We start from the raw sequence: 60,948 nt of genomic DNA on the forward strand, positions 1-60,948 counted from the left end.
TATATTTGGAGTTGTCTCTGAAGGAGGAGCGGGGGACAACTTCAAGGCAAAAAACACCAAACAAAAGCCTTCCAGCCTTCAGAAGCGGGTAGGGAGGTGGAGTTTAGAATGAGGTATGCATCTTCCTGGAAATCAGATCTGAACAGAAGGCACTCCTCCCCATCCTCCCCTTCCCTCCAGCCCTGCACAGAGCAGCTGGGACAAAGTCTTCACTATTCACAGGCAGGCAGCAGCTCTTCAGGACACGAAAAAGGAGGGGCTTGTAGAGACAACTGCATATAGACACTGGAAATAACTCCCGATGGCCACATTCTTCACATTGTCACTTCTTTCTGCATGGTGTCACACCATATGCTTTTTTTAAATGCACAAATTGCAATACTTAAGACACTGCTTTGGGCCCCAGGCTGGTAACTGAGTCTCTGTAGGAGGGCCTGAAGGCACAGGCAGAGCAGCCCATGAGCTTGCAGAGCTCAGTTTAAGGGCTGGGGTTGTTATCGACCCTTCCACGCTACTCTGGAGATCATCCTGCAGCCAGAGTGGTTTCGGGTCATTCCTTGATTTTCCATGCTCTGATGCTGACGCATATTTTTCTTCAACTCCATTATTTTCCTGGAGAGAGGGTGGTTTGTTTTTTTTTTTTTTTTGTTAGCAAATTAAAACCTCATTTAGCCTAAATGGGAAGAGAAACAATTCTAGCAGATAGCTATTACACTGCGCAATAAAAGAGTAAAATAAAGTTCACTTAAATATCATCTGATACTAAAATATACTGGTTGGTATAGTAAATTACACGTTCTGTTGCTGCAAGAGAAAAATAAAATGTTACTTTTTCTTAGAATTCTGTATTGGTGCAGAGACTAAGTACTTTTGGACTCTAGAAGCAACAGTACCTCTGCATTGCAGCTATCGCCTCTCCTAATGGCTTAGCACAAAGAAGTTGGTCTGCAATCTAACGAATGGTTTTCATCATAAACCTCTGGTTTAACTAAATTTAGAAATTCAACTGAACGATGAAAAAACGGTTTCCAAAAATATAGAAAAACAAGATTTGACAGTATTCAAAATTCAAACTGAAATTTAGGGAAGGTGGGAGAAGTTTATTAACACAAGCACAAGAAAAGCACTGAGCCCTATTTATGTACCAGCTTCAGCCTTTATATGCTCCAGTAATTTCATATATGCTCCCAACAAAACTGCACTTAAAAGCTGGGGAGCTGAAGCAGGAGCACAAGTCACAGCATACAGAACAGAGGGATGATTCAGATTAAATCATTAGTGTAAGTGCCTCTGTATAACCCACATGGCTTTTACCTGGGAAGTTGAAAGAACTGAGTCTGTCTTGCTAGGGCTCTGCAGAACTGAGCCACTCCAGTCCCAGCACTTGTATAAATTGGAGCAGAGGTAAGCACAGGCCACCCAACCCTTCTTCTGCTTCCTGCAGCCAAAATAATTAAAAATTAAAGCCAACTAGAGAAATGCATTTGCTGAATTTATCCAGCACTTCCATGACTGGGTTCCTGGGTTTTCTGGTTTCTTTTGTTTCCCCTGTTCAAAAAGGGCCATAGGAGATTTCCAAGGGAGTCAGCTGGTGACACAGAAGAGAAGCAGTAGACCTTACGTTAGACAAACGATAGCCAAATACATTAAAAAAACCCAAATACAGCCAATACGTTTAGACAGAAGTAGAATATTTGAAGTTGACAGCGCAACAGCAACACAAGTGGTTTGTTTTTAGACTATTATAACAATTAAAAGAGGGTAATAAATTCACTGTATTCTTACTGTATTAATACACAGACCATGGAGAGAGAAGTACGCCTTGATAAATCCTAGAATACCAGGAAGTTTTAACCCATCCTTATATTTGTCTCCTTCCATGTAGTTAAAACAAATGACGTGCAAACCACTATGGGCCTCTAAGGCTGATGGCGTAACAGCTCCCCCACCAAGCCATCTACCCCAGCCACAGCAGGTGCTTAAGAACTGTCTCATAACTCATTTCCTCATTCTGTATTACACAGAAATGATTGTACCCACCACTGGAAATGCATCACAGTTATGCCACAGCACCTGCTCATCTTGGTTAATGCAGTGCTGACAACAGGTTGGGGGGTTTTTTTGAGTTAGGTTTTTTGTTGTTGTGTTGGGGTTTTGTTTTTAGGGGTTGGTGGGCGGTTTTTTTGTTTTTAAAGGTGTAAACACATGTCCTGTGAGTAACACCAGAAGCAAAGGGCCTGCCACCTGAACTGCTCCTTTCAGAGTGCCTCAGGACATCGGACCTCTTTCATAATGTGTTCTTCAGCTAAAAAGCATTTTCTTTACTAGTGAATAGCAAGTGTTTTCATACTTCCATATTGTCCACTAAGGCTAAACAGCATTCATGTGCTACCACAGCAGCTTCTTTTTGTCTGCAACTACTAGATATGATCCAGAGCCAGAAATACTGTAGAATGAGACCCCATCACACACCCACTGCTACTGCACATGGCAGCTGATGTACCTCAGATTTTCAGCAGGTGCCAAGAGAAATACCCATGATTAGGAGTTCAGTTGTCCCAGTTTCTACCCAGCCTTACACTACTTCTCCACTTACAAAGCCTGGCAGAAGTTGGGGTTTGCAGGGTTTTTGTTTTGTTTTGTTGTTGTTGTTTTGGTCTGGTCTTGTTTTTTGTTTAAATTGCACCAGTGAAACACACTGGTTTGCAAAGTTAGGGATGGTACACAAGGAGTATAGTAAAAATACTGTCCTCTTCCACAGACCCCAAGAAAAAGGACCTGATGAGCTGTTCATTACCTCATTCAATAGACCAAATATATTTTCTCAAGCTCCTAGCCACTTGTGAGCTACTAAACACTGGAATTTCTGGAAATTACACCTACAAACGTTATTCTCCTTTTAAGTCATCTGTTTGTCACTTTGCCAGAAGCACGCAACTCATTTCACCATGTTCTTTGAGTCAGAGGTTTATCGATGCATTAGGTTCTTTCCACCCTTGCTATAGAGATAAAAGATCAAGGATCTTAATTCTCAAGTAAGGAGAGAATTTTTTTTTCCTCCAAATTTATGACAGCTGTTAAATGGACTAAAATCTGATACTTTTCAGTCATCCGCTTCCCCTTTCCAAGCGGAAAGTTTACATTCACATTCACTATCATTGGGCCAACAGCTCTTCATTATTAATTTTCTCATCATCTTATTTGAAATGCAAGCCACAGATCTTTCCCTTTACATCAAATATTGTCATAGCAACACAATAGCCCCAAAATACAAGAAGCTCGTAAGAGGAAAAACAGGGGTGGCAAAACTACCAAACATAATCACAGGACACCAGTGACACCTAGGGGCTACTGAGGTGGGAGAAAGTCTCTGACAGACTGTTCCCAACAGTTCTGCAGTGTAAAGCAAGCCATTATCTTTGAGTGCTGACAGAAGGCCCATCACCAAGGAGGAGTACATGAATACCTGAAGCCACATTTAACTCTTGCTCTTATTACATTTATGATTGCAAAACAATTACCAGAAGCAGAAATAACTGAAACATTAGCTAGTAATTTATTGCCTCGGCAGCACTTCAGTTCTCCCAGCATTATAGATCAACTATTAAAACTTACATCCAAATTGTAGCACAATACCTTCCCTACTGTGTTGCCACGTACCCTGCACACGTGCATGATACTCAGAGCTTTAGTCCTGTAAACTGCTTCAACAATACATCCCTCCTCTGCATGTTTTGCTAAGCAAGGAACCAAGGTGCTATTAGGACAAAAGTGTTTTCAGACTTCACATATACAGAACTGCTCATGTATTTAGGGTCAATTCAGAAGACTTCAAAGGGAGTTGGATGATGTATTGAACAAGCATGCTTTAAAATGCATGTCTCGGCAACAGAGTACCAAACACTACAATTCTACCCTTGGTGTGAAGGCAATTCACCTGTGTGGTGAACTGTTTTGTGGTCCAGAAACACCTTGATTTTGCAGCTCTCAAACATCTGAGTCTCTCATGACCAAAGTAGGGTTTGCACTAACTTGTTCTGTTAAAAAAAAAAACCAAAAACAAACAAAACCATAAACCCCTCAAAACACTGTCATGGGGAAAGAAAAAAAGAGACCTAATGAGGGTCTCATAACCTGAGTACCTCCTGAACTGGAGGGGCTGTCCAAAGCAGCATCCCACACCCACTAAACTACACCACTGCTCAAAGTGAGAAAACAGAAATCTTCAAGCCTCCCCACTCTCTCCACTCATCACAGTGTAAAACAAGAAATTCAACAGGAAAGTACACTAGCTTGAAGAGTTTCAGCAATCTTCAAAAGAGACAACACTTCACACCATGACACAAGACTAATAATCACCATACAAAGCAAATTCAAGAGGCATAACTGGAATTCTCAACCTCTAAGCTACCAGTATAAAACCACAGACAGCTGCAGGAGAAAAAGTATCCATAGCTGACATTAAAAAAAGGCAAAAAGGACATTGTGTCTTCTGGTGGTTTTGAACAACAAACACAGAGAACCCATCTGAATATGCTCTTCCAACCAGTAAATTTGTACATCTTTTCAGAACAACTAGTTAAAAATAAAAAAGATGCAGCCTTCCATTTGACCACCAAACTTACAGGTCAGACCAGCTGGCAACAATTTTACTTCAGGACAGTAAGCCACAACTAACTTCATAGCTTGCAAGTTCTTCAGTTTGAAATACCAGTTCACATACTATCAGTACTGAATATATTTTTGCTTCTTGCATGGAGTAGAAGGCTCAAGGAATAAAAAGGCAACTAAAAATATATCTGTTTTATTTACCAGTTTTCTAAAAAGCAAAGTCATAAAAATTAGTCACAAGTGGCAAAACCAAAATATATTGCACAGTGTACAGAAAACATCGTTGACATGTTGACAAAGTGTCATCACAAATAAATCATCTTACAACAGTTTGGAAAAATTACAGCTTCAGAATCTTATCTATAAATGGAGGCATGTAGATTTAAAGTTACAGGAAAATATTTTAATACCACCCTGTAAATGCAAACACTTTAAGGATGCAAGATTAAGTCCGTAAGTAAGCACATCCACAAAATGCTCTAAATATACTTTTCTCTTCCTTTCACTAAGTTATGGTTACAAGATGGTCATTAAAAATAAAAAAAAATAAAAAAGCATGCTAAAGCAAAAAAGTTCAAAGTGGTTGAGAAGTCCCTGAAAATAATTTGTATAATTATGATGCACTCCTTTTACATAAAGCTTTTATTTTTCCCAAACCCTGGTCCAATTAAAACTATTTGTGTTTACATGTAAAAATGGAATATATTTAATATGTTGGTATAGCTGCACTGTTCAAGTTATGATTAAAACACTTAATACATGGACTTCAACACCAACATCTTAAAATTTCTCATTCAGTTTATATTTACATATATAAATTTGACCTTGCTAAACTATTAAAGACAGGAATCAGATCTTGCTGGGTAGTGCTTCACACTACATTTCAGATACTTTTTAAATTGTGATTCTACTTGTTTCACAAGTTCACATTCTCTGCTACCTGCAGAACCTGTCTTCAATGCAAATTTCCTCATGACACTGTCCAATTAGTAATTAATTGCTTCACACAAATTTTTTATTCTACTATGCAAATACCAGTCACTTCTGCATGTTTTTGGTGATGTCAGATCTAGCTTCATCCTCTTTGTATGGAGGGAGAAATACTTTTATAGAATGAAAATAACTCTACATTTCCGTGAATAAAAATGTTGTCCTAATAAAGGAAATGCTTTCCAAGAAAAATATATTAAGACAAATGTATCAAAATTAATTGAATTTCTGTTTTTTACCCCGAGACCTACAGCTGACACCTAGCAATACTGCACCTAAATGTCCTTTAGCTAACCAATATATTAGAGTGGCTCTTTTGTGTTCTTTTCCCACATCCAACACGCATAAACAGCACAAGAACATAAGTACACATATTCAAGTCAATACAATCTCAGAGGCATTAAAATTAAATCCTTGACAGCAAAGGATTCCAGCCGCACTAAGTTTTAGATTATGCAATTCAAATATAGTGAAAGTGAACACTATTCTCAAAATTCTTTTTTTATAAGAACTATCCTCAAATGGCAAGAAATGTTCTAATCCTCTCTTGCCACATACAAGTTTGATGTTTGTTTAGCCGCATGGGAAAAAACTGATGGCCAACCTCTTGACAAAACAAATCAGAAATAAAGGTTAAAGTCATACCAAGCTTTGTCTAACAGTCACTGGGGCATATGCAGTCTCCTCTGTAGTCTTAGTTTATAAAATCTTTAAGCATAAAGATTTCTTGTGTGTAAGTTCTCAGAAATGATGCTTCAGGTAATAAACGGTTCACAGTATTGCAATGTTCATTTAAATAAGAGGCAACAAAGTTGTCAGCACTCATCTATACTTGCCGACACATTCACAGAAGTATTTTAACCCAAGACCATCTTACAAAATTAGTTCAACATTTCTCTTAGACAAAAAAGGTTCCTACATTCAAAACTATAGGAAACAAAGAGGATGGGATCAGCTGCTATGAGAAGGGCAAGTGTGAGTTGATTTGCCTGAAGGTTATTTCTTCTACTCTGCCGGACCACTTCAAATATTAAGAACAATGCTGAAGAGCCACTACGCAAAATGGCTAGAACAATTTATAATGCTGAATCATTACCAAAAGGAGATTTGAAGAACCATATTTATGTAAGGGGACTTTCAGTACTCATTAACCCACTCTACAAAAAACAGCAGGCAATGAAATTTTCCATAGTTCATAAAGAAATACTTGAGGCATAAGTGCAAAATATGAGTCTTTCTTTTTTTAAAGAAAAGCTATACCATCTTTAACAACGTCCTTACTGGGAAGAGATTGCCACCATTTAAAAAGAGATTCATTCACAAATGACTCTTCTAGAGCAAGAAAAACACATTTTTTTATGAACTGGATTCATCTTGCTGGATACAAGATTAAAATCTTTATGGATAACTGTAGTTTTGAAGCAGCTTTGAAAACAACAGGCTCAAAGACTATGTTTGTTCTTCACTGACTTGACTCAAGGAAACCAAGTTGTTTTCCCCGCTGTCTTCAATCATTTCATTAAGGTCCATTTCATGGATTTCTTCATCATACGATGTATAAAAATTGCTCTGTATATTGTCCTCACAAAAAATACATTCCTAAAAAAGAAAATTATAAAAACACTCATAAGTCAAAGAAAAATAAAAAACAAAAAAGCTTTTCCAAACAACAGTCTATTTACATGCAATTCCGGATTCCAAAGGAACCTTTACCTTTGTGTTGTGACTACCAAATATATTCCACTCCCCAACCTTCCCCCACACAATCCTTTTATAACATGTAATAAATCAATGCAAGTACCTGAGAACTCTACTGGAAGCACTTATGTCATAGATCATTTATAATGCTGACATTTTACATGCACTTCCAATCACCTTTTCCTCCATTTGATTGCTAGCCCTGCAGTAATACGTTCATGTCAGTTGCAGTGCTTAAGACACTAGAGCAACTGTACACTTACAAGTTGGATGCTATGGTATTAACATTGCAGTAACATTAGCATCAGGATTAGGATTCCACCGAAACTCTGTTACACTGACTCTTTAAATACTCATGTGCAAAGAGAGCCTCTGAGTTTGATCATTTACACGCAAAAATGCTACAAATGATGGACAGCTTAGGGAAAAGAATGCAATCAAGTATTTGTATGTGAATGAGTAAGATACACAAACAACATGGTTTTGGTTGGCGGGTGGGGTTTTTTGTTTCTGGTTTTTGTGGGTTGTGGGGTTTTGTCATTAATCCACTTGTAGAATCAAGGCAAGAGATGATAGTGAGAAGTCTGACAGAAAAAAATACAGTGTACTCCCATTAATTTTGTACCTCCTAGAATGCAATGGGCATGAGTTTCTGCACAAAAAATACAAGTTTTTATGTAGTGAGGTTTCTAGCTGTGTTGATAAATGATTTCAAACACATACACAGAAATTTAGAAACAGGAAGGAAATTTCTTATACTGTATTCACAATTGCTTTGATTTTCTCATTGAAAATAAGACTTATGGTAAATTAAATCACACCAGAAACCACTGCATGGAAGTCTGAATTGATTTTTTCTCTGCATAATTGACCAAGCTTTCATAGCAACGGGGATGGAAGAGTAACATAGGTAGGCAGCCAATAATTCAAGCATTGTTATACATGCGAAAGTAACTAATGCATTTAAACTTACAGAATTAGCAACGGTTTTTGGTAGTCCACCCTGCTGGATCCATGGATGAACTTCAATAAGCTCTCTTTTTTGTTCTTCTGTAAACTTTGGCTGTAGTTTCTGCATTTGCTTTAATTTTTGCTTATCTTCTTTTAAAACGGTTTCCAAATCTCTAAAATAAAATGTATTTAGAAACTGAGCATCAACAGTTTCTGGCCTTTATGCCTATATAAGGTTACACAGTCAAATACTAATATTTTTGAAGACTATTTTTGTTCTGGAATGTTAAGTTTACAAATCTTATTTTGGAAGAAAGTTAAGCGTGGTTATTTCAGCAGCTTTCTGCATTTGCAGACAATGTCAAAGCATCTCTGCTGGCTCATTGTCTTCAAATCCCATCAGTGGGAACATTTTTGTTAGAGCTATTCAGGCAGCACCACTGGCAAAACCACCAAGAACTGCAGTTTCCCTCTGCTGCTGCTACCGTAAGTTCCAAGCTCTCCTTCACTGGAAGGAGAACCCAAAACAGATGCTGGATGCACATACGAGATACTAAAGCAGAAGCAGCAAGATACGTTTAGGAAGGTCATCAGGCATGGATTAAACTGTAGGACAGAGGGGGAGATTTAGAAAACACTGCTCTATTTCAGCAGCCAAAGTTCTCTCTTCCCCATAATGTTCCACCTTGATTCACTTAAGAAAACTTAAAGAAAAACCCGCACCACAATTTACAAGCGGTATACCTCTATAAAGGATGACAATAGCAAGCAAGTTCCAAGAAACCCAGTACTATTTCTGTTCCTTACAGTGTAACTAAAACCAGGCTGGCTTTACACTTTTCTTAGGCATCATGCTCTGTCAGTGAGCTTAACTCTTATCATCACAATATCCTGTTTTATACTGTGGTCTCTTTGGCAGGCTTTGCTACTCTTACAGTCTACTGGAATTCTCATCTACAGATGTCAACCCTTCAGGCTACAAAAACTGAGAAATGCCAAGGTATTTTTAAATATAGGGGAAAAGCATGAAGTTCTTGCAATGTGTTCTCTATTTTTCCCCACCATCATCCCTGTGCTTCTGTATTTTGAAAGCTTGTTTTCCTTCCCTTTCAAAAGGTTGGTCTTTACTGACACTTCCTATTCCTTTCAAAATACCATTCACTGCTCCCAAGAAATATAAACAATATTAAAAAAAAGTCTGTAGACTTAGACTTGTCACCTTCCTTCCCCCTGTATCTGCTCTTTGCTACTGAAGCAGAGAAATTTTTTTCTTTTTTGTAAATAAGTTTTTTTTTTTATTAGAAGCCTTACAATTTCACCTTCTGCTTCCTTGTCCTATTCGAATGGGAATTTATGGACAAGAATGAACATGTGGAGGTTAACAACCCCAGGAAAAACCAACAGGCAGAGAAAGCAGTGTGCCACTGAATGTAGCATCTCAAGAACGACAGCCAGGGAGTAGAGACTTTCCATGGTACAGATCGTTAGATCTAAGTCTACTTGCCAGGATCTATTAATCATAATGCAAGGATTCTAAGCCGATGGTGACAAATCAGTAACTACAAAACCACTTCAAAAAAAAATATACACAGATAATTTCAACTCAGGTAATTGATCTAAAAGTACAGATAAACCTAATCAAATAATTTTTACTTTTTGAGAACTTCTTGGGTAGTATACAAAAGATAAAGAAAGGAAGAATTTTTCTTGACGCTGAGCTAAACATTAAAACCAATTTACTTCTATTGAGATAGAGATTAATATGCATCTTTCCTTCTGTACACCCTGCTCCCCCCAACATATACACAACATGGGACTACAACACAGGAATTACCGTGAAGGTATCTGGTAAGTCATCATAACTGTGTCATCTGTGTTTGCCATCAAAAGCCATATAGGATCCTGAAGGACATATTTAATGAAGTGCTCACTTTCTTCCATTTCTGCCTTCATTTTGGTTTTATGATGATTTTCTGAGGAATCAATACTCCCAAAGTACTTGCTGGTATGACTAGTTTCACTACTACCTTTAAAAAGAAATGTAAAGTTTTGTTATAAGTTGTCAAATACATAGATTATCTGAATGCTTTTGAAAACAGAGAACATTAATGTGAACTGAAAGTATAAATACACCACGATTTTATTTCATTCTTTTAAGCAGAAGGAACTTCCACCCCTAAGTAACTGCGTTGGTATTTTTAAAACTCAAATTCTCAAGCTAAGTCTCCATTAAATTTCATCAGAATAATTAGCTTACTTTAATTAAAAGCTCTGAAATGAAACAAGTAGTACAGCATTTTCTCTTCATTATTCTATCATACCTACATAATATCTTAATGCCTATTTTACACACTTAAAAAAGGTTCTATACTATAAATCAAGCACAGTAGAAAAAGTTTCATGTTATGTAATTAAAAAAAGAAAGAATAAACTATGTAATGAGGATTAAAGAAAAATAAAGATTTTTACATAAAGCACTTTTTGTTCCACAGGTGTTTGCAATACCTCATGCTCCAACTCTTCCAAAATGCTAAGAGAGTACTTGCTGCCAGTGTTACCTGTCCTGCTCCCTGACATGTCACAGCCATTGGATCCAGACCCCAGAGACTCAGCAGCTGCAGATACACCACTCCCTGAAGAAGCTGAACCGGTGCCTGAACATGCATCTTCTTGAAGTAAAATGTCAAGGAGAACACTAGACATGGAGAGTGCGTCACTATTTTGAGCATCCATTGGAGATTCAGCCTAGTGGTAAGAGGGGAGAGGGGAAAAATAAAATTACAAACCAAACCCAAACCACAAGGCTATTTCATCACTAATCATTTACATTTAGTATTAATCCATTTCACTTGATATTCTAATACATTTACACAGTTATACAAAGACAGACAACCACCAATAACAACCAATGCGAAGACCAGCTGAGGAATAATGAAGTGGACTGATAGGCAGACAAGTGGTCCTTCAAGTAAAACTGAAATATCAATTAATTTTCTCTTAAAAATACATATATATCGTTTAGTGAGGAAGTAGGGAAGCCATCTGCTATTCAATTTTGACAGCCCTGGACAAGTCATTATTTGCCCAAGCCACCTAAGACATACTAGCACCTGCTCTTAATATAATCTACCTTAAGGACATCTGCATCAACAGTCCATCACTGTTACTACTCCCAGTGCATGCTGAGAAGGAAGAAGGTGTTCTCAAATGCAAGCTTCCTAGGCAAGGTAATTTATGTTTTTAAGGGAAACAGCATTAACCATGTTGATTTCTAACATAAGCAGAACCTCACTGTGAGTCAGTTTGAAGATTAAACATTCGAAGTTAAGGTTGTCAGAACTTAGCAAAATACATAATAATGAAAAGAACTAGCTTTATCCTTAACACAATCCTGAACAAATGCCTGTAATGTCCTCATTTTCCAGTAAGTGATGAGGAAGTTACGTTTTGAGGTTTCTAAAGAATAGGAACTAACAGTTTGAGGAAATTCAACAGTAACAATTTTGCTGGCAAGTTCTTTTAAGTTTTATTATCAAGCTTCTTTTAATCCAGCAGAGGCATCTCAGAGCACACTGTAAGTTACAGACTGTCACACATGCACTGTTATACCACAACACGTCAGAAGTCCTTACAGAGGTAAGATTTCAGAGATGTTACGTAGTGCACAGAATACATTAGTCCAAGTATAGCACTGGATGCATATATCCCTGAAAATTTCTCCGTAAGTGGCATTTGCACAACTAGCATGATAGAGATTTTTTCTTTTAAATGAAAACCAAATGTATTTGTTCTCAAGATCATGAGATAACAAGCATGTAACAACACAATACGACAAGCTGTTACACTGTATCAATCAAATTTGGAAGTTTCTCTAGAAAAACATAGATATAACAAAATCCGTTTCCCTCTGTTCTCCCTCCATTCATCCCCCTTAAGGACCAATATCAAGAATATTAGATAAAATAAATTACCTGCGAACTAACCAGGGAGGGAAGTTTAACATGGAGACCTGAAAGTTCACCATACTGTAGGGAACAAGCATTTTCACAAGTTTTTCCTTCCTCCTCCTTTATAACTTCTAATGTAGATACATGCTCATGACTCACTGCACAAAGTCATCTGATCAGCTGCTAGCATCAACACTAACAATGTGTTTTGCTGACTACTTACAGTAGTTTAGATCTCAGATATGCCTAAAGGTAAAAGCCACCCCTTCCAATACCCGCTTTTGTTTTATCAGCAGCGAACCCAAGTTCTACTTGCACCATTAGATGCAAAGACCAATTACAAACCACAGCACAAGAAGAACAGGAGGGAGGAAGCAGCCAGTCTAAAAGGTTTAGATTGCAACTCCATCCCATCAGTGACTTGCATTTACCAAGATACTCTGCAGTGCCTTTAGAAAACACTAGTATTAGTCTACATATATCTGTCATAGAAACATTTACAGACATATTACTCCACCTGAAGCTTCTATGAGGTTGGTTGTTAAACTGATTTGTCAAATTTGAATGAGCCAGGAAATAAAAAAGTTACCAAACAGCAAAACAAAAAAAAGTTACTATCTGAAAGAAGTAATTAATTTTTCCTTTACTTTGCTTGTTTGTAAACAAAGATACGATTTTATTTAAAATCAGCTTCTTTCAGACCACTTTGAGATGGTTTTCCCCCTCCACACAAATTCATTAACCCAAAACTTTTTGCTAAAAATAATGCTTGTATTATTTTAAATCTATTTCAGTACTTTTCAATGGCTTATCCATATTCATATTTTAAAAAGTGGAATGAAACTCTTTCAGGATGTATTTCCAAGCTTCCTAGTGCAACTTTAGACAAACAACAACTGGGTGGTTTCAATTTTTAAAGGTTAAGACTTTTCTAATGATTGGATTTCATGCTTTATTCAGTCTGCTGAAGTCTGAATTTATTAATTACAATTGTGAGTCCATCTCCTGGCATTATATTGACAAGTTACTGTCTATCGTTAAAAAAACAGGTCCCACAAGTGAAAGGATTGAAAACAATGTAGCAGAGACAAGAAAACTGGGAGGGGTGGGGGAAGATCCATTTTAGGCATCTCTACATATTAACAACTTCAGATATGTTCAAGAATGTGAAGACTTGAAAAAAAATAATCCCCAAACCCATCAGCATACTTACTGGTAAGGATCCCTTCCTACTACAGTTGTCAGTTGTCATGATTTTGCCTATGGCTCCTTCCTCACTTAAAGCTCCATGTAAACCCACAGGAGCTCCACTTTCAGCAGTTTTTGTAGTTTCTTCTAACTGTAGAAGATTCAGAGGGGAACTACACCTTGACTGGAACAGAGGTGGTGAAGCCTGGTCTTGAGGACCCACTGACTGTGGAGTGCAGGAACGGGATGGCTCATTTCGTGGCTCTGTGACAGGAACCTTTTCACTCTCTGCTGGTGGATTATAATGGAATGGCTCTGTTGGAAAGAACGCCTGTTGTGGGAAAGGGCTGGGTGCAGTGAATGGTGGCTGCGTTGGAAATACTGTCTGTGAAGAGAAAGTGGAATGAGCAGGGAAGTTGGGTTGGCTGTGGTAAAGCGTTTGAGGTAAGTTACTGTTCACCTCTGGGTAGACGTAGTTGGGGAGTACAAGAGCTACGACAGGTGTCATGAGGGGTGCAGAGAACTGGGATGGTTGCATAGGGCAAGTATTTCCAGAGTCTGGCAACTGATTAAGACCAGAGAGTGAAGTCTCAGGAGCTGGTGGTACGGTCCCTGCTGCTGGGAAAACAGGAAGTGGATATGCAGGCATAACAGTGGGGAAAGACATCGCTGAATAGCTCGCTTGTGAAGTGTCTGATGGTGACCAAGCAGTAGTATTTAAACCTTGAAGAGGGAACCGATGGGGGAATTTAGTTCCCGAAGCTGTACTGTCTGAAGACTCTTGTGGTTTAATGCGTTTTGATTTCCTGTTCTTTCCACTTTTCTTCCAAGGCTGATCCATTCCAGAAGTGCCATTTCTTTGTCCACGACTGCCTGGAAAAAAAAAACAACAAACCATATCAGGAAAGATCCTACTTGCAATCTGATGGAACCCTTCCACCATGTCATCCTTAGAAGTTGCTCAAAACCACAGTTCTGGAGTTAGCCTATCCAAATGGAAGCATCTGAGAAGGGATCACAATCACTTTTACATCTAGACAAGAGCTGAGCTAACTAGGCAATGAAAACTATGCTGACACACCACAGAAGAAAAAGAGTAGCAGTGGATCAGTTCAGGCTCCAATGTGTATCACCCAAACAGCACAAAGCTGCAAAACTGGGGCTCCCAAAGGGGCAAAAGTTTTAATTACTCCAGCAATTACAATGAAAGCAGTCTGGGACAAGACAGAAAGCATTTCTAGAGAGTTACGGTCATGCAGGTCCATAACTGAAAAGGTAAGGAGAAAAGTAAAAAAAAAAAAGCAGGAGAGAAAGTACATATAAATAAAATAATTTCCTGAGGGGAAAAAAGCATGCTACCTTTAGAACCTTATTTTAGGAGAAGTCTGCACAAAGTGACTCTTCCCTAGGTGAAGGCTATGAGTTTATCTGAATACAGATAGGAGGAAATGCATAAAGTATCTTCTGGCACTAAAAGCTGCTCAAACTTAGTTTGTCTAAAGCTTGTTTAGGTAGGCTGAACATTTATTGAATATAAAGAATGCAAGGGGATTAAAGAGTTCCAGAACAGGTTTTCCTAAATCAAGGACCTGCATAACTATTTAAATAAAAAATGAAAGACAAGAATCTGCAAAAAAATGCTTAGCAGTGCCTGACTTCTGTTGCAAGTCAACTGAGAACTGAAACTGGAACAAAGTCTGATAAGTATCAAGCACATCTGAAAATGCCATCCAGAGTTCCTAGTCCTAATAAACAAAACAATCTCACTATTATGGCTAGTCTATGCCATTTCCATCCCACTGATAACATTATTAACTTAAAGACAATCAAACAATTATCAGATTGTTTCACTGATTATACAATAGTGGAACAGGGGAAACTGGATGTAAAGGAAAAGACCACAAAACTGAAAAAAGAGACTGAAAGACAGAAGGAAAAGCAAAGCAAGGGAATACAAACATAGGTAAAGTAAAACAAACATGCTAAAGCATGTTTTTTGTCCCTGGAAAGTAGATGCATGACAGTAGTACAGAGAACAGATAAAATTCAAAACACTAGTTACTAAAGTCAGTTATTACATTACAAGCTATATTCGACTCTCAATCTTCAAGCAAGACTTATCAGAAATAACTTTTCTGTGGACTTTAAAAATAGCATGTAACCGTCACTATTCACAGTGGCCCCACAATACAGCTAAAAATGCAAGTGTCCTCTCCACAGGATTTACTTCCTACATAAATGCAAGTTTTATCACAAAAACTATTGACATACCACGTTCACCAGGCCGTCCTTTTGGTTTATCTTGTAAGTAGTAATTGCAGTGGGATTGAAAAATATTAAATCTCTTGATTTCTTTAAACTTATTCAAAAAGCTCTGCTCCTCTTTTTGCGTATGCACTGCAAGGACTTCCTTTGTAAGTCCCAGTTTTTTAAATGGCTCCTTTTCTTGATTTACATGTGCAGAGCTGGATGGAGGGACAAGAAGTTGGCCATCTAAGAGTTCTGCTCCACTTGTACCATCTTCTATCATTTCTACAGAAATAGGAGGAAAGAAATAAACCAAGGTGAAGAAAAATAAAGCTCTGTATATGCATTTTTAAACTGTTACAACTCTGTAATAATTTTGCCGTAAGTTTAAGATACAAATTCTGTCCCTATTTATTCCATTTCCATAGGAACGTTTTAGCTGTAAGAAAATGTAAGTCACAAGCAGACGCTAACAGCTGTTTACATGTCTGAAGTTTAAACTTGCTAGCAATCACCATTTTGGAGAAAATTTATTAGCAAAAATCATACCTAATTCAGGTTGTGTTTTTTTGTCTCCAACATGAACAATGGTGCTACTGTAGCTGCACTGACTTGTGAGAGACACAACACTTTCAGGCTTGCCAGGTAAAGCCAAAGATGTTAAATGAGCACCAACCACTGGGGGACCGTTTGATTTACCAGACGCCTTCAACACAGCAGAATCTATGAAAAGAAATAAAGTTTAGTTTACTGAACATAAACAAGAGTGAATACAAGTTACATGCTGCTAGGGTTGCAAAACAGTAGAGGCTAAACTGTGCTTGACAAGACACAGAATGAACATTTTACTTTATGCATTCCACCAAGGTGGTTTTTAGAATAGAACTACTTCTGAGCAACCAAATCCAATCCTCTACTTTCACATACAGCCAAACCAAACCTTTTCATTTAAGAACTTTTTGCTCTTTTCCTGGTCTTCACTCTCCTTTCACGGCATAATTTTGGAAGAAAGTTTCTAGCCTCTTCCAGCCTAAGTCCCACCCAGCTCCCCTAATGTTGTATGCTAATCTCTGTCCTTAGCTGGTTATCTTAACAGCTTTGCTCTGAGAATCCACCTATTAAAATTTTCTCACCTGAATGCTATGCACAATAATCCAGCAGAAGTCATACCAATGCTTCATAAACCAGCATTAAAACTTTCCTTCTCTAGTAGGAATAGTTGCCATAACACATATTTAAGACCTACAGTTTGCCTCTTCCCTGACTAGATTATGCTTTGTCATACAACATCATTCTCAGTCATCAGCGCACCAAAAAAGCTAGTGAACCCAGATCTTCTCCTGTCAGCTAGAACTGCATAGACTCCAAATAGCAGCAGAAATTGTTTTCCTAATTGCATGATGCTAGATCCACCATTTCTTCCTCTCTAGTTCTCAAAGCATTTCAATTCCTTCTACAGGACACTTTTTTCCTATGTATACTGACACCTTCCAATTTGATTTTAAAAGCTACATTAGAACTTCTTTTTGAAGCTCATCAAAAGGAAATATAGATAAGATTATTCCCAAGATCAATTTTTGAGAAACTCCACTAGACAATTCCCCCTCAGCCTCATATAATGACAAGGTTGAATCAGCAAGTATGTCATTTATGTATAGTTCTTCACCAATCTCACAATTCTTGTACTAGCCAACAGTTATATTCTTCACTTCAGTTCCCCATTCAGACAGGGTCTATATCAAACACTATACTTAAGTCCTAAAAAATTAAGTTAATGTTTGTGCCTGCAGCAAACTTTTTGGATAGCTCGGTACATATCTATCTGTCTATATATGTATGTACGTATGTATGTATAAACACACATATATATATATATACACACATATAATCCCCAGTAATTCCCATCTTATTTTCATGGCTAGACATTCATTTCAAATGGGTTCTTGTGCTTCACACAATACAGAGCAGTGCGATGTTGCATTTTACCCTCTCTTCTTTTTTCTTTTTCATGTCCACAAGGAAGAAATAGTGTAATATACATATTTTCATTGCAGTTAACTGCCAGGTTCTTCAGCTGGTTGTTCTTACAAGTCCCAACTGTGAAACGAACTTCTTACATTTGATAATGATTCAAGTCCTAAAGCTCAAAATCCTGCGGTACTTTGTACAGTATAAATAAGCTTATTGCACGTACAATCCACATATTCAATCAACTACTCAGTATTTTGACAGTAGTGAAGATTTTAATGATAAAAGTTAATCAACAACATCTGACACTGAGAAAATGGCTATGAGGTCATGCGTCAGCTACACTTGTCATTCTGCAAAGAAGTAACATCCAACTGGCTGCTAGCAAAAATCAATCAAGAAAGAGCTTTGATGTAGAGATACCTCCCAAGGGCTGTATAGCATTATCAGCTGGTTTTTGTTCATGGACTCCAGAACTGAGCGATGCAACACTTGATGAAGGTTCACATTTTCTTTTTGCTGTACCAGGCACATTACAACTCTCCAAGTACCTAAAATACAATGGTTTAACAATATTAGATATGCAAGTCTTAAGTCTAGAGGTCAAGAGTAATTTACACACTGGTTGCTTACCTGATGACACTGTCCAAACAGCTAATCTGTTGATAAGAATATACAGGTTGTTCTTTCCAAGCCAACTCTTCAGTAGTCACATTTTTAGGAGCAGCTGTTACTGCAGTATCCTTTCCCACTACATCTTTCACCTGACCACCAGGACCATTTTGTTTTTCTGTGAAAAGAGATACTGCTACTATGCAATTATGCCATTAAATCCTTGCCAATTCCCCTAAAAGTAACAGTGAAAGTTCCTATTTATCCACATTTCTTAACAGGTCACAAGTTAACCACTGTAAAGCAAGGAAGAGGTTTGCACGCTAACAGATGAATATTGTCTAAATATTTTCCTGTCTTATAGACTCTTGGAGGTGTGAAGTTTAGTTAGGCTGATGCATATCAATCCAAAGGGATATTACGGCTATCAGAGGATAGATATCATTAGAGTTGAAACGCACTCAGTATGAGGACAGGTACAGTGCCTATGAGTTATAATAAATTATTAGAAGAATAACCTATTAATGTATGCAGAATTTGAGTCTTATTAGTATGATTTTAATTTGTCAGCTTAAAAATTCCTGAGGTTGCAACACAAACAGGAAAGACAACATCCAAAATATTTTCCTCCACCTAACAGAAAACAAGATGTTTACTTGTATGAAAACATGAGCTACAGTTAAGGTATTCAAAACAACAGCTTTAGGACATAACTGTGTGTTATACCATTATTTGGGGAACAAGAGGCTTGAGAGCAGCTCTGCATAGAGGAACCTGAGGGTTCTGGCTGATGGGAAGGTGAACACAAGCCAACAGTGTGCCCTGGCAGCCAAGAGGGCCAACCAAGGCCTGGGATGCATCAAGCACAGTATTGCAGCCAGTCGAGGGAGGTGATTGTCCCACTCTACTCCGTGCTAGTGCAGCCTCACCTCAAGTGCTGTGTGCAGTTTTGGGCACCACAGTATATTAAGGATATAAAACTGCTAGAGAGTGTCCAGAGGAGGGCCACAAAGTTGGTGAAGGACTTAGAGGAGAAACCATAACAGTAGCAGCTTAAGTCACTTGGTTTGTTCAGCCTAGAGAAGAGGAGACTGAGGGGAGACCTCATTGCAGTCTGCAGCTTCCTCACAAGGGGAGGAGGAAAGGCAGGCGCTGATCTCTTCTCTCTGGTGAAGAGTGATAGGACTCAAGGGAGTGGCAAGATGATGTGGCAGGGGAGGTTTAGGCTGAATATTAGGAAAAGGTTCTTCGCCCAGAGGGTGGTGGAGCACTGGAACAGGCTCCCCAGGGAGGCAGTCATGGTGCCAAGCCTGACAATATTCAGGAAGCACTTGGACAACATCTTCAGAGATATGGTGTGAATTTTGGGGTTGTCCTGTGCAGGGAAAGGAGTTGGACTCGATGATCCTTGTGGGTCCCTTCCAACTCAGGGCATTCTATCAATTCAGACATAGCTGAACACAGTACTTTCCTGAATGCAGTGGAGACACATAGGACAATATAATTTTAATTGATAGAAATGCTGTCTTTATGCATTGATTAGAACTAAACTAAAAAAATTCCTACTGTCATTATTATACAAGGCACCAGCACAATAGACTAATAGTTAATTAACTTCTAATGTCTTACCTGCAAAAGGCTCTCTCTTGTATTCCAGTTTTGCTTTATTGTCAGTGAAAATATGCTGTCCTTTATTTTTGACCTTACGGGCATCTTGACAAACCTCCTGAAAGCAGGTCATTAAAAAGAGTTATTACAAAATTCTGACATGAAACATCATGCATGGTGATTCCTCAGTCAACTAAATCTAACCTTAGTTAATCTCTATCTTACAATTAGTTTGATCATGGGAGAAATCCTGATGTATAGAATTTTACTGTGCAGCAACCGAATTTTGGGAATTGGAAAGAGAAGAAATTTCAAGTATGGGTTTTTTGTACACAATTACTCTGTATTTTGTTTAATATGGTTGAATGACTTGGATAGGAAAATATAAAGATACATTACAAAGAAGGCTTAAAAAAAAAAAACCACACCAAAAAAACCCAAACCCCAATCAAACCCAAAAACCAACAGTATCACTTTGTCAACAAAACACTGCTGCTAAGACTGAGAAGTTTTTGTGCTAGAAATTTAACCAAACACTGACAGGATGTTATAGAACTATACTATAACAGTCTTCACTGTCTGTGGAAATAGTGAAGGCAAGATAGATATCTCTCTCCCTCAAAACCATACCTCCTTAAATGCTACTTCCCTGCATAGCTCTGAAATGTAATAAGTTACCTGTTAAACAAAAAAATCCAGAGACTGCATCAGCTTTAGCCACTAGTGTCTAAGTTTTGAAAGCCAGGAAAGTGACCACCTTGGCAAGAGCAGCAGTCTGCCATGCCTGATCACAGGAGCAGAAATCAGATTTGGGAGAACTAACCTATAATTAATATAACTAAGTAAAGGAAAATTTTGGCTTTCAGAATTAAACATAACTCAAGCGAGCTGCAACAAATTTGGGAAGAATAAGAAAGACAAAATGGCTGGAGATGTTAAAAGGTGCAGATCCTTTGACTGCAAGCAGATGCAGTACATTACTGACCGTCTGATTTACTTTGCCTATGGAACAGTTCTGTTAAGCACAGGCACAAATTTAACACTGCTGTTTTGTTCAGACTAATGGAATTCAAAATATTATGTCTCACTATCAACTACATGTAGCAATGGCCCAATCTACAGTAAAGTTCAGTTTTAAACAACAACAAAAAAATTTATTCCATTTATTTCATTCCATATTATATATTGTATTTTTGCAACATAAAAAGTGATCAAGATTAAGCTATTGCTTGGTTATGCAGGTATTACTGTATTTTATAATCTTAGTTTCATTTGGGAAAACAGTAATTACAGACTTTCACCTCCCAAAAGAAAATGCTTTCAAATAGCCAGCTGCTTTTCCCAGAAACACAGCACATAACTTATCCTAATGTCAGTTATATGTTAACACACTGCATGGCTGTAAGTTCTTTATACACACAGACTTTCATGCCTAGAAGTGTGTTTCAGAACCCTGAGACTTCATCTACACCAGAAATGTTTATTCCCCTAAACAGAAAGGTTTTTTCCACATTAAACAAACAAACAAAAAAGATTACTTTTTCCTTATACTTTCTTCCATCTCTAATTTGAAAGTGTTATGCTAAAAGTTAGAAACCACATACTTGAATAAGAAAACCCAAACTTACTGGTTTATCCTTATGAGTGTCTTCATTATTATTTCCTGTGCTGTCACTGGAGGATGCCACACTCATTAAGTGCTCATGTGAACCATTGCTACCTAGACTTCCATAGCCGCTGGATCCACTGTTGTGTACAGGCTATTAACAACAACAAAATATATATGTAAAAAAAATATTTTTATATATACACGTATGTGTGTATATATATATGTATGTATGTATACACACCCCCACACACCCCCAAAAATCTCAGCACACCAGCTTTAAACAAAACTGAAATTGTTAAGAGTAATTCAGTGCAAGGAAAAAAGGATTTTAGTTGCGTTTTTTTTTTGTGTTGTGTGGTTTTGTGTTTTGCGGGGGTTTTTTTGTGTTTTTTTGGTGTGTTTTGTGGGTTTTTTCATGTGTTTTTTGGTTGGTTTTTTTTGAGGGCTCCATAGCTGCATGAAATTCTTAAAACACCAACTGGAGCTTTAACATACAGTAAGCTTTGTCTGGTAATCATGAGTGTAAGTAATTTCCAGGATTGTAGCTAGAAATTCCAGTACAGTAGTAAACAGGTAAGCAAAACATCACACACAGACAAATGCCCTTTCTTCAGTGGGAAATTAAAACAGTAACATTAAAGCACACGCTGTACCTGCAATAATAGCCGATATATTTGCTCAGTGATTTCCTGAACACTGGGATGAAGGATTCTATCCTCTGTATAGTTGGGAGCAGCAAAGACGTCTTCATTTAAGGGACCCCTGCATAAACCAAATATATCCCAGCTCATTACAAAGGCAAGTACTTCAACCACAGAGGGACCATAACTTCAATTGACCACCTATATACAGTAATCAGAACCTGACACTTAAGTCTATTGCATCTACAACCTCTGAATCTGATAAAATACATAACCTTACTCACTCTGAGCATGGCTTGCCTCTTCTGAAGCAGCTTTTGATAATATTGGTAGAATTTGATGGACTTTGAACTTACTTTTAAAGCAGTTACTATATCACAAAACCCTAATTTAACAAGGAAGCAATCTTTACATGTGATTCCCCCCCCCTCCCCCATCCCCAAAAATCCCTTATGCCTTTCTTAAGGATCACTATGTAAACCTAAGGGGCGGGAAAATAAAAAACCAAGAATTTTAAAGTCCCAGTAGTTTATTGGCTTACGTCCTAACTTTGTGTCTTCCAATAATAAATGAAACTTTTCGACTCCAAGGGTTGATGAAACTGGACCAGCTGGTGTCCATGGTTATATAATCTCCATTTCTAGTGCAAAACCTGATTGGTGAATAGTCAAAAGGCTGTCCTCCATACTGAAGTACTGTAATGAATGATTCAAAAAAGTTTCAGATTAATATTTGCACAAATCTACTTAATGATTCAGGATTTTACAATGAATTGCAAAGGAGGAAAATTATATTTGAAGGAACAAATACCAGATACGTCTATACTTTTGGAAATGCAGGTCTAGCAGAATAAGCAGATCTTCATAATTTACTAGACTATGTCAAGAAAATCACCTTCACAACACAACAAACTAAAGATGACGGAAGAAACAGCTTTACGTTTTCAAAGTTTAACAAATTAACATTGCCAGAATTGCTCTTATTTTCTTCTCTATGAAATAGGAAAGACCACCATTTAAAGTATGACCACTTCTATCATTGCATTCTCAAGAAAGTGTCCTTTAAGTACAAAATATTCATTTACAGTTGATTTGTTTACAGCAGACACATATGCCTCATAAAAAATGAAATTGAGTGATTTAGCATTTTCATCTGGTTGCATTAAGAATCAAGTTGTAGAGTAAAGGATTCAGTATTTACTTGCAGAAAAAGTCATAGTCACAATCAATTTTTCACCTACTTGCTAAGGTCTTTGTAGTAATTATTAACTTTTAGGAAAAAAAATATATTTCTGCCACAGTAAGAGATTACATACTTTTTTTGTGAATTGCTAGCATTAAGGGTCTGTCATTTGGGTGAAGATGCACCAAGACTGGTGTTCCTATTAAGTCCTGAGGAAGGTATCCCAACAGAGGTACTGCTCTGGAGAAAGAAAAAAAGAATCAAGTGGAATAAATGTGTATTTAATCTTTAAAGTGTTTCTATTTTAAGTTTTCTTTGCTATTTTTCCTATGAAGAAAATGAATAATTTTAAGTTTAAATTTAGGGAAATAGCAGTGCCAACTTAATTGCAGTTGTACTCTTTGGACAAGGGGGGTCTTGTTTGTTTGTGGGGTGGTTGGGTGGGGTTTTTTTGTAACTCTACAAAACAACGTGATCAAACCCAATCAAGGAGTCTGCTACAGCAGTTCTGTCTTCTCTACGCTGCCTAGCTCTACAGGATAAATACTCACCCCAATTTTAAAAGAGCATTAATAAGTTCAATCTTGTAAAACTCTCATGAAGGTAAACAGTGCCCCAATCTATGGGCTGCAAGCCAAAGCTAAGGATCACAGGATTACTATAGCTGAACCTGCAACAGGGTAGTTGACTAGGACTCAAGAAAACTTTCTTACAGGCAGGTTAAGAGTGCAGCTCCTTACAAGATTAAAGGAAGCTTGTTAATTAAAATAGAGAATAAAAAGTACTGTTACCAACTTCCTGCACATTATCAATGATCACTTCTAATGATGTGAAAGACTAAATTATGTGATCAAATAATTTTCACTGATCACTTAAAAGCATTCATATTAAGGGGAAAGAGGGAACGTTCGCAAATATCAGTTTGCGCCTTACCCTGAAAGCTAACTGCCAAAAATATGCTTTGGAAAAAAAAAAAAGCATTAACTCAATACTACTCAGTAACGTTTAAGAAATTGCCACATGCCAACAAGTCATCTTTGTAAAGTCAAAGTGCTGTATACTTTCCCCCAGTCCCATTCACTGACAAAGGCCCAGGAGCAGAAAGATACTGAGTACTGAATAGCTTTAATGAAGAACTTAGCCCCAGTGCACCACAGACACAGGATCTGTGTTGTGTTAGAACTCAAAAGCATTGAGACAAATACCTTCAACACTGCACTTCCAAAAAACCTACTGGAATTATATATGTTCCCCAAAACATCAAACGCCCTTCTGGCAAAAAGGCTGAGATATTCAGGGGAAAATGAGGATAGCAACTAATGCCTTATTATTGAAGCAATTAGTTAAATAACGGGTCTTAAAAGCTTGTGGATGATCTAAAGCAACAACTTCAGAAAGCTGAAATTGGCACAAGACTTACAGCAAATCATATCATTTCGACACATTGACATTCAAAAATTCTGCCAAGTTCAAAGCACATAAGAAAAGTTATGCAGCTAGACGAGTTTAAAATACCAATCAACTCTGACTTCAGTTAGGACTTCATGAAACAATGTTGTAAGACGTAGAAGAAAACATGAGGTTTTGTTCACACTGTTCCTATTCTTTGCCACCTGCTTGATGAAAGCCTGTCAAACGCTACATTTGTTTGTGCTGCGATAGAACACCTACCCTAAAAGGGATCAAATTTTTAACTGTTATTTATTATCCTAGTTATAAAGATGCAAATTCAGTCACTTCTATGCAAAAAAAGATCCTCCCTGCATCTGTATACTGATATGAAGATCACTGGAAGAGTCAGGGATCTAGAATGTAAGACTGATGAGTAGAGATTGAGCTGGGCTCGCCTGTTCTGATGAACAGGAGGCTAAGGGATGATCCAGGAGCTTCCCAGAACTAACAGAAAGAAGAGTTACAAAGGTGAAGTTAAATTTTCTGGGTGGTGCCAGGCAACAGAACTATGGGCATTTATGCTGGACCTTAGGAAATGTTTTTTTAAACAAAGTGAGTAGTGCAACACAGGAACAGTTTCCCATACAGATTGTGTAATCTCTGTCCTTGGCGGTTTTCAGGCATTACTGAGACAAGGTCACAGCTGACCTAACCTAGAACTGGGCAATGGTTTCATTTCAAGCAGAAGGCTAGAACGGAGACCTCCAGCAGTCTCTTCCAACCAGCCTTTCTGTGATTGTATAATGCTGTATTTAAGAATACTTAATTTACTATCTACTAGAGGCAGTACCTCAGCATCATTATGCTGCCTCATAATGAATAACTCAAAATAATTCAGAGCTTAAGTTAATAAACTCATTTTATGAATGCAAGTGCACATACAGCATAAGAATGGCCGATGAGGGAAGGTAGCAAGTTTAGTTTGTGTTTTACAGAACGACATTTAAAGTGTCAAACCAACTTTAATAAGAAGTGTCTTTATATTCTTATTCCAAGTTAAATAGTAGATGAATTTAAAGCAGTTTCCTAAGATCACTCCACTGAACTACACAGAATTCCTTATATCCATCACACACACAACGTATCAAATACATTTCAAAAGACAAATAAATATATATATACAGGAATGATCCATTTGATTTCAGGAAAATATTTATTTTTACTTAACATATTCTGTGCAGAGATCCACTTGAAGAGTTTGGACAAATAAGTATTTTTTTTCCAACCCATGAACACATGCTGATTACAGAATTGAATTTATCTTATGCAAGTCAGGCAACAGTTTCAGCATTATATTATGAACAATTCTCACTCAACAGCAGGTGTTCAGTTGTATATATTTTTAAATATTAGACACTGATTTCTCCAAGAATCTATGTTTTGTATATTCCTCCTAACTCTGGAGAGCTTAAGGTTAATACACTGCATATGCGTATCTCAAGAGGTAATGGTTTTAAGCTAAAGAAGGGTAGATTTAAATCGGATATAAGGAAGAAATTTTTTACAATGAGGGTGGTGAAATGAGGCACAGGTTGCCCAGGGAGGCAGTGGAGGCCCCATCCCTAGAAATGTTCACGGTCAGGTTGGACGGGGCTCTGAGCAACCTGATCTAGCTGAAGATGTCCCTGCTCACTGCAGGGGGGTTCGACTAGACGACCTCTAAAGGTCCCTTCCCACCCAAACCATTCTATGATCTTGGTAAACATTCATCTGGCTGCCAATGCTCTCAGGAGTTAAATAATTAAAGGCAAAATCAACCATGCAGATCACAAGAACAGAAGTAAACGAAGCAAAGTCCTAATATTAGGCCAAGATATAATCAAACCTCACTGTGAATGTTCAGAAGTGATATTTGAGAATAAGTGGTAACACCAGACTACCAGGAAGGAAGCTTCCATAGTAGTCATAGAGAAGGCATCTACTGTACTCTCTCCACCCAAACCCAAGAATAAGGGCAAACTCTCCATTCAGTAATCCTGCCATTTCTGTTAAGTGACTACTGGAAATAAATGAGCTGGGGGTGCATGGAGGAAGGGAAGCTTTACATCGTGCCATTAGCCTATTTGAAAATACAGACCCACCCTGCAAAGTTGCAATTGGCTTGGAGTATGTGTGGGAAGGAGGGACAGAGAAAAATCCATTAAGAGGACAGAACTGTAGCGGACTAACTAGTTCTTTTGTCAACTTAAGCTGTTTAGAAAGACAGTATAAATCATTCCATGGAAAAACAGTTTGTCAGCATTACACTGTCTTGTATCCCGCAGGAACTCTTCACGCTAAAGCCACAATGGCTGCATAAGTTAGGGAAAAATAGCTGTGCCTTGAAGTCCAAACTTATACTCACTGATTAGCCATTGTCATCTTCATTGTAATATCCAATAGCTACCTTTTGCAATTCTCATTCAATAAAGAACATGTGCACTGCAGTAATGCTGATGTGCATGACCTCTCTGCAGATAAACCATCTGGGAAGTCAAATAGTAATTTTTTTTTTTAACCTTACTGACTCAGCTTAGCCAAACCTCCAAATAACCTCCTTTCCCCCAATTCCTCACTCTTCTGCTGCAGTTAAAGATTTTGCCAAGAACAGCGTGTTTCTACAGAAACAAGAAGATTCCCACCCAAAAGATACCACAGAAATCCAAAATTGTCCATTACGCTGCTATGTTATCTGCAGACATCCTCCCCCATCTAGACCTACAAAGAAAATTTTAGCATTCTTAGAATGCTTAAAACCAAGATGAGAGGAGAATCTCAGAAGTCACATCCTCAAAATAAAATCCCACATAGAGCACATCAGAAACCTTCATGAAAAAAATATCAAGTAAAACAAGGGAAGAGAAAGAGAGGAAAATGGTAGCCTGTGTTTTCAACTCAGGAACAAGTGAGTTCTCTTGTCCAGTCAAGTCTTCAAAACACTACAATATTCTGAAGTGCATCCCTGTTCTTAAAAGCTTGTTGAGATTATTGTCTCCTCCTCAGCCAAGTACACTCCTAACTCTGAAGGAGCATCTTCCTTTCTTTTCATAGACCTCATGTTCTCATCACCTAACCATCCTTTGAAAGGCCCCAGGCAAAAGCAATCCAGAAGACTAAAAGAAAGCTTGGGTTACACATTAGCTCCTGTATGCTTTAAGATCATAGGCAGCATATTTGGTTCTACCCTGAAACGTGAATACTTACTCTAATCAGCTTCCATGATTGTCAAAGCAATGTGAAGTGTTCAGCCAGTAGAATTTGAGCAGTTTTTGCATACAAACAACAGCAAGAACTATAAAGACTGCAGGTTGAACTGAGAACACATTTTTTTAAATTTATTTAAGATCTTACATTGCATTTAAAAGACCCCCTCTAGTTGTATCTGGGCCAGCAGAAAGTGACAGCAGCATATTGTTTGTTATTAATTGGATCAACCTTAAGATAGATAACCTCATACAGGTAATGATTGTTAGCACAGGAATTTTCCTGACCATGAGTTTCATTCATTGAATTTATGTCTAGATTTGCCCCAGATGGAAAGAAAATGGAAGAACAAGTTGTTAGCAAGCAAATAGTTTTCCACTTAAATACCGTGGTCTAATGTGTTGTCATCCTTCATGGAAGTTGGGGCATGTACTTTTCTTGGGTTAAACACTCTTCAGTAGTTACATAATTTAACCCTACACAGATATATCAAATCCTAAAAATACTTGTAAAGATACTGGACAGCTTGCTTATCAGTACATTGAAAAATAATATTTTTTTTAAGTTACCTTTCATCTACATCCTGGAACAAACATGTCGGGGTGTGCGTAGTTGTAAAAATTCTTTTGTCAGGAGGAATTCTGGGTGCTAAGAGAAAAATAAAAGCAGATTAACAGGTGGGGTTTTTTTGCATACATAAAATACTTCAAGCTACATATTTCTATTAAATATTGAGTAAAGTCTAACAGTCTAAGAGCATATAGGAAAGTAGCTTGCTAGCTCACAGCCTCTCAGCAAGGGCAGAGGACAAAACCAATCATCTTTCACTTTAACAAAACTTGAGATCACTGACAGTAACTCATGTGGCTGGCTTTCTTAGGCTGGAATTCAATTGTGCTACACTGCATAGAAATTCCTGTAACAGAATACAGATCAGTCCTTACTTTCAGGAAACCAAACTAGTCTTTGTGCATTCTAAGGATTACCTTCATAGCCGGAATGTACTTTTTCTGCAAGCAACACACAGCAAAGCTGGTCCTCTGCTATTTCTGGATCTTGCACTTTGATAAGGTAAGGAGTCATCCGAAATGGGTGATAGCATATCTCGTTTTCACGCTCCTTTCCCGCACTAATAATTGAAGAGAGTTAATTATTGCAACAGATTCATCTTACACTAAACAAAGCTTTATCTATCGTAATTTCCTCGTGACACAAGGACTGCACGATAGCTCTTAAAATAGCACCTAAGATTTTAGTTTTCTGAATTTATTTTTTTTACTAAAAGAGATGCTAATTCTGATGGCATCCTTTGCATACCAACTGCAAGAAAGAATACATAGCCTCTCTACTGCCTGAAATAAAAAGATCTACCATTGCTTTAAAAGTAAATTGGATGGAAAAAGAAAAACATACCTCCTATGACAGATTAAGATTATTGGATCAACAAAATAACTTGATCTGTGTCATTATATCCTTCAAAGGGATGAATTTATAGTTGTATGCTAGGAAGACCACTATATCATCTCAGTTAACATAAATACCTCCTTTTACTCAATATTTACCCCATCTTCAAGAGATGACTCAGAAATTCTTACCTACATTAACAGTTGTTTACTTAATAAGAATCCAAAGCATAATAATGAAAATAACAACCATTCACACAGTGACAAAAAAATTCAGTTATAGTTAAATTTACACCAACTCAGCTTTATAAAACTAAAGCTTTTGGAACCAATGTTAGTTGGACAAAAAATGTCTACAATAAGTCTACACTAGCAGTACTTTTACAGTACATCTAGAGCAGTGCATTGTCTCTAGTTTGTTTAAAGTTTACTTGTACCTTAAATTATTAAGTGATTAAGAAATAGGACCCACAATTTTTGTTTTCAGAAATGCTACCAGGGAGGCAAGAAACAGCAAGAAACCAAATTGCACATGAAAGAACACAGAATAAGTTACAAGCATTTCCTAAATAAAACCAACTAAAGGGAGTGGGGGCATGAAAAGAAGGAAGAAAAGCAAAACCAAATGAACTGTGTCATCAAGTAACTGCAAAAGAGACAAGTCAAGTTACCCTCATGTATCTTTCTCTATGGGACATCTGAGATAAATTTAAGATTAGACACTAGTCTTCTAGAATGAAAGAGACTTTGTAGCAGGCGCTGAATAGAACAGTTCAGTTAACATGAAGACTTTCCATAGCAGTAGGAGATATATCAACTTCCCTTATAGTGCAAAGAAGTTAATCATGTGAATATTGACCAAAGATGCAACTTCCTGAAATCAATTTGCAGTTTTCTCTGTAACTTCTAGGAGTTAATCAACTAGAGAACATGCATGTGTTTTGCCTTATATTCGCATTATGGAAAAGTAAGGAAGTTACATACCATATGGTTCTTATAAAAATCAAATACTTTTGTAATGCATGGTTTCATAATGTAACACTAAGCTTTATAATATCGTTGTCTTACCTGATGCGACAGAAAAAAGATTTCTCTTCCATGCAATCCTGGGTGGAAGACTCTAGAAATATTAAAACATGTTTCATAACAAGTTACAAATTACCACAAGATTATGATATTTAAAACAATTTTTCCTTAAGTGATAAAGGCTGAATTCTTTAAAAAGTTTATATTCCCTGAAGTCCCCATATGTATTTGCTGAACAATGCACTTCATAAGCAACTAAATCTGAATACCTCTCAGATTCTCAGGCTGGTGTCTGAATCACAGCTGCTTGCTTGTTAAGCCTTTTGCCAAAAACATATCTAAACAGTTTGCCAGTTTGAGCTGTTTACTCTTACTAGCTTTCCCACTGTACTCTATAGTATTGACCAACATTTGATTTTCTGGGACCCCAAAATTTGACCTTTTGCCTAGAAAGGCACTAGGACAGGTAGATCATCAGATCCACTTCACCACCACCACCCAAAACAAACAAAAATAGTATTTGTCATGAGGGCTTTCTCTCACCTTTTAAGCCTACTTCCCTCTTTTAAGCCTGTTTCCCTCTTTTTCCACAGAAGCCACAGACTGATTTTTCAAACCAAACTCTGGTCTTTCAAAAGCCTCGGTGCGCAATACTTTTGGATATTACAGTCAGATACATGGGCTAGTGTGCATAGTTCCACTTACTGCATTTTTGAATTTTGAAGCTATACACAAGCATAATGAAACTACAGAAAATGTTTCAGAAAAAAAACCCTGCACAACTAAATAATATTTGTAATTAGGATCACATGGCGAGAATTCACCATTGACCCTGTTTTGAGCAGGTTGGACTAGAGACCTCACAAGGTCCCTTCCAGCCTGCTTTATGTGTGCATTACCTAGTATATATTTATTGCCAATTGATTTTTCAGATTAAATATGGTTCACACTCTGACTTAACTTAATAGACTTAGTATACAATGGATTAGAACCTCAAACATTTAGAGCAGACCTTGAAGTTCAAAGTGTTTGGTTAAAATAGTTGGCAGCTGTTTCTCAATTCCTAACAGCCATAGCTATACTAGTAAAACAATCCTCCCACAAACAAATAGCAAGTGCCCTAAGACATATGATCCTTCACCATTAGCACACCTAGCATCATTTCTCTAAGGCTAAAATAATAGAGATATGATTACACTTGGTGAATGCACAGTGATGGTAGTTGAAGTACATCTTTCTACACTGTAATCAAAGTGTCCAGTATTCAAATCATAACCATTTTTAAAGCAAGGAGGCAGAATATTACCATCCTTATATGTGGAAAAAAAAAAATTTTAAAGAAAAACTGCAGTCACCTGATTGCTAGTAAAAGTGGAAAGCAAACCCACTCTTCAGCAGGAATACCGACTTTGTTTTCATTTATCATTTGGATGAAAGGGGCACAAAAACCAATTAACAATGACATCCAGGAGACTTTCAGCCAACAGAGGAGCCTTGCTGATTACACAAGTGTGTTATACATCTAGTATTGTCCAGAGATGCTCTAATAATGCATCTGTATTATACCCTCAAAAAACGATGGAGAAGGATGGAAGGATATTAAAAATCAGTTCAAATATTTGCATTTGCATGACAAAGAAGATCAGAAAAATATTTGCTGTTGAGACCACTCACCAGCTCTATTGCAAATATTCCATGATGGTAATCTGTATGGGGTAGTAGAAGTATAGAACACACTGACATCCTGAGGCGCCAAGAACTCCACAAATTTGGCATTTTTAAAATAACCCCTTTTACAGCGGAGAATAGAAGCAGCTTGATCAGAGATGTACAAAATTTTCCCAGTAATCAAAGAAACAGCTACAGCAAACATATCCTAAAAGCAAAAATCTCAAATTATTTAGACAGTTTAAAACATTCTTCAATCTAGTATGTATTTCTTAGAAAAACACTTAAGACACAAACGCATTAATAAATCCAAAATAAAAATCAAGGAAATAGTGTCAAGCCTTATCTGTTTAGGGAGCAATAAAATTAATCTGCTTATGAAGTAGACACTGACAGTACAATTTTTGAACTGTGCAGTAAGATAATACACTAGCCTCTTACCGGGTTACGAGCCTTAGGTATCATTGCCTAAAATTTTAGCATGCAGAATGAATTTACAAGTTAAGAATTAAAGAGCTTCCAGCTACAAAACTGCTCATTTTCCTTGTGCTTGTTACAGGCATATTTTACATTTATGATATTCAACTGTTTCATGAAAGGCTGTTCATGTTACCTTGTCCATACACTGTAAAATGAAAAAAAACCACTCCAAACCACTTGGTAAAATAATGAGTACACAAGTGGAAAAAAATCCCACACAACCATACGCACACTCATATCATTTCACATTGTTTTTCTTCTTGACGCAGACGAGTTTCCTGCATCATAACCTTTAGTGCTTGATCCTCTTAACACTAAACACAAACTTAGAGAGCTGTCATCAGAACACTGGTTTCACAAACTCAAATGCTTCAGGTCAGTTGAACAATGTTTACGATATTTGGCCCAAATTCTCAGTTGTCCTCCACACTTCCTATTTATTTTACCCTGTGGGCAACCTTTACTATTCATAGATACAACAAAACCCACCTACTTCAAGCTAGGGAACATCCCCCATCATGCCATTATTTTATTGATTTCCGAACTTCACACATTCAGGCAGAGGCTTCAGGGGAAAAAAAAAACCAACCCAAAACAAAAAACAGTGGAACGTAGTCTAATAAGGTACGTCTAATGCAATTATTTTTTGAAGACTCCATAATATATCCCTAAAACACTGGGAACGTGAAAAATAAGTAATTAAAAAATCGTTCAGACTATCATTTTACTGCTAAGAAGAACAGCTGATGATCATCAGTGTAGTTTTCTAGCCAAGAAGGCACAGTTACCACTGGATCACAGAGTAAGCCTATACCAGTTACAAAAACTAAAATACCACAGAAGAGAACACAACAAACAGCGATTCCAACACTTACACCACTTTCCAGTCACACTAACACAAAGAACTGATGAAACATGAAATAACCCCTACAGATAAGGATAAGCTGAAACAATCCACAGTGTGCCTTGACTAAAATTTGGAAGGAGTTAGTCTCCAACTTTAGCAGGTGTCCTAAAATGAAAGCTAGTGATGTCTCACAGTGCATTATATCACATGAATGCTGAGATATGTCACACCATTGTCCCTAAGCATGCAGTAAAACTCGGGACCAATGAGTTTAGACTACTTATTTCCCACTTAACTGACAGAAAAATAAAACCTCAGATCAAGCTGTTACTGGCAAAGTCTGCAAAGGCTCAGAATTTCTACTCAACATCCCCTGGAAGGCAAAAGCCAGCTTTTCTTCAGCTTATTGGCCTAGCTACCAACTCATAGCTTGTAAAAAGACAACATGCCTGAGAATTCCAGTTCTAGAAAATATTTTCAAGACACTCTGAACTGGATCAACACACTCACCGCATTTTTCATTATGTATTCTGAGGTTATAGTCTCAACTTCTTCCACTGTGTAAGATGACACATTGAGTCCAGCAGGCTGGGATTCATTAATCATCAACAATTGGTAATACTCCTCATTGGCTACATGAGAACAGTAAACAACTTAGAATTAAAAATCTCATCAATAAACATCAAGCCTGGAAGCAGTAAATGGACCAAACCTTTTTTGGCAGCAGCACAGAATGGACAGTTGGGAAATCTATGTACTATTCCAAATTAGTTTTTCCTTGATAGAGCTTCCTCATCAGGAACCCAAATAAATTCACCCATCTTAATATACCCATATATGCATGATCATACATTTTGGTCTGTTTAACAGTTCAAATAGTAAGAAATTGTAAATTGTTAATTGTTTTCAAATTCATTTTCTAACTCAACAAATAATAGTAAAATATCAAGCATCTAGAAAGCTGCTTTAATTCCCAAAGGAACACAAGTTAACAGAGCCAACAAATGGGAACACCATGAAAACATCTGTTTAGAGAGCTTTTCAAACTTAATAAACTTAGCTTTACACCAACAGCCACATCTAAATTCCTATTCTAAATGTTTAATTTTACCCAAGTTAGCATTATCTAGGTAGTGTCATACTTGATTACCTTTAACTTGTTTAATGCTTTTCAGGGCATATTTCAATGTTGTTAGGACACTAGATTTGCCTTTAATTTTCTTTTCAGAAGGAAGGTGAGCTTTCAGCTCTTGTAATGTTTTCAGCAATTCCTTTTGTGTTTTGGCTTTAGTGGACTGCTCACTACTGTAAGAGTAAAGACAAAAAATAAAACGTCACTTGAATGCTTGATGTGACACACCATCCTCACAGAAGTCCAAATAGACTCTGACACTTGTCACGTACCTAAATTTGCATAGCTAGCCACATTAACTTTTCTAGTACTTAGTATCAACATTCAGAGTTTACAATAATTCTTAAATTAGCTAGAATAATTTAAAGTTAAAGATTTACCACCACCTGAAGTCTTACTATAAAATGTACTGTGTATGTGCAACAGTACATATACACAAGCACCAGAGAATATTTTTTTTTTGCCACAGTCTCCCTCCTCCCTTTTTAGTGGTATTTTCCTTAGTTCCTTTCAAATTCAAACTCCTAGAAATGTTCATGGACTTCAAAGAAGAGAAGCAGGAGGTCCATTCAAGTCTTCACCTCCTGTTTGAGCAGGTTCTCATAAGAAAGGTCCCTGAAAAGGGAATGGTAGTGGGAGAGCATCAAGTTAACAAAACAAATGGAGAAATCCTTGGAACATCGTATCCCAGTTAAGCATGGCAATACATTATATAAGATAAGGAAACCTGAGTAAATAGGTACGGTAAAGAATCAGGAGGGTGGAGACAGAAATTGCATTCACATTTCTCAGGTGCACATTCAGAAGTGCTGTCTCAGTGTAGAAGGTCAAACTACAGAGATCACCAGTGCCAACACCAGAAAATTATCTCCTCCCTTTGCAGTTTCTGATATGTCTCCCCATTATTAAGAGCTGCTGATAAAATCAAAAAGGAAGAGAAAAGCAGGTAAGGGAGGGGAGGGGGAAGATGACAAAGATGGGTGGCAAGTGGGTAGGAAGCAGTTAAAATGAAAAAAATCACCTTGTCTTTCTCATTGGAGTAGATTTGAAAAGCTAATCAGTCACAACAATCACAAGGATTCTAGAGGTTTTTTAAACCTTCCTAAAAATATGTTCTTCCCCATCAAAAGGACTGTCTTCTCTTACCACCTGATTGTCATGACTGGTAGTCTCTAAGAAGTTACCCTAAGAACCACTGTAGAAACAGTACTCTTAGCAACTGCACTACCCTGTCTGAAACTGCTCAGTAAAGTGGCTTCAGCTTCCAGGTAATTTTCAAGAGAACTCCAGAACATTTTTCTGGAAAGTTTGAAAAGTTCTTCAGGTAGATCAATCATCTGACAGGTGTTGGGTGCATTTCACCAAAAATGCTTGGAAAGTGACAAAGCTGGCTTGTACTAAAGAATGTTCATTGTTCTTGTTTACATCACAAGCTACTAGGAGAAACATAGCATTCACTTAATCAGTGGTCATTTTGTACTGAGAAATAATGGCAAGGGATAAGACAAAAGACTATAGTACTCCCTTGGGAAACATTGTGTTCATGTTGTATATTAAAATCACATCTACAATGTGGCTTGACAGTTTGGACCGATACAATCGAACAGGGCCTTGTTAACAGAAAAACCCTCTACACTTGCAGTAAGGAGGAAGAGAGAGGGGAAGATTATGAAATATCTGAGCATACTGCTGTTTTTGTACCCTCCAAGTATTCTTCATGAGAGCAGTCACTCTTTTGCGAGAAAGGAAACCTTCCCAAATTAGCCTACAGCAGCTGCAAATATTTTTCAAGGCAACTTGTCTTCTGTAAGTTATACAAAACAAAAATGTTTTTCCAAAGATCAGTAATGTCAAGCACAGCAGCCAACCACAGAAGAGGCTTGACTTGCACATGGCAGAATAAGTTTTATAAAGATAGGAGTTTCCGTTCTGCTTTATGTAGACAATGAACTGGAAAGGTACCTACAGATATTAAACTAAGTAGTTGGTTGGTGCTGATATTGAACCCAAAGCCCACTAGTCTTTGAATGAAAGACTAAACTTACAGATAATCAGCCTATATCAGTCTTTTCTTTATGGATCCTTCTCTAGATATCCTCAGTCTCCCATTCCCAGATGATCAGGTTCTGCTCTGTAACCCTCTAGCACTGTGCCTGGCATCTGGGGAAAACACTGTACCCCTATTTATTGCTGAGCAGAGAGCTATTAATGAAATTTAAAATAAAAAGGTATCAGGAAAACTGTAACAAGTAACCCCCAAAAATCTTGCAGTGAAGAAAACAGAATCAATGGGAAAGGAAGATTAAGAAATGTGTTTGGCTCACTGTCTTTGATACTAAGCAACATCAACTCCAGAACACAACTGCCACTTGAAAATACAGCATGGAACAAGATCTCCAGGTGCCTGCAAGGCAGACACAGACAGTAAGTTCATCAAGCACCAAATGGTGCAAAGGGGTAATTTTAATTTACCACTTCTCTAGGAACGGCATCAGGTAGAAACACTTTCAGGTAGGTACATATCGATAGGGGTCTTAACATCAGTATGCTATAGCTAGATATCCTTGATCTGCTCAGGACCAGGTTTTTGTCTCCTGATCAGAATCTGACTTAAAAAAACCCAACAAGTACAGTAGGGCACTCTGAAGTGTCCAGATTTGAGCCTTCAATGCCACCAGGTTTCTCAAGGCTATCAGGGTCAGAAGCAGAGTTCATACAGGGGGATTCCTGCAGCTGATGTTGGTTTATCCTTATAGACTTGAGGCTTGAATCCTGGCGAATGGAACACAGGAGAGGCAGATGATATGGCTGCTGGACATCAGAACACATCCAACTCAGTGGGTGAGTTCTGATGTTAAAACACTACTATCAGGCAAGGGCTTCAGACTAAATTCTGAAGAGCAGAAAGTTTAAAGAAAAGCTTAAAACCCCCCAAAACAACAACAAAAAAACCCACCAAAAAACCCACTAGAGCTGAAACAATATTCAAAGTGAACCACAAAAATTACAGAGTTAAGCTACCAAATCAAAACAAAGTAAAATGACTTGAGTCATTGCATAACTTGCATGGAACAGCAAAAAAAAAAAGCTCTAATTCAACCATGTGGTTAATAGGACATGCTACTGATTATGGACAGGAAGAAAATCAAAGAGAGGACTTCTTGTGCACTCCTCCAGGTCTAGCCAAAAACAAGACAAAAGAAAAAAACCACCACCAAAACCACAACACTAGTTTTCAGAATTTAGCATTACATGCATGCAAATTACTGTAAATATATGCACATTAATTTACCTGCATCCACTGCTAGACTGATTGTGTTCAGAGTTTGCAATCATCAGACTAAACGCATTTGAGCTTGAACTAGAAGAAGGAAAGATAGGAAGAGGTTAATATTAGTAAACCTAACAAACAAGTTTTAGTTCATTTTAGCTTTATATCTTCCTATTAATGACTGGCTATCGAGGAAAAAAAAAACCCACCACTTTAAAAGCTGCTGCCTGGTACAACAAATGGAAACTATAACTATTACACATTTGTCCATGAAGGCTCTTCTTACTGAAGCTTTGCTCTGTACACTAAGCTATTATTTAGAAAGACTAAAATAGCACAGTTGCATCCTTATGCATAAAAACAGACTGACATATATACAATCAAAGAAAATATATAAATAAGGCCAATGAAACACAATGATGGGAATAAAGATCAAAATTAAGCTGGGTCCAAAGAACACTAGAGATCTCTTTACAAATTATAATATACAAAAGTACAAGTTAACTGGTGGAGAAGAACACTCAGCTTCAATCTGAATTGATTGAAGATAGGCTTTATACCATAGTTGTTATTCATAAATGAGATTCAAATGGAAAAAGCCTTCAGTGACAAAAATAAAAATGCAGTTTATTTAATATTAGCTACTACCTTTTGTGACAGTCTGAAGATTCCATGAGCATTGCTGACTCTTTCCCATTTTCATCAGATTCATGGCCATGAGAATCATGCCCACTCGAGTAGTTTTCATTTGTGTCATTTCCACTGAAGTCATTTCCACTGGATCCACTGCTCATTTCAATATCTTCCTGAAGAACTTCATGAGAATGTTCAGGCTTTGTCTGAATTTCTGAATCTTCAGCAATCATCTGGCTATGGTTATTTGCAAGTCCAGAATAATCACTCATTTTCTGTTGCTCTTTTAAAGAGAATGACAAAGAAATCTTTTCACTGATACCAGCTTGCTGCTCAGGGTTCTGCTCCTCAGTGCTAAGTAGAACCCTCTGAACTTGATAAAGTCCATGGGACACTCGTTAGAAACACTGCCAAGATCAAGAGCAAATCAAGCCATATTCAGAATTTCTCTCTGTACAAATTCTGTTTGGAAGTACAGACCCACAAATCTGAGGAAGAAGGGAAGGAAGAAAAAACAAAATTCATTTTCTTGTTTGCCTTTGCTGACAAATGGAATTCTCGCTGACAGATGAAATTAAAAGTGAAATTCACAGTTAGTATATTCAGCATTTGAACAGTGAAAATATTCATTTAAATATAATTGCAAACTTAACAGTGTTTTATCATGGAAAAGGTATTTATTTTTTAGTAAAAGCCCACACAAAAAGAGGGAGTGAAATAAACATTAAAAACTCCTTTAGACTTTTAATATTCAGTTGTTTTCTAATCTCCTACTTAATACCTGACAATTTTACTGACATCAGAGTATTCCTTAGTTGGTCTGGAGGTTGTTTGGGATTTTGGGGGTGGGGGGTGTGTGTGGTGTTTTTGTTTTGTTCGGTTGTTTTTTTTAAATACATAGCCTTGATTTTTTTCTTTTAAGATCACTTCTGCCATTTTGACGAATTATTCATTTCTTTCTTTATACAAGAGCCACATAGGTAGGCAGACTGAACATACAACAGGAAGAGCAAAACTAAGTACACAAACCTACCTATTTATCAACAACAAAAATTCTAAGACACAAATAAGTCTGAGTCTAATTTTATCTATTGCTTATTACTAATTCAGAGCAAAAAAAAAAATCTCCATTGTTTAGAGAAGTAAGCTTAAAACTAAACAAAAAAAATTCCCTGCTTTTAAAGCAAACTCTAATGTACCAGGCTTAAAATCAGAGTGTACATGGAAGTAAATTAAGAGCAAACTAACACTGAAGAGCCATCAAAGAAGAATTACTAGAGAGCAGTTCAACTTTATTCATAAAGATATTTAATCTGACTCATTTCCTCGTCTATTTCAGCAGCCCACAGAGACAACAATACTGCAAAACCATGAACTAAGATTCTCTGAATAATGTAATTCATCATCAGGACAAAAAAAAAAAGGATGTTTTTAAAACAACTGAACCATATTTGTTCCTTTGAAATATTGAAGATTACAATTGTTGACTAATAAGCCTCTAACTTGAATAACAAAGTCAATGAAAAAATCTGCAACTAAGTTTTGCTAATATTAACTGCAGCAGCTTCCTTTTAAACACAAATACATACATGTATTTGTTTTGTTTTAGAAAGCCTGGAACAGAAGATATAAACTTTAATATTAATTTAAAACACACTATGATCCTACTCCCCACCCCCTCCACCCCTCCCCCCCCAAAAATTGAAACTATTCTCTTACCCTCCTAATTGCTGTTTTTCCAGACATTTTACATTTATTTTGAGTTTTTCAGAAGAGAATACTACTCGTCTCCTCGTTTGGCCAAAGTAATATGCAAGATATCTGTTTTCATTTGAAAGAGGAAGTGTAGTTTAAGGACATTTATTTAAGCTCTCAGTAATGGTATACAAATCTAAATAAATGATTTTTTTTGTTGTTGTTACAAGATTATTCACTAGTACTTCATTTTAGGTAGTAATAAAAAACCCTCTCTGGACAGAGTAAAATATATGGCTATTCCACTTTTGCATGTACTCTAATCCAGACTAAATAGACATTCTGATATGCTGTTATATTGAGTAGTAGTATACAGATAGTAAATCACACTTCAGTAGCTCTAAGTTTTTTCAGGACTAAGTCACTTCTATCTTAAAATTACATAACTGGAACATGCAATACAAGAATATTTACTCTTAGATGAAACTCTACTATTATTTCACAATGGCACATGTTCTGGTGGCCAATGATTAACTAGCTCAGACAGTTCATCTCTGATTTTATCTCTCTGGTAGACAGAGCTCACACTTTCACTTGCCTTACCTAGCTAGACATTTTAACGAAGTTCTGTGCCTGTATATAGTCCACTCTACCATGCATGCTCCTAATGAGCCTTACTGGTTTGTGACACCTGTGATATCATCTGCAGTATCATGGCCTGTGCTCAACAATGCAGGGCTAGCCACGACTCCTTTTGTTCAAGAGTGACTGAAAACGTTAAAGGGCTCAGAAGAATGAATATAGAACATGGCACTGAGGAATACCTATATGGACAGCACATGAGACAAACCTCCTGTTACTGTATAGGTAAGGAGCTTTTTATAAATGTGTTCGTCTATTCTCACCCAGGAAATGCTCTTACCGCTACTTCAAGTATTGGAGAAATAAGAGCACCTGTCTCGTTAAATAACTGAACCCACTTTCAAGAAGCCACTTCTCATGGGACATCTGTACTATTATTTCGCAGAAGGCACTGAGGTTATAAAGTTCTATATAGGATTCAATGAGTAAAGGTACTCCAGCAAACTACTCGGCTAGCAATGGGATGGCTTTTTACCTTCCCTGTGAAAGTTAAAGGTAACCTTGGAGATCATCTACAGCCTTTTGTCCCCTTCAAATAAATGCTTTATGTGCAATAAAACTACACAAGTTAACCCCATCATGATTAAAATGAAGCTTTTGGAAAAAAGACAGCCACGGCATCTCCTGAAGAGGAGATCTGATGTAGGAATTTAAGGTGAGATTCAACATCCCTCATAATGTATTATGTGCCTAAAATAGGAGGTTTCTTCTGTTTTTCTGACCAAATGCTACTTAGAAAGAGCTTTAGATCAAGATAAAAAACATACTGCTATAACTGAAACATTATCTGCTAGTAAACTATGTTAACATGATTTCTTTAGATGTAGGGGAAAAAGCTGTCTCAAAACAACCAAACACACACCAAAACAAACAAAACAAAAAACCCACCAAAACCAACACACAAACAAACCAAACACCAACCCCAAACTTTGGGATGCTATACTTGAAATCCCTTAAAGAAAACTACATAAATCATTGCTGACAGGTTCATAAGCATGAACTGCTCGAAGACATACTCTTAGGGTAGTCCTAAATTCTCTAAAGGTAATTAGCCCAATATTATAGTAATGCAGGTTTCAGGAAAATTGTGCTATTTATGGGAAGAGCAATGATTGTACGACAGCTTTCCTACTCTGAATGCTAGCATTCTGTATTTCAGTCTTTACGCTTGTGAAACCTATTCTCCTGAATTCTGAAGCCAAAGTGATACATGTGCCATGGTATTTTCAGCCTCAAGAGTTGTCTGCAACTACTTTTTTGTAATCACCTTTCCTTGGAAAATTATTTCCCCAAAGTCTTTTCTGTGATCTGTGGAAGTTTAAGAGTCAATGAAATTGTGCCATAGGTAGCATGCAGAGTCTTACAGTTTGAACTTCTCAGCTGTTAAACCACTAATGAGTAATTTTTTCCACCTCCAAATACCATCTATTGTCTCATCTCCTCCCTTCTTTCCCTGACACTTAGGCTAGCTTCTTCCAGGTATCTGTAGCAAACTTCAATACTGCTTCCTTAGGTGGCAGGGAATCATTCCCAATACATATATAAGCTGTCCAATAGCTTTTGAAGAGTCTCCTGTGCCTCCTTGAATAAGAGCTGAGTAATTCAATGACAGTCAAGATTTCAGGGTTTTAAAAATTATTTTAAGGAATGAATTAAAATTAAGAAAGTCACCAACAGAAAAGAAATAGGTACTGGCCTATATGAGATACCATGTGAGTTTTCTTCCTCTTGACACCTGGCAGAAACTTGTGTCAGGAAACCCTTAAGTTGTATTACTTCTGTCTCAAACTAGCAACATGCCTGTGCTTCTGCAGCTTTGCCCACAGAAAGTGTCTACACAGTAGCTACATAACCACATTACAGTGACTACAATTTGGAGCCCAAGGACAATGGTGACAGAAGCAAAGAAAAGAGTATCCCAGTAGCAGAGAAGATACAAGTTTGACCTTTTTGAAAGTCTATTTTGAGAAGAACTGGTTCAGCTCCTTGAGGTAGAACGGTGTTCTTAGGCAGGACTGGAAGATTAATGCCACTGAAAGTCAGTCTTGCACAAAATTTCTTCTGTTTCAAAATCTCCAAAACTTCAGTACCAGACGCATGTACCAGTGTAAGGAATACAGGAAGAATAAGAAAGAATGAACAAGAAAAATACTATGATAGACTTCCAAGAGCTTCTGGGGAAAGATGGAAGAGAAGAGAGTTTCTAAAACAAGAGTTTGTCTGATAAATAAAAAGCCCAAGATACCCAAAGTAGCAATGTTAATATAGGGCGTAAGTCTGGAAAAATTTTCTACAAAGAGACTGGAATAACTGTGAAAAAAGAACAGACTGGCAATTACCCTACACCATGCTCTGTGCCTGTAATTTTAGCTAAGAACTGCTGCATCTGGCTGGACTTCACGCTCAGACAGAGGAAGACCTTAAGTGGAACATCTGCATGCATACGCAAGCACCATGCAAATACTTCAGGAGCACAGAGGGTCAGTCATCCCAGACAGACTAACACTGGAGCTAATCTCAGTCAAAATGCCATAGTAAACTGTACCTATTCCTCCCACTTACATGCTTGAATAAATTTCCAATCAATAAGAAAACAAGAATGAAAAGGTAAAAGCTAGCATGCTTTCCCAGTCTGAGGCGCTCTCCTGTTACCTCAGTTTGAGGAAGGTAATTGCATCTCATACCAAGTTCAGTAAGCAAATGCAGACAGTCACATGGAAACAGAGGAAGAGCTCTTTTAGGGCTGATCTTGAGAGAAATACACTAAGCCAATTTTTCCTTTATTTTCCGCTACATCTTTCAAAACTTTTAGGGGAAGTTGTCTATTTTGACTCTGTAAATAACAACTTCTTTTTAATCTTAAATTGGCACCAGTTAAGCTTGATTTTAAGGCAACTGGCTCACAAAGACGTTGAACACTTCTAGGCAGAGAAAAGCCTCCCGAAGTCCCTCTGGCAAAGACTAGATCTTGATGCAGCGTATTGAAAAGCAACATACTTCCACTGAACACTAAGGACAAATGCAGGCATTAATATGCCAGGTTAGATGCGCTAAAAATGTCTTCCGGTTATTCATTAGCTACAGAAGCCCCTTTACCCTGCAGTAAGACAAAGGAAACAGCCTGAACTTTAGTGTTCCCAGAAAAACACGCCAAAATTTGTGTGGACAAACACTTGAAGAGATAATGCTTTTATGCTTCTGAAAAGCCCTCATAAGTGCTGCAGGACACCAAGGAGGCAAATTTCTTTTGAAACTATGGCATTTAAATTCAAAAATCTTGTTTCAACAAAGATTTGGTTACATTCAGAGAACAGATTTTTTCCAGATTTCTTTTCACACAAGAAGTATTGTGTCTAGTACTGGCATTTAAATAATAATAAAAAAACTCAGAATGAAAATTATCTAATCCGAGAACTAAGCAAGAGAAGAACATCTGAAGATCTGAATCTAAATTTGCAACTAACATGAACTTATCAATATTCACAAATGAAGCAAGGGGCACACCACAGTTTTTTACTATATTTTAGACATGTGAACATCTGGGGACTCTTAAATGTACTAGCACCAATAGGAGACGCTCCTAATAGTCAAGATTCAAGTTTACTGAAGATCTTATCAGCAAGAAGAGTTTCTACATCTTCTGGATGATTGCTTTGCAAAATGGTAAAAGTGATCTCATTTGTATGACAAATAGCTAGCAAGGATTTAATCTTGCCACACAATTTTAGAGAAAATTGAAAATTAACATCTACAATGAATGCATTCTCCCTGTGCAATTAAAAAATAATTAATTGGTTGGTAGTAGCAAAACGTTGGGAAAAAATGTTGAAAAAACAAATGATAATCCAAGAAGTGACTTGTCTAACTTCATGGATTAATACTTCATCAGCAATAACACCGAGAGCTTACTCTTTTTGTGGCAAGAGACAGAAAAATTGACGGAATACCTTCACTAGGACACTTTCTAGGAAGGAAAAAAAAAGATAGAAATATGGCCATATTCTTGGCCTTCACTGTAAGAAAAACTAACAAAAGATGCTTAACAATTTCCTGCAAGACTTTTTGAATAAACAAATGACTTGTTTTTAAAATAGATTCCTCATCTCACTGCAAGTCATCATAAACAAGTTTTGCTCTTTTTCTTAAAAAGAAATTAGGTGTAAGTCAGAATTTTCTACTTAGGTCAATAAAATTATCAACATCTAGAATATCAAAAGTGCTTCCATAAAAATCTGAACTTCACAGCATTAGTTTTACAATTTGTTGTTAAGGATTCACCTTTCAGTTCAAGAGAATCCTGAACACATGGCTGTTACTTAAAAATAAAAGTTAGTAATATCTTTATAAAGGTTATCCTAATTAACCACTGCTTATAGCTGCCACTTTACAGAGGAACTGACCAAGACATTGCCTTGGTCCAGAGCCATCCAAGTGCCACCCTGAATTTATAGCAGCACCTGTACAAGAAGGGGTCAGTGCAAGCACCAGGCCACGGCCCTTGCATCTATATCAAGGATGCTTCCAAGCAGAAGATTCCAAATCTCAACTTAAGAATAAGTATGGTTTTAGACTAAAAATGTCTTAGCTTCCAATCAGGTAACTCCCAGTTTATACCCCAAAAATAGTTCTGAATGAGCATACATATGACTGAAATCAGGTCTAAGATAGAACAAACACAGAACAATATATTTTCTGCACAGACTCTAGGGGGGTGAGGCGAAAGCATCTTTCTACTAACATGAATCATAACAATTATGCATGTTTCTTACCTGTTTTTGCTATGAAAAGTTGGTAAAAGTGTTTATCAAGCTCCCTCCCAATTAGCACCAAAAGGATCAAGTGCCTAGGTCCAGTGTCTCCCACATGCATTTAATTCTTGTCTCATCCTCTTCTACTGGAAATCTTTGACCATTACAGAGTCCGGACACCTCTACAACTATAAAATATAAAAGAAATACCTGGGCCCCCCAACAGTGTCCTCTTCAAAGAGATACCAGAGAGATGCTCATAGTTAGGCCATGCCTATGCAGACAAATGTTAGTTAAACATGAAACAGTCATTCAGCAGAGGAATCAGATACAAATTTGCATTTTAAACACTTCTGGTCTACAGTAAGGTCTTATAGAGCTTTAAAATAACAATCTTCCACAATAATAAAATAACCTTTCCAATTCACTATCAGTATGGTATCGTACCATGTACATGCATAGTGTGACAGCCCATGCAGACTATGTACACATTCACCAAGAATGAAGAGCCAACCTCTCCAGCAGATAATAGAGCAAAATGCCTGATGTAGTCAAGAGGCGCTCCAAGTGCTTAAGAAATTTGGTTAGAATACCATTTTAACATCTGACCTGAACTCATCTACATCGCTGTAGGCTTGGTATGAGCATTAAAGAGTTTACTAGGCAGTTATAAAATTGCAGTTCACAGAATCACAGAATTGCTGAGGTCAAAAGAGACCTCTGGAGGTCATCTGTTTCAAACCCCATGTTCAGGCAGAGTCACCTAGAACAGGCTGCCCAGGACCACCACCAGATGACTTCTGAATATCTCCAAGGGCAGAGATTCCACAGCCTCTCTCGACAATCTGTTCCAGTACTCACCCTCACAGTTAAGAGGGGACAAAAAAAAAAGGTTCAGAAGTCTGTACTAACAAAGTCCATCCACACTATTATTCTTCCTAAGAAAAACAGTTTCCCAACAAAGACACTGGGAATTTATGCAGAAAAAAGAAAATCTGAAAACTCTCCTATTAAATCTAGGAAACAAAGTCTATTGCCACATGCCACTACCACCTAACAAAGAAACAGTAAAATAAAAATCAGAATAAAAATCAGAAGTTCAGAAGATCAACATTTTTGTGGCAAACAATTACATCACTTTAAGTGTTTCATTTGAATATGCAGAAGGAACATTTGTAACAAGAATTTGGAACAGTGTTCAGATCCCAAGCTAACCATTTTGGAAGACAGCCCATGTTAACATGCCTTAATTTAAAATGCTGCACGTCTACCAACTGTTAAAAGTACATTTGTGTTGGCCAGACTTAAGGAAGGATTTATTCACAACGTTTCATTCTGCATAATGTCCCAAAGCTGATACGAGTTCTACAAGTCTTAGATTATGATACAAATCTGTGTACATTGGTTCTTTAATGTTTTGCCTCCATCTTTATCATAAACTGATAAAACAGAATTTAAATTATAAGCTCTGTATCCCTGACCATGAGAAGTGTTGGAAATTGCCTTATCTGGAGCTACTTGTAGATTTTGCTATTTTTAGCTTGGACACTGAAAATGTGGAATGTCTTTCAGCACTATTTAAAAATCTTGGTTTAAAGAACATTAACTCATCTCCCTGTGATCTATATTACCTTAATGGAGTTAAGTTTCTACCTTCACTAATCAATATCTACGTGAAATTAACCACGAGGTCTTGCCTATTTATGAAGTGACATAACACTTCTCTAATTTTATGTCCTCCATCGTGACATTTTCATAGATTAAAAAAATTTAAGAAGTTTAACAAAGTCTAGGTTTGAAGATGATATTCACAGGAGCAGCATATACCATTTTATCTGGGTATAATATTGCCTTCATCTACTTAATGCGTTTAGGAAGACATTAAGAAAAAAGAGTCCTTGTAAACTACTTAAAATTCTCATGGTAAGTCTTTCTGCAATCTAACTAAAAGCTAAGACAAATTTAAGCCAAAAAGATTTTTATTTGAAACTAAATACAAGTCATTCAAACCAGGCATTTTATCAGTTTGAGCAGAATTCAAAGCAGTCAAATCTAATCTCTAGTCTTCTATTATTTATTGGAGGAAATTGGAGGAAATTCAGGTAACTGAATATGCCCAAATCTAAAGAACTAAGAGAGTTCATCCATGTATGGCATCTCAGGAAAGTCTTTTCCAGAGAAGGAAGTCTAATTTGATCAATATAGAAAGAATATAGAACTTGTGACAACATTTCCTTCAATGCTGAGATATATCTATTCTAAGCACAGAAGACTTCAACTATTAGAAAAGAATGAACAGCTGCTTTAGGGAACACACCTGTATTATAGGATCCCAAGTAAGTTAACTTTCTGTAGAGAACTGAAGTCACACCTGCAGCACTGAAAAGAGAATGTTGCAGCTTTAAGAACCTATTCAGATCACATTTTGTAGCCATAGAAAAACAATATTTTTTCCAATCTTTTTGACTAATCAGACACTATAGTATTAATCCTCAAAATCTGTTACAGTTTCATCTGTATTGGAATATTACAGTACTATCCAGCACTGTTATCCTTCCCTTTCCTGTCTTGGGCCAATATTGTCCCATCATCAGATCACACGTAACAAGATCACTTGGATAAATTGTCTGCATCACAGATGACACGCCTGTTACCATTCTCCTTTAAACTCTTAGCTGTTTCCTTTTTTTTGATGCAATAACCATCAACTTTTATTCTCTTTCAAAATGTTTCCATAATACTGTCTATTCTGCTTCCTTAATCCATCACACATCCCACCCGAGTTGTAATAAGCTTTTTTTTTTGTCATCAGCTTCTCACATATCAAACAAACACACAGAAGTCAGTATCTCTGATGCCGTGCGTTCAACTTCTCAAACAGAGATTAGAACAGTATCAGCCTGTTGAAAAGTAGAGCACAACTGACCAAAAAATGCTGTTGGAAGCTATGACCTGCTTTCTAAATCAAAGCTTAGAAGCATAACACTTTCCTCTCTCCTCCTGAGCTACCATCCCGATTATCTGAGTAACACTAGCTGCTTCATTTTATGGACTCCAGAATTTTCCCCATCATTAAAATTTCTTAAAACACCTGCAAGAGCAATCAAAAGACTAAGTTATTAATTAAATTCTGCACAGCAAGCAATACAGATGTAGCACTGGTACTGGACACTACACTAAATTTCATTAAGTTTCCTGAAGACTTAGAGAAGCCACACCATTTCCATGGTCTTCATTATTAGCACAACAGGTCTTTAAAAATTTAATGCCCTGAATATTTTATTTTTCAGCATTCTGACATTACAGCTCAAATGAAGCATCCAAAGCAGCAACAACAAAAAAATATCACTTCAGACTCACTGAGAAAGAATTAATATTATACTGTCCCCAAGGAAATGATTTATAAGACACTCACCTTAATGAATGTACTAATCACGATCTTTCCAAATCTGAAAGTGTCATCAATATATTCCTATTAAGAAAAAACCATACTAAGTTTTATAAGATGAGAAATTATTTACGAAACATAAATCAAGTCAATTTAATAATGCAATACAAGTCCAATAATGTAAAAATATGCATTCCACAGATGAAGAAAGCTGTGAAGACTACAAATACAAAATGAGAGGTAATGCAAGAAATTTACTGATAAAAATATTTACTCTTATTGTAACCTAAATTCTAAATTGGTTCCTTGAGCAATGCACAGACTAACTCTTCACTGAGTTCTATTCCGCTTACAAACATAGGAAAACCCCCAAAATTCCATCTCCATGATCTTCATATATTGCTAGAACATTGTTTAGATAATACAGATATCAACACAGTGTGCTTCAAAAATCAGCCATTCACTCATCTGAGAGCATCCAAGCTAAGGAATGAGTATTATCTAGTATAAAATTTGGGATCGCATATTAGAATTCAATTTATGCTTCCTCTTCCAGAGATTACAGTCTTAGAACATTTCACCACCGAAATACAAATTCCAATTTAGCCTTAGCAGATGAAAAACTCTTCAGAGAGCTAATTCAGTTTAGTCAAAGTACTGACATCATGACCAAGACTAGTTCCATATTCCAAAACACAAGTATGCATTCTTAAAGCAAAAGCTATTCCCAGCTTACTAGAACTTATGCTTCTTTTACTTATATCTGTTTAAAAGAAACAAAAGAAAGAAAAAAAAAAAAAAACAGAAAGAAGCTTCCTTAGCTATACCCCAGGGGGCCAAACAGGAAAAAGATAAATGCCCTCAATCCTCAAGTGATGGTTCCTAAATGGACCTAAGCTTATGTCACCAGTCACTTCTATTCCTGAAGCACCCACAGTACTGCTATTATTTAATTTCCTTCCAGTTTTAGATAGGTGGTGCTGTTTTTAAAGTTGCCTATTCTCCCCACAGAGTAAAAAGTTTGCCTGAGATAACAGGACAAAGTCAATTCAGTTTTACTATGACTAGCACGGTACCTGCGCATTGTTGAACTTATCAAGTTCACCTTGTGGAGGGTCAACCAACTGTGCTGACCAACCTGGGCCAGCTCCCAACTCATCATTTGCTTTGCTGTAACTATAAGAAGCCAAGTACCAAAGTAATCTCCCCTTCTCCCCCACCAAAATGCAGTCAGAGCTGCTACTCCATCATTTAGCAGGAATTGTTCTCTTTTCTACGAGACTAGAAACAAGGCTTATTTTATCATTTCAGGTAATTATTCCTTGTTCTGCTAAGCCCACCACCTGAGCTCAAGTCTCCACAGTGGATCCAGACTGATCATCCCCAAGAGCCAACAGAAAATGTCTCTCTTCAGTTCATTCCTTCACCTTGAATAATAAGCCATGGCCCAGAGCTAAGTTTAAATGCCAACAGGTTGGGCATTTTCCATTAAGAAAAAGTGAGCACAGACATACACCACTGACAGGTAAGATTGTTGCAGCCTGTGCCAAGACATCTTGTGAAGAAGCTAAACAGAGTCCCCTTTACCTGCCCCATACTAATTTCTAGACATCCTTCCTTCCAGTCTTACAATAGGTACTTTCTTATAGGTGAACTAAAATTCTCTGTATTAAGTGTGAATTTAAAAAGACGTTTGATTTTCTTTGAAAACAGAAAATGCCATTCTCTTCCTGAGTGGAGCTGGAAAAATTAAGCAGAAGAACAGTAGTCAGAACTCTAATATCTGCATATGTCAACTCCTGTCCTTTTTGAACAAAATAACAAAAATGATACATTTGAGGAAGTGCTGTCACAGAAAGGAGGGGAAAGTTATCACATTCCACATTGCAGTCATATATGTCACCTTTATTATAGGCAAAAAAAATATCTAAAGTATCTACAACACCACATTTCAACTTTAATATTTGTTGACATCTCCATTAAACAGTATATATGAATGCCTACTGCTCCCCTCCCTTAAAAAAAAGGGGGCAGAATTTCACCATGGGGCATTGTATTTCCAGGCTAATGGTGCTCTTTAGACATCACTGCAGTACATATCCAGTTAAAGATTTCAGCCAGAATTAAAGTCCCATTCTGGAAGACTTAATGCCAAATAAATTCTGACTATTACTAATATGGCCCCCACCACATCAGTAATACACTCCACAAAGCATGGCAATCTAACAAACAAGGTACTTGTCCTGTGTTGGCTACACTAGTACCAAGAAATAAGAGCCCAAGTCACAGAGGAACCCATGGTGGAGATGTAACCGATATCAAAGATGTGCTTTATATACTGAATACCTTTGCACAATTAAAGAAACTAAGTAGCAGAAACATAAAATTACATGTAATAAAGTCAAGCACAAAAACCATACTGAGACAAAAAAGCTGCAAGGAATAAGGAGCAAAGGAAGTAAAACCAACAAAAAAGAGAAGTAGAGGACAGCCTCACCACTTCATCTTGTCTCCCTAAGCTTCAATTATGAAAAATCGCAGGTGTTATTTAACTGTGAAGTGCCTCTGTTTTAGGACAGGATGTCTGAAAGGCAGTATAGCTTTTGTGCTGGTTTTGGCTGGGATAGAGTTAAATTTCTTCATGGTAGCTAGTATGGGGCTATGTTTTGGATTTCTGGAAACAGCTTTGATAATGCAGGGATGTTTTTGTTACAGCTGAGCAGTGCTTACACAGAGTCAAGGCCTTTTCTGCCTCACACACCCCCCCCACACCCCGCCCCCCCCAGTGAGGGGGCTGGGGGTGCATAAGGAGTTGGAAGGGGACAACTGGGACAGCTACCCCAACTGACCACAGGGATATCCCATACCATATGGCATCATGCTCAGCATATAGAGCTGGGGAAAGAAGGAGGAGGGGGGAGGGACATTTGGAGTGATGGTATTTCTCTTCCCAAGTAACTGTTACACATGATGGAGCCCTGCTTTCCTGGAGATGGCTGAGCACCTGCCTGCCGACACGAAGGAGTTAATGAATTCCTTGTTTTGCGTTACCTATTAAACTGTCTTTACCTCAACCCATGAGTTTTCTCACTGTTACCCTTCTGATTCTCTCCTCCATTCCACCAGGAGGTAGTGAGCGAGCGGCTGTGTGGTGCTTAGTTGCAGGCTAGGGTTAAACCACAACACTTTGGTTCTACTTTTAAAAAGCCAGTTCTGTTTCTAAAAGGAAATCTCTAACTATCCTACCTATAAGAAAAATCAAGCATTAAAAATTACCACAGGACACTCAAAACCAGCCAGAAGCAAAACCCCAAAGTCTTTCCCAAACATTTTGATACAAATGAGCTCTTTCCCACTATCACATCTTTTCAGGATGAACATCGGTACTGCTTGCACTGAACTTCTGCAACCTGCTCACAGAGTCTGCAGAATAACCTCATACTCTTGCCCCAAGAAATGTGCTCTCTGTGTATTTTAGTCCACTTGTCATGTAAACAGCACGTTGATTCTTTACCCCTTCAGCACCCCCAATAAGGTTTTGCTTTCTGTTGGGAGAAAATGAAGGAAAAAGGGAAATCATGCTTCATGATTATATATCTCAAGGAAGGTAAATTTAGCCTCACTTCTTACGCCCTAACAAGCAAAGTTGTCTAAATCAGACTACCAAAAAAAAAGAAAAAAAATAAAAAAATCAGAGAAACGAGAACGCTCCTCTAAGACTACCACACACTACTTCAGCAGCAGCTGAAGACATCTGTACAAAAACTCTGCTTGACCTTACAATAGCTTTCACACACAAAAAATTCTCATAACCTCACTTGCATATGTCAATAAGCAGGAAAAATATGCTCTTCAGAAACACTGCCTGTGCAACTTGCGTGAAACTTAGTACGTTGCTGCTGTCCCTCAGAAACTCTTCAAGAGAGAGAGAGGACCAAGTAAGAGGACTTTGTACGGGATTGGTAGAAGGCCAGTGCAGGCATTCAGACATAAAGACACTATCTACACTTAAAAGATAACCTTAGAATTACAAAACAGAAGCACAGAAGCCTGATTTGCCCATGTTCCAGCATTGCTGGCAGGCAGAGTACAAGCAGGCTGCACAAGCATGCCTGGTGATCTAGCTAAGCCATTTACTAGAGCACCAGATCACCGCACGTATTCTCAGGCATGTGGATTCCCATGTGTTCAGGTGCTTTCCTACTACACACAGTTGCTGGTTCACTATCAGCGCGAGCAGAACGTGCTCTAAAAGAGTAGTTTCAGAGCCTCTCCACAGCCTTTGCAGATGTACGCAAGCCACCTGAACCTCCTTCGTTTTGGTCTCCTCTGCCATACTGTATTTCACAAAAGTGGCCTGGGGCCACAAGAAATCCCAGCAACAGATCACAAAACCATTAGCCCATGAAGTGTTTTTTTTGACTGCCGATTTCTCTTTTCCCATGCCCTTTAAACATGCTTTACAGAAGGAAGTATCTCACCTGTAACTAAACAGAAACAACTCCAAAAAAACCCTCTCTGTGTCAGAAGGTGGAATTGTTATTTACTTACCAACAGCTAGGTTTGCCTTACTACCAACCACATATGTTGCGCTAACAGCCTGGCCCCCACCACAGCAATGGTTAAGGTTAAGCCAGCGCTTAAAGCGGAAGAGGGGACAGACACAGTACTCAAAAGATCAGCACCATTACTTTCAAGATCACAATTTTCTGCATCCAGCCTCATCCTTACCCAAAAATGCAAGCCGAAGCCCTTCAGAGTAATAAAACTATATCACAAAGAATAATACAGGTATTAATTGACCCATTTGCTGTTCAGTGCTTGACAAGCTAGGTTAACACAGTAAATATTCAAGCAGTTTAAAACTTGCAGAATAGCAACATAGCTGGATGTGGAAAGTATGAATGCAGCAAGACAACCCAGTTAAAAACCTCTGTAAACCACCATCCTGAGAGGAATTCAAGGCCATGCAACCAAACCTGGACACAAAAATTCCTTTTCAGAAACAACTGATTATCTAGTAATTATGATGTGGTAATGTTATGAGTGTAATACAGTGTCTACAGGACATTCATGCCAAGTATTGCACAACACCTTGCTAAGAACACGATGTTCCCTTTTAACACAGGCCAACCATAGCAACACTATAAAAACACTACAGTTGATCTAGACTAGCAATAATTTACTTGTTCTACTGGCTAGTGGTAATCTACTTGCTTTTACACCACACCAAATATACCTCAACCCATGGTAACTTGCTCATGTGCTTATACTTTAATGTGCTAAAAAAAGCTTTTCTGCAGTAAAGTACAATTTAATATTGTAAAGATGTTAGAGAAATAGGGGTGTGGCAAGAACCCAGGAAAAAGAGAATTTGTTTATCAGTCTGTATCTAAACCAAATACTTCCTGGTCATAATAAAGTCTGAGGTAGAAGAAAAATCCAGAACTCTACCTCCAATCAGTTTCCCCATTTCACTCTACTCTCATACTATAGCTAAACTCCATCCGAATCTCAGTTTACTCTCAAAAATGTGATTCTTCAGAGGGGAAATTTATTTTTATAAAAATGTATAATCCAGGGACAGGCTCAAGTAAGTTTATTTGGTAAGCTGAGTTGTTACATATTTTATTCTTATGACTGGGGGGAAAAAGGTGGAAGAGTAAGGTATTATACTAAGAGCTGCCACAATACGCTGTCTCTTAACACCTGTCTGTGGAAATACAGAAGAAATGCGAGTAAGCTGTAAAAATGAAGATTACTTAGATTTTCACAGACAGCATTCACGTGTTAAAACAAATAGTAGAACTTCTTGTAGGCTTCCTATGACACAAACAAAAAAGTCCAGCAAAACCATCTAGTCTTTGCATCATAAATGAAACCAGAAAACCTGCTGAATCTGAAGAAAGCACACAAAAGCCAAAACCCTGCTTTCCATGCCTTTACCTTCTGGACTATATCAGGCCAAACTACACTTTACTTCTTCACAGCGCAGGACAGGCCACGCTTTTTCTCTGCACACTGTTGGATGCTTATGCCAACTACCCGACTAAAGCATTCTCCTTTCTTCCTTGAAACAAACACCCAAAATGGCTGAAAACCCACCAAAACTGAAGAATATTACTTTTTTTCTTCTACTCTAGGACAAAGGCCCTCTCTCTTTTCCATTGTATCTTACTAGCAAGGTAAGCAACCTTCACAGTCCGGAAGAAGAACTGTACACCTCAGAACAGTGCCCTAATCACAAGGCTAACAGCAAGCCTTGGATGAAGCCAGGATATGGTCCAGTTCTCCACTGAAACTTCTTCACTTTGCAAAAATAATGCAAGTTTCAGTGAGAAATGTAAAAAAGAAAGATCAGAAGAGTATGCGAACACACACAAGCATAAGCAACAAGGAACTCAATGTTACAGCATGACAATGCGGGCACTCTCCCTCACATGAATCAAATTCTGGGCCCTACTCTCAAATTCTCTATTCGAAAGCCACTGCATAAAGTGCATAAACAGCACTGTGCCAAGGCTAAGATGATCAAGGACACATACAGACACTGAGGCACCCTAGAAAGTAAGAAAAGTTTGAGTTTCATCAAGGTCAATGCCCTCAAACTATCTAATATAGAATAAGATCCACTTACAGAATAGGGCCATACCATCATGGCCTTAGGTGTCAACTTGACATCCTTAAGTTTTAGCAACAACCCTATATTATCAAAACTAGCCTTTTGCATTCAAGTAGATATTCCTCACTACCATCATTGTGATTGAGCTTTTACCTTGAGAACAAGCAAAAGCCAGCTCCAAAAGATAGCTGCAGTTTTGACAAATGTTAACTAACATTAACTGTCATCTGTAAACAAACTCTGTGGTTAAAACGACACTGGCAACTTGAAACAATTTCTCACTATACTATATCAGTTTTTAACTCTACTTTTGACTAGACCAGACAATCACACCACTAGTATCATCACAGAATTTCCACCTCGCCCCGTACTTGTAAATACATAAGCGGTAGCTATTCAGTCTCAGATGCACATGACAGTAAACTTCAGAGTCTTACATTTGGAAAAGAAAGACATCTTGCAGCCTACAAACACAAACCCACGTTTCTTCAAAACCCTTCATACGCACTGTCTCAGCCAAGTTACTGTTTCACTGGAATACAATTTTGAAGTGCTTCAGTTTCCAAGTACCAGAGACATCATACTGACCTCTTTGGGGGCTTTTTAATCTCCTGTGGTACACAGGGCAATGCTATACCCTATCCTAAGCTATCACAGTCTTATGAAGTGTCAGCTTGACTGTTACTGTACTGCTCATCTATTTCCATGAAACTGTACTTACATAAACTGTTTTGTAATCAGGCACGTAATAGCATGCAACTAATGTCAACACCAGCACAGCCACACGGTCTCAAGGAACAAAGCGTCCTTGCAACTGCAGGCAACACAAAAAACGAAATCCACAGCACCTGCTGTCTTCTACCTGTAGCTTATGCATCTCGGTAGTGCCGAGATTCTGCTGCTTACTGCCACGCAGTTCCTCACATGAAAAAAGCCCGCAGCCAGCAGCGTACAGCACCGTCCCCTCAGGGGGCAGGCGGCAAGGTGCGGGGCGGCGGACCACGATCACCGGACCGGGACACGCGTGTTGCCCACAGGCGCTCCCCGCCTTTGTTTTCGCTCCCTCCAAACCCTGGAGCTGACCTTCGACAGATGCGGCCACAGCCCCCGCCCCGCAACCGCGGCCGCCAGGGACGCCAGAGCGGGCCCCGCGGCAGCGCTGGGGGACTGGCCCCACGGCCGCCGGGCCGCGCGGGGCGGGGAACGCACGGCCGCCCCGCCGCGCTCCTCCTCCGCACCGGCCGGCCCGCCGCCCCGCGCCGAGCCCTACCCGGTTGGGGGGCACGGCTGCCCCGCTCCCGCCCCACGCTGGGGGCCGCTGCCGCCCCTCGGCCCAGCCCCACGCGGAGCGCGCAAAGGAGGGCGGCACAGACACCCCCCCCCCGAGCCCCCAGCCCCGCCCGGCCTGTCTATGACCCCCACCCCCGCTATGGGATAGGTCACACTCACCCCGGAGACCCCCACCCTGCGAAGCGGGTCACAGCCGGCACCCCCTTCCCCCGCGACGGCCTAAGGTAGGTCGGGAGGGGGGCGTGCCACAGCCGCCCCCCACGGTTTGAGAGCCTCCCACCCACCCCGTGCCTGGGGGAACCCCGCGCCGGACCACAACCCCCAGCCCCGTCCCCCCGGCGGCCCCGTCCCATCTCCCCGGCAACGGGAGAGCCCCGGCGCGCGGGGGTTACGTAACCTGGGCCCAGCGGGCGGTGGAGGAAAGGGAGCCCCTCAGCTCCCCCCCCCGGACCCCGCCCGCCTCTCCCCTCAGCCTCCCCCGCCCGCCACCACAGCGCCTGCAGGGCCCCCAGCCCCGGCAGGCCACATGAAGGGCGCCCGGCGGCTCCCAACTCACCCCGCACACCACGTCCTCCCAGCCCGGTGCAGCCCGGCACCGACTTCATACAGGCTGAAACGTGACTGAGCCCGGAGAACCCGCCCTCCCCGCACGGCCATTGGCCGCGGACGCGTGACGCCAGAGGGGGACGGGGGCGGGGGCGGGGCGGGCGTCTCCCTCATTGGCGGCGCCGGACGCCGCTCATTTTACATAAGCCTCACGTGTGGCACCATGTTTCCATCGGCAGCCACAATCGCCTCCGAGCCTACACCGCCACCCCACCCCTCCCCTCCCCCGCCGCGCCGGGGACGCGTCCCCGCGCCGCCACCGCAGCACTCACCGCCAGCCGCCGCGTTGCCCCTGTGCCGCGCCGCCCCGCCGCGCTCCGCTCCGCTCTCCTCCCCTCCGCCTGCGCTGCCCCTCCACCGCCGGACCCAAGGGCCGATGAGGGCAGAGGTTACATCACGCCTGAGGGAAGCGGCTCCGCCCCGCCCCCTCGGAGCCGCCTGTGACGTCAGCGCCCGCCGGGTCGGCGCGCGCGGGACCGTTGGCGGGCGGCCGCGCGCTCGCGAGCTGGGGCGGGGTGGGGCGCGCTCTCGGCCCCGCTGAGGGGAGTAAGCGACAGGGCGGGGCTCCTGGCCCAGGCCCTGGCACGCCGCGGGCGGCCCCTGCAAGGCGACGGGCCCCGTGGCAGCGGCGGCGGAGGGGCGGGCGGGCCGTTGGGGGAAAGCGCTCTCGACCCGTCCCGCGCTGTCCTGCCGGCGGGGAAGGGCCGCACTTGGAAGAGGCTCCTGAACGCCGCCGCCGCCGGCGGCCCGCAGGACCGCGCGCTGAGAGGAGAGGGAAGCCAGCCCAGCCGGGAGAGCCCGGCACTCCCGCTGGGAGGAGGTGGGCCCGCTGCTCGCGGTGCGGGAGCAGCAGCGGGAACCCTCGGCGGCTGACCTGCCTGGGACCAGCCCATGGCCTGCCGGGGGCCCTGCTCGGTTACATAAGGGGGAAGCGCCCGTATCCCGCTTCCTGGTGTTGCCGCCCTTGCTGGGTGCACACCCTAAGGTTTCGAAACTGACCCCGTGTAGTGTTCAGGAGTTGCCGGGTCACAAACCAAAGTGCAGGACAGGCGACCATAGAGCTTCACCTTTCTCCGGCACCATCCAGTTAGCATCAGTTTGAGTAACTACAAAAACGGTTAAGAGTTTCTGAGGCATTAAAGGTACGTACTGTTCTCTTGTGGAAAACTAGTTCCTGATACGCCAGTTACCATGTGATTAGTTTCCATCCAAATGTAAAAGAAACAATTTTTAATATTTATTTTAAAAAAAAATCTTTTCCCCTTCTGGTCAGGCAAAACATTCAGAGTATTGACATTTCTTATCTTACAGTAAAAAAAAATAAAAACTAATTTCTTGTGACATTGGTCACACGGGTTTTTGCGCAGGCCCCTGCGCCATCCTCAGTTGTGGTGAGGGAGAACCTGAGATTTGAGTTGCTCCATTTCAGCAGTGAGATTACTCACCGGTACATAGAACATTGAGTGGCATTCTAGTCTCCACATCTTCCAGAGCAATCAGTAGCTGAGAAACTGATAAATTACCCATACTCTGAACTTCCTTTATCTTCATAGTCATACTTGGCTGTGGAAAGAAGGAACAGAGGACATGCCAAAGCTCTGTCAGCCTTGGTGTGAATACAGCAGTGTGGTGTAACCGCATTTTTACACTCACTGCATATGTGCAATTGCTCTGTAGGTTGTAATGCAGCAGAGAGCCATCAGGGCTTCCACTGTTTATCTGCAAAATGAGGTTAATGCTACTTTCCTCCCTCACTGGTGTTAGGGATAAGTCCATTAGGTACATAGATATTTAAGCTATAACTGTTACAGAAACAGCCTGTGAGTAAAGTACTCCGGAGTATTTAACTGCCAGAGAGGAGAGGGGGTGGGCAGCGGAAGCATTAGGACCAGATTCTGCAACTGGATTTGTTGCGATGCACAAGTCAGCTTATCAGGATCCCATTCTTAGTTTGCACTCCTCTGAGGAGTCTAATTTAAAGACTAATCCTAATTAGATATTCTCTGTGTACTTTTGTCAACTTACTGTTGCTGTTAGGACTTCATGTCCAGAATTTCATTGTCTTTTTCTGTTTTAAGTTCTCTGCTTTAGGGTTGATTGGGTTGGGGGTGTGTGGAACGACATTCTCGGTTTCCATGGAATGTTGTTTTTCATGTCGTGCCAAAAATACCTGTCTCTGGCTGTGTGCAAAGTGCTATACCTTTTACCACAGATTCAAAGTAAGGCACTTCAACAAAGGCAAAATTTTTGAAGTGTGTGTCATGTGCCCCCCCCACCCAGTCAGACTGCAAGCATGAAGAGGTGGAGGCAAACTGTGGCACTGCACTAGAGTTGAATGAGTTTCCAGAAAAAACAGAATAGTAGACACATTCATCACTGTAGCGGAGCATGCCAGTTCTAGCAGGCGAACAGTAATCACCACCACCAGAAAAAGCCAGTACCTTTTCCATACTAGTAACTGCCAGAGGCAGTTTTATTTTAAAGGCATACTAAGCAGTTATTTTGGTCAAGCCTACCGGAATAATTTTTAACTTCTATTCTTGTTACTTTTTATTGTTTGTAGCTTTCTATTTAATTTGCCAAAAACCAGGGTAAACGGTGTTACCCAAAATGGGATTGTGCATCTTGAACCAGCTCAGTCCAAATTTTTCTGCTGTGCCCATTTTCTGAAAGTTGCAATCATGTATATAGGTACAAGTTATTCCAGGCAGCACCAGTATGAAATAAGGCAGGCACATGGCTTCTAGAGGAGTATTACTACTGATGCAATGGCTCGTCTGCTAAGAAATAAAGCAAAAGAAAACGGTTGCAAAATGCTACAGGACAAAATGGGTTGTTATTAAAGTCACTTTACCTAGTAAGTAGCTGTAGCATAAGGGTTTTAATAGCAGCATGAGTAAGGTATATTTGTGTGTGCATACCCAAAAAGTTTTAAAGGACACAAAGATTGTAACAAAAACATTAAAATGGTTGTGGGTTTTTTTTCCCAGCTTTGTTTATTTGTATTAATTTGTAACTCTTGGAGCATGGTGAGAACAAATCATTCATACATTAGGCAAGCCCTTTATATACATCTGTTTCACCATATAACACCACATCTGACACTAACATTCACCCAAAGTGGCTTATGGTTGGTAAGGTAGGGCGCTGCCCTGCTTTAAATTCTACCTGGCTCCCCCATTTGGTTTTGCAAGGCAAGTATCAGTCTGTATGAAACACCATGGAAGACAGCAGGCCTTCTTAAGTAGGGTCCATCCATAAGCAGGCAGGTTTGGGCCTTGCCATTTTCTTTTAACTGCACAGCTAGAATTGCTCAAACTGCACTGCTAATGGGTAGTTTCCACATGCTGCTGAATCTCTCCTTTGCCTAGCTTTTCTTCCAGCATAGTATCTTTCTGAAATCACAAAAGATGAACTGGTAGAACTAGGCCTTTTCTTTTTTACTTTTTTCTTTTTTCTTGTTTTTACTGCAAGTTTGTTACATGGAAAAAAACTAGCTTAGAAAAGCTTTTTATTTATGAAACTCCCGCTGCTTTTCTCACTTTCCAATATTATCAGAACTTTACACACACACAAAATGCTGAACCTTTTCCCAGCATACTTTAAAGAA

General features: G+C 38.9%; 1 protein-coding gene and 1 long non-coding RNA gene across 3 annotated transcripts; one reads left to right on the forward strand and one right to left on the reverse strand.

Moving 5' to 3' along the window:
• Positions 1 to 4,788: 4,788 nt before the first annotated feature.
• Positions 4,789 to 57,370, reverse strand: LOC104050678 (period circadian protein homolog 2-like). The gene is given in 27 exon segments (XM_064457323.1): positions 4,789 to 7,200; positions 8,273 to 8,423; positions 10,085 to 10,277; positions 10,809 to 10,995; positions 13,411 to 14,258; positions 15,657 to 15,917; positions 16,182 to 16,355; positions 18,024 to 18,151; positions 18,234 to 18,390; positions 19,842 to 19,938; positions 21,449 to 21,580; positions 22,083 to 22,191; positions 22,612 to 22,765; positions 23,386 to 23,492; positions 28,457 to 28,535; positions 28,874 to 29,016; positions 30,359 to 30,410; positions 31,991 to 32,192; positions 33,822 to 33,943; positions 34,462 to 34,616; positions 37,736 to 37,804; positions 38,363 to 38,705; positions 38,708 to 38,835; positions 40,067 to 40,168; positions 45,454 to 47,811; positions 48,848 to 48,904; positions 57,289 to 57,370. Coding segments are annotated over 23 exon segments (4,041 nt in total). The 5' UTR covers positions 38,736 to 38,835; positions 40,067 to 40,168; positions 45,454 to 47,811; positions 48,848 to 48,904; positions 57,289 to 57,370; the 3' UTR covers positions 4,789 to 7,050.
• Positions 40,603 to 51,719, forward strand: LOC135314345 (uncharacterized). Of its 2 annotated transcripts, none has more exons than XR_010373862.1 (3): positions 40,603 to 41,339; positions 50,132 to 50,345; positions 51,536 to 51,719. It is a non-coding gene; the product is annotated as an uncharacterized LOC135314345 (long non-coding RNA). The 2 variants fall into 2 exon arrangements; XR_010373861.1 differs by having other exon boundaries at positions 40,604 to 40,909.
• Positions 57,371 to 60,948: the final 3,578 nt, after the last annotated feature.

The sequence above is a fragment of the Phalacrocorax carbo genome, chromosome 7 (genome assembly GCF_963921805.1).
Source record: "Phalacrocorax carbo chromosome 7, bPhaCar2.1, whole genome shotgun sequence".
In the NCBI taxonomy this organism is placed as follows: domain Eukaryota; kingdom Metazoa; phylum Chordata; class Aves; order Suliformes; family Phalacrocoracidae; genus Phalacrocorax; species Phalacrocorax carbo.